Here is a 72089-nt window from a genome sequence, read left to right on the forward strand (position 1 = left end):
GGAGGTCCTCCAACCTATCAGAGGTCTTGTATCATGAACTGACATGTTGTCCACCCAATCAAAGGATCCGAGAATTAATCTAGTACTGAAAGAATACGCTACAGCTAGCTAGCACTGCAGTGCATAAAATGTGGTGAGTAGTTGATTCAAAGAGAGAGAAATACAATAGTTGAACAGTTTTGAACAAATACATTTCTTCAAAAATGAAGAAGGAAGAGAGAGCTAGCTATATTTCTTTGTATTTCCCCCCCCCCCCCCACTTTCACTTACTTAGCAAGCAAATGCAGCTAGCAAATTTTGCCTACTCAAACATCCAGCTCAAACTGAGGGATGCTATGTTAGCTAGCTGGCTATGGCTATCCAACACTGGACGTTTTTGGTTGTATTAATTTATTGCTGTACACTGTACTGCATGATTTTAGGGGGTTTACTAACGCATTAGTTCTAGTAGCTATGTTGACTATAACATTAGCTAATATGGTGCCAATGATGTAGGCTGTGTGTAGTGGTTAGCAGTTAAGGTATGAAGGTTTGGCTTGGAAAGGTTTTTTCACCTGGTCACAGACAGCTGTTGTATTGTGCACTGAAGTCCACAAGCAAAGGGAAAAATTGAGAGGAGTAGAGAGTGTAGATGCGAGAAGGAATTAGCTATATATACATCAAGCAAGATGATCATGCTCTTTGTATGTGGCTGCCAGCTCTGTGTTTGCGTGTGATCAGGGTGCATTCATTCCACCAGTTCTGTGGAAAAAAAGGTTCTTAAACAGAGGAAATGGATCAAAACGGGGATGAACGTACCTGAATTAGTCCAATATCAACTCTAATTTGCAACTATCGGACTAATAATTAAAACCTAGATCAGCTAGATGCATGCAAGAGTGTGCAAGGTGGTATTGAATGTGCCACTCTGTCCCCTTGATTACTCAAATTTATCTCTCAACCAGTTGTAGCATGATGGGTACAGGGGAAATGCTTGTATCATGTTGTAGCCTAAACCTATCGATGTTAGATTGAGCTGGGTGAATGGAATATGATTGAGAGTCATCCAATATGCTGTAATAGAAATAAGGCCATGCTCATAAAAAGATGATCATCCTCCTTCATCTTAAACAGCATCGAACGCCACTGTTACACATAAACACATAAATCAGGACCTGTATCATTTGTGTGCTTGTTTCACCAACTCCCCCTCACCAGACAGCCACTGTGTGATGTTTTGCTGGTGAAGGATTTACTCAGTGTAATGTGAACAGTCTGTCTGGCCGAGCCCTTCCCCTAGAGATCAAGCTGCAAGGACTAACACAACACCCTACCATACTCAGCAGATACCCCTGCTCCACACTGCAGCAATAACACTACACTGTCAATCACCTCTCCACCTCTCACAGCAAACCGGAATGAAATAAAATTCAATTCACGTCTGTCCTTAACTCCATTAGACAGGTCATTACCAATGGATTATATATTCATCAGGATTAAGAAAGCTTGGCTGTCTCAGAGACCAGTGTACTGGACTTTCTGTAATGAATGTCATTTTTGCTTTACCCTTCACCAGCACCCTCTAATCTAATGCATAGATCATGTGTTTATAGATCAGTAGACATGGAAGTTAATAAAGTAAGTTAATAGGAAACTTTAGACATTTTAGAACTTTTCCATAGGCAGAAATCTCTTTCAGATAAAGGACCAGTGCCCTCTATGGGAGATTCAGGGGTAGGGAACATTACATCCTCTTATTTCCTGCCTTCTACCGTTTTCTGATCCACAATCTTCTTCTCTCTTCTCCTCGTCGTTCATCCTCTTCTTTCATCCTGTGCCTTCTCACATCCTCTCCATCTCACTTATCCTCTCCTTCTCTCCTCCCCTCCTCCTTCCATCATCCTCTCTCCTCCCACCATCCTCTCCTTCTCCCCTCCCCTCCTCCTTCCATCATCCTCTCTCCTCCCACCATCCTCTCTCCTTCACTCCTCCGTGCCCTCTTCCACCATCCTCTCTTTCTCTCCTTCCACTCCTCCATCCACTATCCCCTCATTCTCTCCTTCCACCATCCTCTCCTTCTCTCCTCCCCTCCTCCTTCCATCATCCTCTCTCCTCCCACCATCCTCTCTCCTTCGCTCCTCCGCGCCCTCTTCCACCATCCTCTCTTTCTCTCCTTCCACTCCTCCATCCACTATCCTCTCAATCTCTCCTTCCACCATCCTCTCTTTCTCTCCTTCCACTTCTCCATACACTATCCTCTCATTCTCTCCTTCCACCATCCTCTCTCATCTCCTTCCACCATCCTCTCTCCTCTCCTCCTTACACCATCCTTCTCCTCCTCTCCTTCCCCTCCTCCTTCCAACATCCTCTCTCCTTCTCCTCCCCCTCCTCTCCTCCTTCCACCATCCTTCTCCTCCTCTCCTTCCCCTCCTCCTTCCAACATCCTCTCTCCTTCTCCTCTCTCTCCTCTCCTCCTTCCACCATCCTCTCCTCTCCCCTTCCTCTCCTCCCCTCCTTCCACCATCCTCTCTCCTTCTCTCCTCCCCTCCCCCTTCCATCATCCTATCCTTCTCTCCTCCCACCATCCTCTCTCCTTCCCTTCCACCATCCTCTATCCTACTCTCCTTCCACCATCCTTTCTCCTTCTCTCCTCCCCCTTCCATCATCCTCTCCTTCTCTCATCCCACCATCCTCTCTCCTTCCACCATCCTCTCCCCCACTTTCTCTTAATGTGGGGATTTAGCTGCTGTAGTGAGAGTACCTGCTGTTGTTACAGTAACATTTTGATTTTGAAATTAAGCTACAATTTCACACCATGTTGACAACTAACAAACCCCTAATCCATGTCTGACAAAGTTGTGGGTGTAAGTGTAGAAAAAAAGTTGGCTAGTCTGTTCATTTACCCTTTCACAATCATCAACATAATTTGTACTGGTGATGGGGGCTGATGGCGTGTCTGTGAGGGAGCTAAAGTATTAGTCATTTACTCTGATCAGATTGAGGCAAGCGAGTCCAATCAATCAGTCAAGCTGCATGTTGACAGCTATGTGTCATCAGATCCGTGGCAGACCGTGCCAATCCATTATCGATTGGTCTGAGTCAATCGGCAGCCAGCCAGACTGCATTTAAACAGGCAGATCTATGGTGATAACCAGAGCCATGTATTTAGAGAGTTCGGCCAACCAATCCTTTTTTTTATATTGCTCTAATCTGAGATTCACCGAGGAAGCAAAATCAGTCATTTTCTGGGCGTCGAAAGAGACGTCTTGTACAGAAGTTGAAAATGCATAATTTACAGGTGGAAAATAAACTAAAAAAAAACATCCTCTCACTGTACACTCCGTTTATTTTCAGCAAACTTAACATATGTAAATATTTGTATGAACACGTAATTCAACAACTGAGACATAAACTGAACAAGTTCCACAGACATGTGACTAACAGAAATTGAATAATGTGTCCCTGAACAAAGGGGGTGGGGGTCAAAATCAAAAGTAACAGTCAGTATCTGGTGTGGCCACCAGCTGCATTAAGTACTGCAATGCATCTCCTCCTCAAGTACAACAGACATGTGAGTAAGTTCAACAGACATGTGAGTAATGTGTCCCTGAACAAAGGGAGGGTCAAAATCAAAAGTAACAGTCGGTATCTGGCCTCCCGGGTGGCGCAGGGGTTAAGGGTGCTGTACTGCAGTGCCAGCTGTGCCATCAGAGACTCTGGGTTCGCCCCAGGCTCTGTCGTAAGGTCCGTGGGGCGACGCACAATTGGCCTAGCGTCGTCCGGGTTAGGGAGGGTTTGGCTGGTAGGGATGTCCTTGTCTCATCGCGCACCAGCAACTCCTGTGGCGGGCCGGGAGCAGTGCGCGCTAACCAAGGTTGCCAGGTGCACGGTGTTTCCTCCAACACATTGGCGCGGCTGGCTCCCGGGTTGGATGCGTGCTGTGTTAAGAAGCAGTGCGGCTTAGTTGGGTTGTGTATCGGAGGACGCATGACTTTCAACCTTTGTCTCTCCCGAGCCCGTACGGGTGTTGTAGCGATGAGACAAGATAGAAAAAAAGAGGTAAAATAAAAAAAACAACGAAAAAGTCAGTATCTGATGTGGCCACCAGCTGCATTAAGTACTGCAGTGCATCTCCTCCTCATGGACTGTGCCAGATTTCACAATTCTTGCTGTGAGATGTTAACCCACTCTTCCACTAAGACATCTGCAAGTTCCCAGCCATTTCTGGTGGTAATGGCCCTAGCCCTCACCCTCCGATCCAACAGGTCCCAGATGTCCTCAATGGGATTGCGATCCAGGCTCTTCGCTGGCCATGGCATAACATTGACATTGTTGTCTTGTAGGAAATCACGTGCAGAATGAGCAGTATGGCTGGTGGCATTGTCATGCTGGAGGGTCAGGTCAGGATGAGCCTACAGGAAGGGTACCACATGAGGGAGGAGGATGTCTTCCCTGTAACGCACAGCGTTGAGATTGCCTGCAATGACAACAAGCTCAGTCCGACGATGCTATGACACAACGCCCCAGACCATGATGGATCCTCAGTGTAACGCTTATTCCTTCGACAATAAACACGAATCCGACCATCACCCCTGGTGAGACAAAACCGCCACTCATCAGTGAAGAGCACTTTTTGCCAGTCCTGTCTGGTCCAGCGACGGTGGGTTTGTGCCCATAGGCGACGTTGTTTCCGCTGATGTCTGGTGAGGACCTGCCTTACAACAGGCCTACAAGCCCTCAGTCCAGCCTCTTTCAGCGTACTGCGGACAGTCAGCACTGATGGAGGGATTGTGCGTTCCTGGTGTAACTCAGGAAGTTGTTGTTGCCATCCTGTACCTGTCCCACAGGTGATGTTCGGATGTACCTATCCTGTGCAGGTGTTGTTCCATGGTGGTCTGCAACTGCGAGGACGATCAGCTGGCCGACCTGTCTCCCTGGAGTGCTGTTAGGCGTCTCATAGTACGGACATTGCAATTTATTGCTCTGGCCACATCTGCAGTCCTCATGCCTCCTTGCAGCATGCCTAAGGCACGTTCACGCAGATGAGCAGGGACCCTGGGCATATTTCTTTTGGTGTTTTTCAGATTCAGTAGAAAGGCCCAAGTTTTCATAACTGTGAGCTTAATTGCCTACGGTCTGTAAGCTGCTAGTGTCTTACCGACCGTTCCACAGGTCAGGTTCATTCATTGTTTATGGTTCATTGAATGGGAAACAGTGTTATAATTATCTTTGAATGACAAGGTCCTGAAAAAGGTCTGTTTCTTTTATTGCTGAGTGTGTATTTTTCAGTCATGATTCTATGGAGAAATTGACTGCACATGCATTCTCAATGAAGTAAGCGTCACATGACAATAATATAGAAGAGCCAACTGAAGAGGTGCAACAGAATATTTATTATTGCTCCCATCTGTCACATGGACTTATGTTAGCGTTTTCAAAAGCTTTAAAATTGGCAGCGATGATGTTCAAAGTCGTCCAACCTACAGAATAAACCATCAGACCACTTCAACTACATTGACATTCTCAGTAAGTGTTACAGATTTATAATTCTTCTTGCTATGACTGTGATATGTTTATATACCTTAGTTGAACGCAATGACTGTCAGTCGCTCTGGATTAGAGTGTCTGCTGAATCACCAAAATGTAAACGGAAAAACATACACTTGTAAAGCATACTGGTATTATTCAAATGACCTCCGCCACATACAAATATGGTCAGTGCGAATCAGAGTGAAATCTGAACAAATCATAGACGCCTAGGCTGTTTCCCAAGAATGAACTTCACATTACAGTACAGCAGTTTAGTACAGTAGAGCACAGTACAGTATGGTACAGGACAGTCAAGTTTTATTCAGTAGAGTAGATTACAGTAGAGTACAGTACATTACAGTACAGTAAAAACAGTATCGTACAGTACAGTTTAGTTCAGTAAAGTACATTAGAGTAAAGTAGGGTACAATACAGTACTCTGTTTCTTTACTGTACTCTGTGGTCTATGTTTCTTTACTGTACTCTGCTGCGGTGCTTTACTGTACAGTGGACAATGGACATTGAAATCAAGGCCGGTCCAGACCGGACCAAATCTGAACCAAACAGACGTCTATGATTAGTTCCAATTTGGTCCGGACCAAGAATCAACGTCCTTATGCTAAGTGGGAAGTGTAGGCCTATACTTGTTCACTACAGTACAAATCTAAAAGGAGGATCCGTGGAATTCTGGGCTAGTAGGAGATTTCACCATATTGCTTAGGCTACCAGTCATGATGTTAAGGTCATAGCTGCCAACCCATTTCTGACACAATGTAGCGACAGACAAACCCGGGTCGTGGCGTGAAAGGCAAACACCATACTGGACCAATCATACACGTCTATATTTGGGTCAAATCAAGGCCAATCCGAACCAATCACAGATGTCTTTTTTGGGGGGTCAAATCAAGGCCAAATATAGACGGCAAATCAAGGCCAGTCCGGACAGCACCAAAAAAAAAACCCACCACCGGTCAAGACAAGACGACAGAAAATAGACGTCCAGAAGACATCGCCTAATGCTTAGTGGGCAGTTACATAGCAAGATTTAAATATTCCCCATGTAATGTTAACGGGGCGCCAACATGGTTGAAATAGAATGTTATAGTGTCGTGTAAATGCATCATAATGCAGAAACCTCAATGGCAACTAGGTAAATACATGGCTCTGATGGTAACTATAGGGGAGAACAATAACAACATGTTGTATCCATCCACCCCCAGAGACCTGCAGCAATCACCACTTGTCACACAGTACAACATCCGAGGCAGAAAGCGTAGACGCTGCCACACAGCCCAAGATTTGAGTTATTCTGCAAAAACTTTTATTGAACAAAAGTATCATAATTTCCACCACGTCATTAGCGGCACAGTCCCGTAGGTTGGATCGAAATGATTCATATTGCGTACCTCATCTTCTTCTGAATATATACATACAGTGGGAACAAGAATGAAATAACAATGCTCAATAACATTCAGATATATCAACTAGGAAAAGCTGAGAACCCCACGATCGATACATTGGTAAACAGACGCACAGAGCAAATCAAAACAACAGTTTAAGTACTCTTGAATTAGTGCCTGCCGTCAGCTACATAAACACATACAGTGCATTCAGAAAGAATTCAGACCCCTTGACTTTCACATTTTGTTCAGTTACAGCCGTATTCTAAAATTGATTCAATAGATATAAATCTTCAATCTACACACAATACCACATAATGACAAAGCAAAAACAATTTTTTAGAAATGTTTGCAAATGTACTACAAATAAAAAAACATGAATACCTTATTTACACAAGTATTCAGACCCTCAGCTACAAGACTCGAAATTGAGCTCAGGTGCATCCTGTTTCCATTGATCATCCTTGAGATGTTTCAACAACTTGATTGGAGTCCATCTGTGGTAAATTCAATTGATTGGTCATGTTTTGGAAAGGCACACACCTGTCTATGTGGTCCCACAGTTGACAGGGCATGTCAGGGGGAAAAAAAGCCATGATGTCGAAGGAATTGTCCGTAGAGCTTTGAGACAGGATTGTGTCGATGCACAGATCTGGGGAAGGGTACCAAAAATATTGCTGCAGCATTGATTGTCCCCAAGAACACAGTGGCCTCTATCACTCTTAAATAGAAGAAGTTTGGAACCACAGAGACTCCTCCTGGAGCTGGCTGCCCGGCCAAACTGAGGAATCTGGGAGAAGAGCATTTGTCATGAAGGTGACCAAGAACCCGATGGTCCCTCTGACAAAGCGCCAGAGTTCCTCTGTGGAGATGGGAGAACCTTCCAGAAGGACAACCATGTCTGCAGCACTCCACCAATCAAGCTTTTATAGTAGAGTGGCCAGACCCTCCTCGGTAAAAAGGCACATGACAGCCAGCATGGAGTTTGCAAAAAGGTACCTAAAGAATCGCAGACCATGAGAAACAAGATTCTCTGGTCCAATTAAACCAAGATTGAACTCTATAGCCTGAATGCCAAGCATCATGTCTGGAGAAAACCTGGCACCATCCCTACGGTGAAGCACGGTGGTGGCAGCATCATGCTGTGAGGATATTTTTCAGCGGCAGGGACTGGGAGACTAGTCATGATCAAGGGAAAGATGAACAGAGCAAAGTACAGAGAGATCTTGATGAAAACCTGCTCCGGAGCGCTCAGGACCTCAGACTGGGGCGAAGGTTCACCTTCCAGCAGGACAACGACCCCTAAGCACACAGCCAAGACGACACAGGTGTGGCTTCGGGACAGGTTTCTGAATGTCCTTGAGTGAACCAGCCAGAGTCCGGACTTGAACCCGATCGAACATCTTTGGAGAGACCTAAAAATAGCTGTTCAGCAACGCTCCTCATCCAACCTGACAGAGATTGAGAGGATCTGCAGAGAAAAATGGGAGAAACTCTCCAAATTCAGGTGTGCCAAGCCTGTAGCATCATACCCAAGACGACTCAATGCTGTAATCGGTGCTTCAACAAACTACTGAGTAACTGATCTGAATACTTGATTTCAGTTTTTAGTTTTTTATATTTAATACATTTACAAAAATGTCTACAAACCTGTTTTGACTTTGTCATTATGGGGGTATTGTGTGTAGATTGATGAGGGGGAAAAAATAATTGAATATATTTTAGAATAAGACTAATGTAACAAAATGTGGAAAACTCAAGGGGTCTGAATACTTTCTGAATGCACTGTATATAACTTTGAGAGTAAAACGCCTGAAGACCTGATCTTCATTGGAAAACAGCACTAGGGCCGGGGAATGAGTGAGTGAGGATGTACAGTAAGTGTCGTGTAGAGCTGGAGACAATCAAATAGAAGTAGTGTAGAGCTGGAGCCAATAGAACATCAGAACAGTAAGTGTCGCGTAAAGCTGGAACCAATAGACTAGCAAAACAGTAATGCTGCTTTTGGACTGTAACACCAGCGTTACACTAGTTAGTGTATACAGCCTAATGTTATACTAGGGAAATGATGTTTCCATAGTTAGGGCTGACAATGAAGATTTGTGAAGAACTGAATAAACAACCTCTGCATAATCAAAACTGTTGCTTTGTGAGAAGGTGTTAAAGTTCAGTTAGCCATTTATGTAAATGCCAGCTGTTATTGGCCCCAAATGAGAGCAGGACCGCCGGAGCCACGGCCCAGTGAGACACGGGTGCCGGCCCGAGTAGAGGGAAACAGAAAAGTCTGAGCCTTGTGTGTAAAACACTGGTGAATCCTGACTGGAAATGTGCCAAAAGTGTAGTGTAGAGCTGGAGCCAATAGAAGAGCAATACAGTACGTGTTGTACATTGACAGACATTCAAACTCTCCACTCTTTTCAATTTGCTCTTTCGCTTTCTCCTACTTCTCCTCGATGAAGAGGAGGTAGAGGTGGAAGAAAATGACTACAGTTCTGAGGAGGATGAAGGCAGAGAAGAGGAGAAAAGGCAAGAGGGTGTTTACAAATGGTCACTTAGTGAAGTCATTATTTACTTTAGAAATCATCAGAACCTCTGGAGAGAGTTTTAAATGAGTTACAAAAATGTGGGAATTCCAAACAAACAGAAAACTTATAACCAAAGAAAGGAAACAGAACCAAGACCAGCAATGTGACTAGGCTAAAACAGACTAAGTTATCTCCCCAAGTTCATCATGTTGAGGATTGCTGGGATATGGGCATTTGGTGGAGTGTGTATGTGTATATATGCATGTCTGAGTGCCTGTGTGTGTATATGTGTTCATGTATGTGTGTCACAGCAGAGGTTTGACCAGGTAGAGCTTGTCTCCGTGTTGGCTGGTGAAGATGGGGGCTTTCTTGTAGTGTTCCACCAGTTCATCAATGGAGCTGAACCTGCGCTGGCCGATACAGTAGACCTCCTCTGAACACTGCACCTTGAAGTGCTTGTTCTTCCCAGGTGCCTTCAGAGACACAGAGAAATCACTGGGCTAGAGGGAGAGAAAGGGAGAGTCAGTTCATTTACTCACCAATTTGTCTCCAACAAACATGCGTTCCTTTACTAACGCTACTCACTATCCACCAGCAGAGGGCACCATGACTTCATTTATAAATCACAGGTCAATATTTCTGCTGTTCATGTGTGCAGATCTCTCCTATTCTCTAACTTATTATTCTACTCTTCCCTCCATCCTGCTCCCTTAACACTCCTTTCCTCCCACTATCCTCAATCATTCCTTCATCCTCTCTCCCCCCACTCACCGATGACTCACTGTCCCGTATGAGGAAGTCCCCCTCCTTTCCTCCCACTATCCTCAATCACTCCTTCATCCTCTCTCCCCCCACTCACCGATGACTCACTGTCCCGTATGAGGAAGTCCCCCTCCTTTCCTCCCACTATCCTCAATCACTCCTTCATCCTCTCTCCCCCCACTCACCGATGACTCACTGTCCCGTATGAGGAAGTCCCCCTCCTTTCCCCTCTCATTGAGGACCAGTTCTGCCTGGTGTCTGGTCACCCCTCCATAGTACCAGTCCCTGCCTGCAAACTTGCCCACGATCGCCGGCCCCAGGTAGCGGATCTGTGGGGAGCCAGGGGGCGACTGTGGCAGGGCGGGGAGCCCGGGAGGCCCGTCAGCATCAGTCAGCACCAGCACGTAGTTCTTAGGCACTAGGCCCACCAGGCCTTGGGCGTTCCTGCAGCGCCACCATTCTGGGTCATTCTCTGGTTTCTCCACAACCTCCATCACCTCTCCCTTCTCAAAGTTCAGCTCTTCCTCCGTCACTGAGCTGAACGGGTAAATAGTCTGGACCAGATGGAGCGCACCACTTCCCTCTACATCCCGGCCGCCACCACCTCCCGCCCGCCCGTTGGTCATCGTGGCCCCCCTGCCCTGCCCTGGATAACCTGGAGAGTCCCTTCCTCCTCCACCCCCCTCGCCCTCTCTCTCTCCGGGGTCCTCCAGGACATAGTTGGAGGGGAACCAGCCCACGCGACCTCCCTGGCTGCCCCGCCACCAACCGTCACTGCACTTCTCCATCACAGTGACCCGGGACCCCTTGGCTAGGGTCAGCTCATCCTCGCGCTCCGCCATGTACGAGAACTTGACAACGGCCAGGATGGTGAGGTCGTAGATGCGTTCGGCACCGCCTCCTCCTCCTCCCCCATTCCCATTGGAGGGGTACTCTGCATCCGTGCTAGGTGTGGGAGAGGCATCACGGGCACTCTGCTTCCTTCTGCCCTTACCCAGTCCTGAGAGAGAGGAGAGAGAGATGGGGGAGAAAGGAAGAGAATGACTACATCAGTATGTTAAGCTAACATGACCTGACATTTTATTTCATTTTAGACAGCCAGTGAAAGACAACAGTCTGTTGTTGCCAGTGGAATGAATCAAAAGCATTTCAGGTTTCTTCTAGCAGGTGGCAGAAACTGGTACTACAACACCGGTGTAACCAGACACTAAATATACATCTTTCATATCTACATTTTTACATTTAGCAGACACTCTTATCCAGAGCTACTTACAGGAGCAATTAGGGTTAAGTGCCTTGCTCAAGGGCACAGACAGATTTTTCACATTGTCGGCTCAGGGATTTCTTTCGGCCCAACGCTCTGCCACCCCTGCCGCATATCTACAACCCAAGTCCTTTGATAAGTCATTAATCCAGTGGTACTGAGAAAGCTTTGAGTAAATGAGGCAGCAGGAGACAAAGTGGATTTGTGTGTGTGGGCAGGGCAGCCTTAAGCTCCAGTGAGAGACCAGGCAGGAGTTAGGGTTAGGGGGGGAACACACTAATTGAGGCTGCAGGCTGTACTCTAGGCCCAGTGGAGATGTCAACACTTAATATAGAAGATAGGGGACCTCCTCCTCAAAGAGCTGAGAGGGCAAGCACACACATACTATAGTTCACAATCACATACATACAGTACAAGATCAGACTCTACATACACAGAAATTCTCTCCACCCACATACAGTAAATGCACCCAAGTGACAGACACACATACACACTCCCTCGGTCACAACTGTTAAGTGTATTTGTCACAACTCACATCTCCTCATTAAACCAGGTGTTCAGCACCACTCAGCTACCTGCGTCTCCACGCATTAAAAGGATGAAACTAGTGCATGCTGGCCGGGGAGGAAAGTGGAGCAGACAGGGTGTCTGGTGCGTGGCTCTGCTGTGGTCCTGACTGACAGGCAGGCAGGGGATCAAAGGTTCCTCTCCTCCTACCTGTCTCCTTGCCTCTTTCTGCACAACAAAAAGACAGCAGGCAGCAACAACAAAGCGCTCGTCTCCTCCATGCTGCTTGTTTACCCGCCGCGTAACCCACGTGGGAGCGCCAGCCGGGGCCAACTAAGAGTTGTTCAGCTACCGGACCCAGGGAGACGGATGACTGGCATACAGATGTCTCATGGCTCAGGTGGTTGATTGGAACATATCAGACAGACCTACATCCGGGCATCTCTTACTCTACAAGCCAATTACATCTGACTAATACAAATGTAACCAAACATACTGCATAACTAAAGTAAGCACAATTACATTCCACTGCACACAAACATTCCCAATGCTGTCATTTGTTTTGTCACAACACAGAGAAAAGTGACAAGTGTGTGTGTGTGTGTGTGTGTGTGTGTGTGTGTGTGTGTGTGTGTGTGTGTGTGTGTGTGTGTGTGTGTGTGTGTGTGTGCTGCAGTGTAGATAAGAGCTAGGTCACATCTGTTTAGATGACTGTGTGAGTTAACTCAAGAAGTTATCGGGTTCACACAGAGTGGCACTAAACTTTCCTGCTGTTTTGTTGTGTGAGAGCGGAGATGGGAGCAGGAGAGGAGTCCCTTGGCAGCTGTTACTAACACACAGAAGACCAGACATCACAGGGCAGAGCTGACAGAAAGAGAGAATGAAAAAGACAAAGGGATGGGCAAATGCAAACAAGACAGAAATATTAAACAGACCACAATGTTTAATAGAATAGTCAAGGTCCATGTAAAACAAGGGTTATGTGAGAGGCTTGTTTCTCAGAGCGCCTGAGAAGTGACGACAGTCAAGGAGACACGACACCAAACATACATCACACACGGAGTGAACAAAACACCTTCCTAATACTGAGTTGCACCCACTTTTAGCCTCAGAACAGCCTCAATTTGTCAGGGCCTGGACTCTACAAGGTGTCGAGCATTCCATAGGGATGCTGGCCCATGTTGACGCCAATGCTTCCCACAGTTGTCAAGTTGGCTGGATGTTCTGGGGGTGGTGTACCATTCTCGATCCAGACACCTAAGAATGAAAGACCCATCTCAATTGTCTCAAGGCTTGAAATTCCTTTAACCTGTCTCCTCCCTTCCACTGAGTGAAGTGGATTTAAGGTGACATCAATAAGGGATCATAGCTTTCACCCGGTCAGCTTGTCATGGAAAGAGCATACAGTGTCTCACCCTCTGTGTGCTATTCCAAACAGTACGTAATCATCTTCGTGTGTGTTTTTTGCAAATGTATATAAAAAAATATATATCACATTTCCATAAGTATTCAGACCCTTTACTCAGTAATTTGTTGAAGCCCCTTCAGCGGTGGTCACAGCCTCGAGTCGTCTTGGGTAGGACGCTACAAGCTTGGCACACCTGTATATGGGGAGTTTCTCACATTCTTCTCTGCACATCCTATCAAGCTCTGTCAGGTTAGATGGGAGCACCGCTGCACAGCTATTTTCAGGTCTCTCCAGAAATGCTCGATCGGGTTCAAGTCGATCGGGTTATTGTCCTGTTGGAAGGTAAACCTTCGACCCAGTCTGAGGTCCTGAGTGCTCTGGAGCAGATTTTCAGCAATGATCTCTCTGTACTTTGCTCCGTTTATTTTTTCCTCGATCCTGACTTCCAGTCCCTGCCCACAGCATGATGCTGCCACCACCAACGCTTCACCATAGGGATGGTGCCAGGTTTCCTCCAGATGTGACGCTTGGCATTTAGGTCAAATAGAAGTTGTTTTTCGTCTACCAGAGAATCTTGTTTCTCATGGTCAGAGTCCTTTGCGTGCCTTTTGGCAAACTCCAAGCGGGCTGTCATGTGCCTTTTACTGGGGAGGGGCTTCCGTCTGGCCACTCTACCATAAAGACCTGATTGGTGGAGTGCTGCAGAGTTGGCTGTCCTTTGAAAGGTTCTCCCATCTCGACACAAGGCTTGGTTTTTGCTCTGACATGCACGGTCAACTGTGAGACCTTATATAGACAGGCGGGTGCCTTTCCAAATCATGTCCAATCAATTGAAAAGACCGCAGGTGTACTCCAATCAAGTTGTAGAATCATCTCGAGGATGATCAATATAAACAGGAAGCACCTGAGCTCAGTTTCTAGTATCATAGCAAAGGGTCTGTTATTTTTATTTTGCAAACATTTTTGCAAAAGAAACCTGTTTTTGCTTTGCATTATTGGGTATTGTGTGTAGATTGAGGAAATGTATTTATACATTTTGAATAATGCTGTAACGTAACCAAATGTGGAAAAAGGGAAGGGGGTAGGAAAACTTTCCGAATGCACTGTGTGTGTGTGTGTGTGCGCGCGTGGCCCCACTTGAATGCTCTCCTCCGGGGTCTACTTCAAGCCATCCCGTGGAGAGACTATGCTGTCGACTGTCACAGGATAGAGAGCAGAGATATGCAGGGAACAGCAGACATAAAACTCCCCTGAGACCCACACAGCCCAGCTGAATCGTGCGCACGCACACACACTTTCTTTTGCTCTTGCTCATTTCCACTTCAAGGCTCTGGCCTGCTGGTTGGCAGGGGAACAGTCTCAATTCACTCCCCCCACACTCCCTCTCCTTCCATCCCTCCATTCTTTCACCGCCCTGGACACAGAGACCTCATTCAGCACTGGAGCCTGACCCAGGAGACTCCTACCTCAGCATGTCTTTATAAGAACCCAGAGGGGCATCAGAGGTTGGCATACCAATACACAGGACCACCTGACGGGGTCACAGGGAGCAGTACAATGAAACCCAGGGGAGTCAGAGGTAATATAGTAACAGGTGTTATGAGAGGTAGTGGATGAGGTAAGCCTCCCCCCCACACACACACTTTCAGCACTTGGGGAAACACTATACATCCAACCCATAAATCATCATCATCATCATCATCACAATTCTAGTTTGCATACCGCTACAAATGAGAAGCTATTAACAGTTAACAAGCACTTTAAAAAAGAAATGGTCATATATATTTTCCATTTCCTGCACTGTAAGGTTACCGCCTGTCATAACATTATGTTAGCAGGGTGCTATTAACACAAAGCACTACTGTAGCTCAGTGCCCAGTCTATAAAACAGTCCATAAACGTCCAGCTGTTTATGTCTTCACAAACATTATGGGCAGGCAGCGTTGGCACGGTGACAGTGTGCACTGTGCCCCCTGTAAATCTGTCAGATGGACTAAAGCCAAGGGAACCATATTCAGTCTGGAGATCATTGGTTTCCCTGTATTGGCCTGCAGTAGGTGTCACTGGATGAGTGAGCACAGCCATTATGGATCACTGGGGAGGTGGTTGCCCTGTATTGGCCTGCAGTAGGTGTCACTGGATGAGTGAGCACAGCCATTATGGATCACTGGGGAGATGGTTGCCCTGTATTGGCCTGCAGTAGGTGTCACTGGATGAGTGAGCACAGCCATTATGGATCACTGGGGAGATGGTTGCCATGTATTGGCCTGCAGTAGGTATCACTGGATGAGTGAGCACAGCCATTATGGATCACTGGGGAGATGGTTGCCCTGTATTGGCCTGCAGTAGGTGTCACTGGATGAGTGAGCACAGCCATTATGGATCACTGGGGAGGTGGTTTCCCTGTATTGGCCTGCAGTAGGTGTCACTGGATGAGTGAGCACAGCCATTATGGATCACTGGGGAGGTGGTTGCCCTGTATTGGCCTGCAGTAGGTGTCACTGGATGAGTGAGCACAGCCATTATGGATCACTGGGGAGATGGTTGCCCTGTATTGGCCTGCAGTAGGTGTCACTGGATGAGTGAGCACAGCCATTATGGATCACTGGGGAGATGGTTGCCCTGTATTGGCCTGCAGTAGGTGTCACTGGATGAGTGAGCACAGCCATTATGGATCACTGGGGAGATGGTTGCCCTGTATTGGCCTGCAGTAGGTGTCACTGGATGAGTGAGCACAGCCATTATGGATCACTGGGGAGATGGTTGCCCTGTATTGGCCTGCAGTAGGTGTCACTGGATGAGTGAGCACAGCCATTATGGATCACTGGGGAGATGGTTGCCCTGTATTGGCCTGCAGTAGGTGTCACTGGATGAGTGAGCACAGCCATTATGGATCACTGGGGAGATGGTTGCCCTGTATTGGCCTGCAGTAGGTGTCACTGGATGAGTGAGCACAGCCATTATGGATCACTGGGGAGATGGTTGCCCTGTATTGGCCTGCAGTAGGTGTCACTGGATGAGTGAGCACAGCCATTATGGATCACTGGGGAGATGGTTGCCCTGTATTGGCCTGCAGTAGGTGTCACTGGATGAGTGAGCACAGCCATTATGGATCACTGGGGAGATGGTTGCCCTGTATTGGCCTGCAGTAGGTGTCACTGGATGAGTGAGCACAGCCATTATGGATCACTGGGGAGATGGTTGCCCTGTATTGGCCTGCAGAGTCTGTCAATGGTACAGCCATTTTGAGTCAATGTTGCTGGGCTTCTATTCCATTCAAGAAGAGCAAAGAGGAACCCAGTCCAACCATAACTTATAGAGCGCTGACTTCACACACAGACGCACAGACGCACAGACACACACACACACACACACACACACACACACACACACACACACACACACACACACACACAGACACACACAGACACACACAGACACACACACAGACACACACACACACACGTGTGCGCACACAGAATAAGACACATTAGAAGTTACTTCCAAGCCAAAATCTTAACTATCCGAGTACAGAGTCATGATCAAATACAACATATTGAAATGCTAGGGGTTGAATAGGAACCTGGGCGTAATGTATAACTCAATAACAGATGGGGATGATTCGTTGTTCCGTGGTTTCGCCACGGGCTGTAACACCATTAGGCTGGTGAGTGGAGCACTGTTCAATGCTCGAATGGATGGATGGGGAACAGCATGGCTGTGTTAGGGGCCACACTACAACCCTGGTTAGGTTCACTGGCCTGCACACGACCCATCCTTTAATGGAATATACAGACACACTACCCTTTAATTATGGATACACTCAAAGAGGTGTCAGATTAACAGAGTGCAGGGGATAACAGAGTGCAGGGGATAACAGAGTGCAGGGGATAACAGAGTGCAGGGGATAACAGAGTGCAGGGGATAACAGAGTGCAGGGGATAACAGAGTGCAGGGGATAACAGAGTACAGGGGATAACAGAGTGCAGGGGATAACAGAGTACAGGGGATAACAGAGTGCAGGGGATAACAGAGTGCAGGGGATAACAGAGTGCAGGGGATAACAGAGTGCAGGGGATAACAGAGTACAGGGGATAACAGAGTGCAGGGGATAACAGAGTGCAGGGGATAACAGAGTGCAGGGGATAACAGAGTGCAGGGGATAACAGAGTGCAGGGGATAACAGAGTGCAGGGGATAACAGAGTGCAGGGGATAACAGAGTACAGGGGATAACAGAGTGCAGGGGATAACAGAGTGCAGGGGATAACAGAGTGCAGGGGATAACAGAGTGCAGGGGATAACAGAGTGCAGGGGATAACAGAGTACAGGGGATAACAGAGTGCAGGGGATAACAGAGTGCAGGGGATAACAGAGTGCAGGGGATAACAGAGTGCAGGGGATAACAGAGTGCAGGGGATAACAGAGTGCAGGGGATAACAGAGTGCAGGGGATAACAGAGTACAGGGGATAACAGAGTACAGGGGATAACAGAGTGCAGGGGATAACAGAGTGCAGGGGATAACAGAGTGCAGGGGATAACAGAGTGCAGGGGATAACAGAGTGCAGGGGATAACAGAGTGAGATTAGAATGTTTGTTGAATGATGGCTCAGTGCCTCAAGGGCAGGGATGGGTACCTGGCCCTCGGATAAAACACATTAGGGAGGTGGGGTTGGGGGAGAACTCAGTCGGGGTCTCAACTTACTGTAGCAAGTTGAATAGTAGAATACTAAAGGTGCAATCTGGAAATGTGGCTGTGCATCAGCAGTTCTCCTCTTGTCATGTCAGTCACTCAATCAGCCCAATCAACCAATGCCAGCTACATTTTTTTTTAGATTGCCAAGTTTCTTTAGTGGCCAGTTATCTAAACTGGTTATCATGGTTGAATTACTGTCCGGGGTGGCCCCATTGATTTTTTTGGTCTAACTCATATCATATTAAAAATTGCAAATATTTCTCTCCGACCTATGGGGACACCCCGGACGGTAATTCGGCAAAATGTATAGAATTGCATGAAATTAGTTACATTTAGCTAAATCTTCTCTCCGCCCCATGGCAAAATGTGTAGAATTGTAGCAAATGTTCTTTAAAACGGCAATGTTGTCTCTACACCCCATGGCAAAATGTGTAAAATGTGTAGAATTGCATGAAATTGCAGTTAGCCCATCCCTGCTCTAGGATTATGTGAAATGTTCTTATTGATAGTTATTAAAGATCTGAGAACGCCGCACACAAGCACACACAACGTGCTGCTGGTGAATGAAAGTGACAGGCTGTGCAGTGTTGGCCCACACAGTCTCATGGAGCTCCTTTTGGGGGCAGAGATCCACGGAGCAGAGAGGAATCCCTGTGTCAGTAACAGACTCTACCCATCCCCTCGCATAGCCTCCCCTCCCCTCACTCTGCCCTCCCCTGCACTCCCTCACTCTGCCCTCCACTCCCCTCACTCTGCCCTCCCTCACTCACTCTGCCCTCCACTCCCCTCACTCTGCCCTCCCCTGCACTCCCTCTGCCCTCCCCTGCACTCCCTCTGCCCTCCCCTGCACTCCCTCTGCCCTCCCCTGTACTCCCTCTGCCCTCCCCTGCACTCCCTCTGCCCTCCCCTGCACTCCCTCTGCCCTCCCCTGCACTCCCTCTGCCCTCCCCTGCACTCCCTCTGCCCTCCCCTGCACTCCCTCTGCCCTCCCCTGCACTCCCTCTGCCCTCCCCTGCACTCCCTCTGCCCTCCCCTGCACTCCCACACTCTGCCCTGCCCTGCACTCCCACACTCTGCCCTGCCCTGCACTCCCTCACTCTGCCCTGCCCTGCACTCCCTCACTCTGCCCTCCCTCCCTCTGCCCTCTCTCCTCTGCCCTCCCTCACTCTGCCCTCCCTCACTCTGCCCTCCCTCACTCTGCCCTCCCTCACTCTGCCCTCCCTCACTCTGCCCTCCCTCACTCTGCCCTCCCTCACTCTGCCCTCCCTCACTCTGCCCTCCACTCCCCTCACTCTGCTCTCCCCTGCACTCCCTCTGGCCTCCCTCACTCTGCCCTCCACTCCCCTCACTCTGCTTTCCCCCCCTCACTCTGCCCTCCCTCTGTCCTCCACTCCCCTCACTCTGCCCTCCCCTGCACTTCCTCTGCCCTCCCTCACTCTGCCCTCCACTCCCCTCACTCTGCCCTCCCCTGCACTCCCTCTGGCCTCCCTCACTCTGCCCTCCCCTGCACTCCCTCTGGCCTCCCTCACTCTGCCCTCCCCTGCACTCCCTCTGCCCTCCCTCACTCTGCCCTCCACTCTCCTCACTCCGCCCTCCCCTGCACTTCCTCTGCCCTGCCTCACTCTGCCCTCCCTCTGCCCCCCCTACCCTGCAATCCCTCCCTCTGCCCTCCCCTGCCCTCCCCTTCCCTCCCATCACCCTGCCCTCCCTCTGCCCCCCCTACCCTGCCATCCCTCACTCTGCCCTCCCCTGCACTCCCCTTCCCTCCCATCACCCTGCCCTCCTCTCCCCTCCCCTCCCCTTCCATCCCATCACCCTGTCCTGCTCTCCCCTCCCCTCACACTGCCCTGCTCTCCTCACTCTGCCCTGCTCTCCCCTCCCCTCTCCTCACTCTGCCCTGCTCTCCCTCCCCTCACCCTGCTCTCCCCTCCCCCTGCTCTCTCCCCCTGCTCTCCCCTCCCCTCACTCTGCCCTGCTCTCCCCTCCCCTCACCCTGCCCTGCTCTCCCCTCCCCTCACTCTGCCCTGCTCTCCCTCCCCTCACCCTGCTCTCCCGTCCCCTCACCCTGCTCTGCTCTCCCCTCCCCTGCTCTCCCCTCCCCTGCTCTCTCCCCCTGCTCTCCCCTCCCCTCACTCTGCCCTGCTCTCCCCTCCCCTCACTCTGCCCTGCTCTCCCCTCCCCTCACACTGCCCTGCTCTCCCCTCACACTGCCCTGCTCTCCCTTCCCCTCTCCTCACTCTGCCCTGCTCTCCCCTCCCCTCACTCTGCCCTGCTCTCCCCTCCCCTCACCCTGCCCTGCTCTCCCCTCCCCTCACCCTGCTCTCCCCCCCCTGCTCTCTCCCCCCTGCTCTCTCCCCCCCTGCTCTCCCCTCCCCTCACTCTGCCCTGCTCTCCCCTCCCCTCACTCTGCCCTGCTCTCCCTCCCCTCAATCTGCCCTGCTCTCCCCTCCCCTCACTCTGCCCTGCTCTCCCCTCCCCTCACTCTGCCCTGCTCTCCCTCCAATCACCCTGCCCTGCTCTCCCCTCCCCTCCAATCACCCTCCCCTCCCATCACCCTGCCCTGCTCTCCCCTCCCCTCCCCTGCTCTCCCCTCCCCTCTCCTCACTCTGCCCTGCTCTCCCCTCCCCTCTCCTCACTCTGCCCTGCTCTCCCCTCCCCTCACCCTGCTCTCCCCTCCCCTCACCCTGCTCTGCTCTCCCCTCCCCCTGCTCTCTCCCCCCTCACTCTGCCCTGCTCTGCCCTGCTCTCCCCTCCCCTCACTCTGCCCTGCTCTCCCCTCCCCTCACTCTGCCCTGCTCTCCCCTCCCCCTGCCCTGCTCTCCCCTCCAATCACCCTGCCCTGCTCTCCCCTCCCCTCCAATCACCCTGCCCTGCTCTCCCCTCCCCTCCCCTCCAATCACCCTGCCCTGCTCTCCCCTCCCCTCACCCTGCCCTGCTCTCCCCTCCCCTCACCCTGCCCTGCTCTCCCCTCCCATCACCCTGCCCTGCTCTCCCCTCCCATCACCCTGCCCTGCTCTCCCCTCCCCTACCCTCACCCTGCCCTGCTCTCCCCTCCCCTACCCTCACCCTGCCCTGCTCTCCCCTCCCATCACCCTGCCCTGCTCTCCCCTCCCATCACCCTGCCCTCCCCTCACCCTGCCCTGCTCTCCCCTCCCTACCCTCACCCTGCCCTGCTCTCCCCTCCCATCACCCTGCCCTGCTCTCCCTCCCCTACCCTCACCCTGCCCTGCTCTCCCCTCCCCTACCCTCACCCTGCCCTGCTCTCCCCTCCCATCACCCTGCCCTGCTCTCCCCTCCCCTACCCTCACCCTGCCCTGCTCTCCCCTCCCATCACCCTGCCCTGCTCTCCCCTCCCATCACCCTGCCCTGCTCTCCCCTCCCCTACCCTCACCCTGCCCTGCTCTCCCCTCCCATCACCCTGCCCTGCTCTCCCCTCCCCTCACCCTGCTCTCCCCTCCCATCACCCTGCCCTGCTCTCCCCTCCCATCACTCCGCCCTCCCCTCACAGACTCTCAATTCAATTCAATTCAATTCAAGGGCTTTATTGGCATGGGAAACATGTGTTAACATTGCCAAAGCAAGTATGTTAGATAATATATAAAGTGAATATATAAAGTGAAATAAACAATTAAAATTAACAGTAAACATCACACATACAGAAGTTTCAAAACAATAAAGACATTACAAATGTCATATTATATATAATATAATATAAATAATATATAATATATAAATATATATCTATCTATCTATCTATCTATATATATATAATATTTATTTATATTTATATATATATATATATTTATATATATATTTTTATATATATATAATATTTATATATATATAGTGTTTTAACAATGTACAAATGGTAAAGGACACAAGATAAAATAAATAAGCATAGATATGGGTTGTATTTACAATGGTGTTTGTTCTTCACTGGTTGCCCTTTTCTCGTGGCAACAGGTCACAAATCTTGCTGCTCTGATGGCACACTGTGGAATTTCACCCAGTAGATATGGGAGTTTTTCAAAATTGGAATTGTTTTCGAATTCTTTGTGGATCTGTGTAATCTGAGGGAAATATGTCTCTCTAATATGGTCATACATTGGGCAGGAGGTTAGGAAGTGCAGCTCAGTTTCCACCTCATTTTGTGGGCAGTGAGCACATAGCCTGTCTTCTCGAGAGCCATGTCTGTCTACGGCGGCCTTTCTCAATAGCAAGGCTATGCTCGCTGAGTCTGTACATAGTCAAAGCTTTCCTTAATTTTGGGTCAGTCACAGTGGTCAGGTATTCTGCCGCTGTGTACTCTCTGTGTAGGGCCAAATAGCATTCTAGTTTGCTCTGTTTTTTTGTTAATTCTTTCCAATGTGTCAAGTAATTATCTTTTTGTTTTCTCATGATTTGGTTGGGTCTCTCTTTCTCTGTATGTTTGTCTCTCAGTCTCTCTCTGTAAACTTCACACTCTCTCTCTAACCAGCAGCAGATATTCAAACCCAGCGGTTTACAAATTCCATTAATGTCTGTTGACAGTCTACAAACAACATCTAATTGAATTACTCACAACTGACAGGAACAATAAGGCATGTGTGCTCAGCTTCATTTGTTTCTCTCTTTGAAGCAGGCAAGAAATATTGACTGATTCCTGAAATTTGCAGTTCAGAAAATGTAAGTATAGAAAGAGTTACTGAAAAATAAGATCAGTGGAATAAGGAGACGGAACATGCAAGAGTTTCTCTCCAGTCTCCACCAGCCATTTGATAACCCTAGCACACGCACGCACGCACGCACGCACACACACACTAATGAGAGGACCTACAGACACCAAGGTGTGGCAGCTCAGAGCGATGGCCAACTGAACACAGTCCTTGGGGTGCTGGTGGAGAGCTCCTCTAAAATAGCATAAAGGCTCACATCCACACACCTGACCCCGGTACCAAACCCTGTCAGATAGAGACCGAGTCGGGGCGGGATGACACACACAACCCCAGTACCAGACCCTGTCAGATAGAGACCGAGTCGGGGCGGGATGACACACACAACCCCAGTACCAGACCCTGTCAGATAGAGACTGAGTCGGAGCGGGATGACACACACAACCCCAGTACCAGACCCTGTCAGACAGAGACTGAGTCAGGGCGGGATGACACACACAACCCCAGTACCAGACCCTGTCAGATAGAGACCGAGTCAGGGCGGGATGACACACACACACAACCCCAGTACCAGACCCTGTCAGACAGAGACTGAGTCAGGGCGGGATGAGACACACACAACCCCAGTACCAGACCCTGTCAGATAGAGACCGAGTCAGGGCGGGATGACACACACACACAACCCCAGTACCAAACCCTGTCAGACAGAGACTGAGTGAGGGCGGGATGACACACACAACCCCAGTACCAGACCCTGTCAGACAGAGACTGAGTGAGGGCGGGATGAGACACACACACACACAATTCAGGATAGATGCAAATAATGAATTCATGCAATTCTAGCTGGAGTTTAGAGGAGGATGAAAAAAATAGAGGCGGAGGGAGTCAAGAGACGCTCAACTCTACTCTGCTGATAAACTACCAACAACATACTCTTCGACCTCTCCATCTTCAGCCCTTCTTACCCAGCCCCACCCCTCTCACCCAGCCCCACCCCTCTCACCCAGCCCCACCCCTCTTACCCAGTCCCACCCCTCTTACCCAGCCCCACCCCTCTTACCCAGCCCCACCCCTCTTACCCAGTGTGTCTTTGAGGTTCTTGACCAGCGATGCCTTCTTCACCAGGCTGTTCTTGCGCTCCACATAGTTAGAGGGGACGTAGCCTGTCTGGTTGGAGGCGTTCCTCACCCTCCACCACGTCTTGCTGTCGTCCAGCAGGGTGAGCCGCTCATTCTTCCGGATGTCAAGTTCCTGGTCCTGCTGGGCCGTGTAGTCCCACTTGGCTACAACTGTCACCTCCTCCATCATTTTTCATGGAGTCCCCCTGGCAGGGGGGTGGAAAGGAGAGGGAGAGATGGAAAGTTACACATCGACCCCAAATAAGACGAGAGACAGAAAGACAGAGGGTTGTCTAAATGTTAGCCAAAGCATTAGCCACCTATTATCACAGGAATGTGCGATGAACTGATCTTAATGCTAGAAATAAATTAACGATGAGACAATTATGGTAATGGGGAGATAAGTGTGTGAGAGATTGAAAAAGAAAGCAGAAAAGCACACGAATACATAGAATCATACTAATGTAATCCTCTCTCCATTTCACACACGCCAGAATTACGACGTCAGATAAGATAAATCACTACCACATTCACATTAGATCATCAGCTTTACCATCTAACTACAGACCACATCTATCCAATCAGACCGCAGGCATGAGGGCACTGCTTAGTGTGTGTGTGTGTGTGTGTGTGTGACAGGGATTAAGCATGCCTTATTTCACAGTGCAGGAGAGGGGTCAGGTGAACACAGTTTTACAGCACTACCTTAGCTACTCTGTGTTAGCACGAGAATGTAAATGAAAGTGTGTGTGCATGGAAAATGTTGTTTTTTCGAAACGTTTGCGAATATATTACAAATAAAAACTGAAAAAAAATCACATTTACGTAAGTATTCAGTGCTTTGTTCACGCACCTTTGGCAGTGAATACAGCCTTGAGTCTTCTTGGGTATGAAGCTACAAGCTTGGCACACCTGTATTTGGGGAGATTCTCCCATTCTTCTCTGCAGATCCACTCAAGCTATGTCACGTTGCATTAGCAGCGTCCCTGCACAGCGCTTTTCAGGTCTCTCCAGAGATGTTAGATCAGGTTCAAGTCCGGGCTCTGGCTGGGCCACTCAAGGACATTCAGAGACTTGTCACGAAGCCACTCCTGCGTTGTCTTGGCTGTGTGTTTAGGGTCATTGCCCTGTTGGAAGGTGAACCTTTGCCCCAGTCTGAGTTCATGAGAGATCTGGAGCAGGTTTTCATCAAGAATCTCTCTGTACTTTGCTCGTTCATTTTCCCCCTCGATCCTGACTGGTCTCCCAGCACCTGCTGCTAAAAAACATCCCTACAGCATGATGCTGCCACTACCATTCTTCTCCATACCTGACACTTGGAAATCAGGCCAAAGTGTTCAATCTTAGTTTCATTAGACCATAGAATCGTGTTTCTCATGGTTTAAGAGTCCTTTAGGTGCCTTTTGGCGAACTTCAAGTGGCTGTCATGTGCCTTTTAGTGAGGAGTGGCTTCCGTCTGACCACTACCATAAAGGCCTGATTGGTAGAGTGCTGCATAGATGGTTGTCCTTCTGGAAGGTTCTCCCATCTCCACAGAAGAACTCTAGTGCTCTGTCAGAGTGACCATCAGGTTCTTGGTCACCTCCCTGTACAAGGCTTTTCTTCCCCGATTGCTCAGTTTGGCCGAGCAGCCAGCTCTAGGAAGAGTCTTGGTGGTCTAAACTTCTTCAATTTAAGAGCGATGGAGGACAGTGTGTTCCTAGGGACCTTCAATGCTGCAGAAACTATTTGCTACCCTTCCCTAGATCAGTGCCTCGACACAATCCTGTCTCGGAGCTCTATGGACTCCAATCAAGTTGTAGAAACATCAAGGATTATCAATGGAAAACCGGATGCACCTGAGCTCAATTTCTAAGTCTCATAACAACAACATGTCTGAATGTGGAAAAGGTCAAGGGATCTGAATACTTTCTGAATGCACTGCATGTGTGCCTGTATGTGTGAGCGCCTGTATGTGTGAGCGCCTGTATGTGTGAGCGCCTGTATGTGTGAGCGCCTGTATGTGTGAGCGCCTGTATGTGTGAGCGCCTGTATGTGTGAGCGCCTGTATGTGTGAGCGGCTGTATGTGTGAGCGGCTGTATGTGTGAGCGGCTGTATGTGTGTGCGCCTGTATGTGTGAGCGCCTGTATGTGTGAGCGCCTGTATGTGTGAGCGCCTGTATGTGTGAGCGCCTGTATGTGTGAGCGGCTGTATGTGTGAGCGGCTGTATGTGTGTGCGGCTGTATGTGTGAGCGCCTGTATGTGTGAGCGCCTGTATGTGTGAGCGCCTGTATGTGTGAGCGCCTGTATGTGTGGGCGGCTGTATGTGTGAGCGCCTGTATGTGTGAGCGGCTGTATGTGTGAGCGCCTGTATGTGTGAGAGCCTGTATGTGTGAGCGCCTGTATGTGTGAGCGCCTGTATGTGTGAGCCTGTATGTGTGAGCGCCTGTATGTGTGAGCGCCTGTATGTGTGAGCGCCTGTATGTGTGAGCGCCTGTATGTGTGAGCGGCTGTATGTGTGAGCGGCTGTGTGTGTGAGCGGCTGTATGTGTGAGCGCCTGTATGTGTGAGCGGCTGTGTGCATGCGATGAGCACTATATTATTTGTATAGTAATAAAAAGCACCAACAAGAACTTAAATCATTGTGAATCCAGCACATTCCCAGGCTGGATGTGCTCAGTCTAACAGTTCTGTCCCGTCAAGCCCTCTGGCAGCCTAATGATATTCTCTGGGTCCCACAGTGCCAGTGGAACGAAAAGCATCCTCACAATACAGTGTCTATGTGAGAACGTACACTAACGTTCAAAAGTTTGGGGACACTTCGAAAGAAAAGCACATTTTTGTCCAGTAAAATAACATACAATTGATCAGAAATGCAATGTAGACATTGTTAATGTTGTAGATGACTATTGTAGCTGGAAACAGCTGATTTTCTAGAATATCTAGGCGTACAGAGGCCCATTATCAGCAACCATCACTACTGTGTTCCAATGGCACATTGTGTTAGCTAATCCAAGTTTATCATTATAAAACCCTTTTGCAATTATGTTAGCACAGCTTAAAACTGTTATTCTGAATAAAGAAGCAACACAACTGGCCTTCTTTAGACACTGGACAGAGGAACTCTGCCTAGAAGGCCAGCATCCCGGAGTCCCCGCTTCACTGTTGACGTTGAGACTGGTGTTTTGAGGGGTACTATTTAATGAAGCTGCCTGTTGAAGACTTATGAGGTTCTCAAACTAGACATTATAATGTACTTGTCCTCTTGATCAGTTGTGCACCGGGGCCTCCCACTCATCTTTCTATTCTGGTTAGAGCCAGTTTGCACTGTTCTGTGAAGGGAGTAGTACACAGCGTTGTACAAGATCATCAGTTTCTTAGCAATTTCTCGCATGGAATAGCCTTCATTTCTCAGAACAAGAATAGACTGCCGAGTTTCAGAAGAAAGGTATTCGTTTCTAGCCATTTTGAGCCTGTAATCGAACCCACAAATGCGGATGCTCCAGATACTCAACTAGTCTAAAGAAGGACAGTTTTATTGCTTCATTAAATCAGGACAACAGTTTTCAACATAATTGCAAAAGGGTTTTCTAATGATCAATTAGCCTTTTAAAATGATAAACTTGGATTAGCTAACACAACATGCCATTGGAACACAGAAGTGATGGTTGCTGATAATGGGCCTCTGTACGCGTATGTAGACATTCCATTTTTTTATCTGCCATTACCAGCTACAATAGTAATTTACAACATTGTCCACACTGCATTTCTGATCAATTTGATGTTATTTAAAATGGACAAAAAATGTGCTTTTCTTTTCTTTTTAAAAGGACATTTCTAAGTGACCCCAAACTTTTGAACAGTAGAGTTCAGCCACTGCAGATGGGAAACTGAACATTCAAATAGATTAAGGAAGCGTTGCCTAGTTAACATGAAACAGCGATGGTCACTAAGAGGAAAAAAGAATGAATGTTCTCCAATAGTCAACATTGTCCAACTGTTAAAGGAGAACACTAAAAACGTGTAAAAGTTAACTTGGGATGGGCATTTTAAATGATTTCACTATAAGAACATCATGAATAATTTTATGATATCCAGATCGTATAAATATTAGGGATGCACGATAGTCGGTGAACATATCGGAAATCGGCTGATATTAGCTAAAAATGCCAACATCGGCCCGATATCTAGTTTAACGCCAATGTGCAAAACCAATGTCAAAGCTGACGTCCATACCTATATATAACGTGGGTGCATGACGTAATGACACCATGTAAAATTTTGCGCTACACGTGCAACACAGCATTCCTAAACTAGCCCACAATGTCTGCTGTGGGGATCGAGCAGTTAACAAGTCGAGCAGTCATTTGAAAGAGTAAGAACATTTCAGCGAGACAACTCAAAGTTGAAATCCATTAACGCCAAGATAATGGAATTCATTGCCCTTGACAATCAACCGTTCTCTGTCGTGGGTGAAGTTGGCATTCGCCGACTGGTCAAGCACCGGTACACACTAACACTACCAAGTGAGCTATTGTTCAGATGTTGCCCTCCCGGAGTTACACAGTAATAGTGTCACTGCTGACATTTGCACAAGTAATGTCAACTCCATGAGCATGTGGAGTCTGACAGCACAGTGGGTCCATGAGGATTCCGTACTGAGGAAAGCCGTATTGCTCAATAATGTGCTGGTTGTCATACCGCTGCTTCCATTTCAATGGTATTTGAGAACATGTTTGAAACTTGGACACATGAACACACTAGCTAGCTCCATTCAAACAACGGACTGGAGAAATAAGCTCATCAACTGTGCCTGCAGCAGACGTGATACCCTCTGTCATGGCATTGAAACGCCTGTCAACTAAACTGCAGACACAGGCTGAGAACAAGCGATTTGGTGGTATTCTCTCTTTACTGTGTTGCCACCCTGCTCCATGCTATGTACAAGGACTGCTACTTCGATGCAGACAAGTGCATACGGCCCAGTACATCACTGGGGCCAAGCTTCCTAAAATCCAAGTCATAGACTGTTTTCTCTGCTACCACACGGCAGGCGGTACCGGAGCGCCAAGTCTAGGACCAAAAGGCTCCTGAACAGCTTCTACCCCCAAGTCATAAGACTGTTGAACAATCAAATGGCCACTGGACTATTACATTGACCCCCCCATTTGTTTTTACACTGCTGCTACTTGCTGTTTATTATCTATGCATAGTCACTTCACCCCTACCTACATGTACACATTACCTCTAAGCTGTACCCCCACACATTGACTCGGTACCAGTACCCACTGTATATAGCCTCGTTAATGTGTTACTATTTATTATTTTTTACTTCAGTTTCTTTAGTAAATATTTTCTTAACCAACAGTGCAGCTCAAGAAAAGTTAAGGGCTTATAACATTTCACGGTAAGGTCTACACATGTTGTATTCCGCGCATGTGACGTGTTTGATTTGATTTGCAATAGGGTTTACGTGAAATGTTACATACATAGCTGGACAAGATGGAAACGGGCACCGAGGAAGAGAAGCCAGGAACAGACAGCTGAAACTTCACTGCTTGACATGCATGATGAAATCCTGGTTGAGAATGAAACAACTGAACAAATGAACAACGAAACAGCAAAGCAAGTAAGGGATAAAAATAGGTTTTTACTGGTAATGGGGACATGGGTAAATGCTAACAAAATAACTTTTGGGTCTGTGTGTGTGTAACCTTTATTTAACTAGGGAAGTCAGTTAAGAACAAATTCTTATTTACAATGACGGCCTACCCAGGGCAAACCCTAACCCGGACGACGCTGGGCCAATTGTGTGCCGCACTATGGGACTCCCAATCACGGCCGGATGTGATACAGCCTGGATTCAAACCAGGGACTGTAGTGACAGGTGTGTCTCACAAGGAGGGAGAGAGAGAGAGAGAGAGAGAAAGTAGCCAAACCAACTAATTCATGTTAGCTAGACAAACTTGTTGCTGCAATAGATTAACATCTCATGTGGTAGTGTCGATCTTGACTGCATCAAATCCATGCATAGAATCCAGGCGAGCTACACTATCTAGCTAAATTAGTTAGCCAGCTAGCGAGACTAATGGAGTCTATTTTGCCTGCTCTCACCGCATTCTTGTCGACAACAACTTCATTCATATTAAACAGCCTATCTGTTGGTTGATCCTTGTAGCCTACCCCTACTTGTCGACAACAGCGTCATTCATATTAAACAGCCTATCTGTTGGTTGATCCTTGTAGCCTACCCCTTCTTGTCTACAACAACTTCATTCATATTAAACAGCCTATCTCTTGGTTGATCCTTCTCATTTAGCCAATGTATTATCGTAATTCCATCTGGCATTGATTGGAAATCTCACACTTCACTTGCCACACATGGAGCCTCTGACGGTAGTGTTGCTTTGCTTGACCCACAATAACTCAATACGTACATTAATAGCCTACGGATACGTATTTTTTAATGGGGTGCGCTACATTCAAACAGTTTAATAATAATGTCTAATATCATGGTTGAGCCATATTTGTAGAAATGTCACAGACCATTTTATTTTAGACAAACCTTTTTTAGTAAAGTAGGCCTATATTTTTTTCCCCAAAAAGTGTTGTTGTTTTTTTAACATGAAGACAAAGCACCAGCAAATCAGCATGTTAATAGAGAAATACTGTACCAATCAAAAGTTGACACCTACTCATTCCAGTCTTTATTTTGACTATTTTCTACATTGTAGAATAATAGTGAAGACATCAAAACTATGAAATAACACATATGGAATCATGTAGTAACCAAAAAAAGTGTTAACCTCTAGGGTAGGGGGCAGCATTCGGAATTTTGGATGAAAAGCATGCCCAAATTAAACCGCCTGCTACTCGGGCCCAGAAGATATGATATGTATATAACTGGTAGATTCGGATAGAAAACACTCTACAGTTTCTAAAACTGTTACAAAAAAACTGTCTGTGAGTATAACAGAACTGGTTTGGCAGGCGAACACCTGAGAAAAATCCATTCAGGAAGTATTTTTTGTTGTTGTTGGTTTTTTAGTTCTATTCAATGCCATTACAGTATCCATTGACTTAGGTCTCAATTTGCAGTTCCTATGCCTTCCACTAGATGTCAACAGTCTTTAGAAATTGTTTCAGGCTTTTTGGATATAAAGAGACTATCGAACAAAAGGAACATTTATTGAGTAAATGAATGTCTTCTGAGTGCCACCATATGAAGATCATCAAAGGTAAGGAATTAATTTTCTCTATTTCTGAGTTTTGTAACGCTTCTGCTTGGCTGGTTACTGTTTGTAATAATTTGTCAACTGGGCTATGTTCTGGTCTAGGTACGTTCTGGTCTAGGTATGCTTTCGCCGAAAAGCATTTTATAAATCCGACACCGTGGTTGGATTAACAAGACGTTTATCTTTAAACCTATGTAAAATATGTTTTGTTTTCTGAATTTTTATAATGAGCATTTCTGTATTTGAATTTGGCGCAATCTCACTGGATGTTGGCCAGATGGGACGCTAGCGTCCCACATACCCTAGAGAGGTTAAACAAATCAAAATTTTATTTGAGATTTAAAGTAGCCACCTTTTGCCTCTATGACAGCTTTGTACACTTTGCATTGTTGGGGGTCAAAATCTTGTTCTTGTTTTTGAGGTGGAACAACCCAGTGGGAAAAACAGAATGCTGCTACAGTGTGTCAAAAAAACTGGAGTTGAGTGTTCGACCGACCGACAGACAGACACAGACAGACAGGGACAAACAGACAGACAGGACAGACAGACAGGACAGAGACACACACACACACAGCAATAAATGACAAAACATCCAGTCCCACAAAAGAGAGACACTAGGGATCACACATTTCCTTTCTCATATCGTCTTCTACACTTTATTCTTTAATGAGGGCAATTCACAGATGAAGCTCCACCACAAAGGACCGTATAACTCACGAGAAGAGTAGCCACACAATTACACCACATAAAAGATTCCATTACCGCTGGAAAGATAAATATCTTCAGATATAGACCACTGTATTTCATAAATGCAAATGGATTACTCCGAGACTCGGGCGTTTAACACAGGATATTAAACTCCACTTCAATAAGGCCAGATCCACAGAGAGGCTGAAGAAATTCTACACAACTATCCCCTATGAATGCTATCCAGGACAGGCTCATCTCTTAATGCAGTGTCTACGGGTGTTTTAGTAAAATGTGTGGGTCATTTGGGGTGGCAGGTAGCCTCGTGGTTAGAGCATTGGACTTGTAACTGAAAGGTTGCAAGATCAAATCCCCAAATCTGTCGTTCTGCCCCTGAACAAAGCAGTTCCTAGGCCATCATTGAAGATAAGAATTTGTTCTTAACTGACTTGCCTAGTTAAATAAAGGTAAAATATAAATATAATTTATAGTATATCAGACCTCCTACTGTCACACTAGACTTGTCACAGCCTCTGGAGTAGAGGTCGACCGATTACGATTTTTCAACGCCGATACAGATTATTGGAGGACCAAAATAGCCGATACCGATTCATCTGCCGATTTTTTTAGTTATTTATTTGTAATGACAACAATACTGAATGAACACTTATTTTAACTTAATATAATACATCAATAAAATCAATTTAGCCTCAAGTAAATAATGAAACATGCATACCAGTTCAATTTGTTTTAAATAATGCAAAAACAAAATGTTGGAGAAGAAAGTAAAAGTGCAATATGTGCTATGTAAGAAAGCTAACGTTTCAGTGCCTTGCTCAGAACACGAGAACATATGAAAGCTGGTGGTTCCTTTTAACATGAGTCTTCAATATTCCCAGGTAAGAAGTTTTAGGTTGTAGTTATTATAGGAATTATAGGACTATTTCCCTCTATAGCATTTGTATTTCATTAACCTTTGACTATTGGATGTTCTTATAGGCACTTTAGTATTACCAGTGTAACAGTATAGCTTCCGTCCCCCTTCTCGCTCCTCCCTGGGCTCGAACCAGCAACACAACGACAACAGCCACCATCGAAGCAGCGTTACCCATGCAGAGCAAGGGGAACAACTACTAGTGAGGTTTGAAACGCTATTAGCGCGCGCTAACTATCTATTAGCGCGCACTAATTAGCTAGCCATTTTACTTTGGTTACACCAGCCTCATCTCGGGAGTTGATAGGCTTGAAGTCAGAAACAGTGCAACGCTTGACGCACAACAAAGAGCTGCTGGCAAAACGCCAGAAAGTGCTGTTTGAATGAATGTTTACGCGCCTGCTTCTGCCTACCACCGCTCAGTCAGATACTTAGATACTTGTATGCTCATTCAGAATATCTAGTAATATCATCAACCATGTGCAGTTAACTTGTGATTATGATTGATTGTTTTTTATAAGATAAGTTTAATGCTAGCTAGCAACTTACCTTGGCTTACTGCATTCGCATAACAGGCAATCTCCTTAGTGGAGTGCAACGAGAGAGAGGTAGGTCGTTATTGCGTTGGACTAGTTAACTGTAAAGTTGCAAAATTGGATCCCCCGAGCTGACAAGGTGAAAATCTGTCGTTCTGCCCCTGAACAAGGCAGTTAACCCACCGTTCCTAGGCTGTCATTGAAAATAAGAATGTGTTCTTAACTGACTTGCTTAGTTAAATAAAGGTGTAAAAAAAAAAAAAAAAATTAAATCGGCACCCAAAAATACCGTTTTCCGATTGTTATGAAAACTTGAAATCAGCCCTAATTAAATCGGCCATTCCGATTAAATCGGTCGACCTCTACTCTGGAGTGCCATGAGTCTGACAAGAGAGTACAAGCATTTGTGTAGCATTGAAATACAGTGAACGTGACCCTGCTTGCACACCCCAAAGCTGCACAACAGGATTCCCTCACAGGCCTGGGAAGGAAGGGAGGAAGTAGAGGAAGGGAGGAGGAGGGACTTTGGGAGGAGAGGAGCAGGTCAAATCTTGCCTGTGATCCTTGCCCTGGGAGGAATGTAGAAGGATGAGTTAGTGAGGTATAACCAATGTGGCTTACAGAACAGCTGTATGTCACAGTTACACACCAATTTTGTCCCCAGGCGATAATGGGGCGGAAGTGTCTGGTATCGAGATTACACACACATCCAATTGCAAATCAACCGCACACACTCGTGTAGATTTGCAAGGATCTGACAGGCAAAAAGAATATTACAATAAACCACCTGTATCCCTCCCTTCGCTCTCCTCTCGTTCTCCCTCTCCTCGCTCACTCTTATTTAATCGCCCCATTTATCAGCATTCTAATACTGACTCATTCTCCCTCAGAGTGATGGCCCATCCTCCCTCCGTATCCACGATGATTATTCAGTCTCCCCAATGACCGTGCTCATTAGGGAGAGTGATGGGGATGCCACTCAGAATCACATCAATCCTCCTCGCTGGATGCTCACACACACGCCAACAGGCGGCAAACACACCATCAGTCACACACCATCAGCTTACCTCAGTTCTGTGTGAGATGTGTTACAGCTCACACTTCTGGTCTCCAGGCAGAGCTGTAGTATATAACTCTCTTAATTCAATTACTGAGTCTCTTTCCCTACAGCCATCTAGCTTTAGCTGCATTGCCATGTGTGCCTGCCTGCTATTGTCGAATTTCGTCTGTAAAGGATAAATCTGGGAGAAACCAAGGAAGGGCGACATTGAGGTAAACAAATGAAAAATAAAAAAAGGAGGTAGCGGGAGAATAAAGGGGAGAAAGAGAGGGAGTCTCTGCTCGCCCCATCCCTCTATTGAGAGAGTTAAAAGGAGAGAAGCGCAACAGAATGCTGAGTTGAATTCCTCCTGGACTTCACAGCTCCTCATTGAGGGGGAGAGAAAAAAGCTCCCAGGCCTTTTCAGCACAACACAAAGAGAAAGGGATAGTAAAAGAGGATTAAAGAAAATAAAAGTTTTTTTTTTTTAAAGAGAAAAAGACCGGCACAGTTCTCTGTTTGGCATTCAGGTCAAAAACACAGTAAGAGAAAAAAACCAATGGAACAAACTGTTCTCCTCCTTCCCTTCTTTCCCCAGTACTCTTATTTGTTTGATGCGGTTTGCTTTGAGTTGTTTCTCAGAGTAGGAAGATGGTTAATATCCATTTGGACCATCCTGAATAAATACACTGCAGCATACAGAAACAGCTCCTTGTACTCCCATAGACCAACCGGTTCACTGTGATCTGAAAAGGCCGAATACAAGCACCCACAACAGACTGCTTTGGCTGGTTGTGAATGGCTGCTGAAAACAGGTCAAAGCCCTCGTCATCGGGGCCAAATGAATTGGAACACTGTCAATGTTAATGATCTGTTTTATAGTGAGCCCAGTGCCACTGTCATGCCAGAGCATTCTTTCCACACCTGCCCTGGTATGCAACGTAGTTGGCTCGGCCCATCTCTCTGACAGGGTTCAGTTTGAGCGGTGGAAAATCACTATCATGTTTGAAGTCATCAAAGAGGACAGAGTGAAAAATGTCAGGCCGAATGTTCTGATGGTTCAGGGAGGTCCGAAAGGCAGACGACCTCATGCCGTCCTTTCAACTGCCTACTCAAAATAAACCCTCAGGAGATAAGCTACTGACAGAACACTCCGACCACAGAACGAGAACCACTCCTGCAGTCACTTAGCCAGCCACTTCATGGTGATATCATAGGAACTGAAAAAGCTCCTGCAGGTCCTGATCAAAGCAACTCTGATTAAACCACATCACTGACAAACCCCTGTTTGGCAAAGTGGATTGGATGGAGTGTAAGTGTTAGACTAAAATAGCCAGATTCCCTTCTCTTCCTCATCATTTCTACAAAGTTACACATCAAAGCTAAACTAATACATTTGACAGATTTTCTGTACAGTGTACACCGTTTCTAAGTCAGGATATAGTCTACAGCGCTTTCACACTAATGCCCATCTTCATTAAATGGCTGACTACAGAAATGAGGGATTTCTCCCTTTATGGCTGTCCTCCCCCCTACTTCTTTCCTCCACTCTCCTTTCTCACATCACTCGTTTTCTGTCATTTCTTTCCCTCCCCCTGAGTGGGAGAGACATTGTTTAGTGGGTTTCCATGGTTCCACTTGGTCCTATATCAGACTGGTCAGACTGCGACTGGTCCCCCCCCCCCCTGAAATCCTCCTTCCTCTCCTCTGCTACTCTTCTATTCTCGCTCTCTGTTCATTCTTTCCATACTTATTCTTCTCCATTTAATGGCTCCTGGTTTTCCTTCCTCTCATTACCTCCCACGCTACCATCTCTTACTCCCCTCCACCCACACACACACACACACACACACACACACACACCCCCCTTTTCCACCTCTCCTGATCATCCATCATGAATATGTCTATCATAAAGATAATTTGACCCTTGAATTCCGTTACTCTAAACATACATTTATAAATATTACCTCCCTGCATCCTTGTGTCCCACCATCTACATAGGACAGGACTTCCCAAACTCAGGGTTTTGCCCTAGCCCTACACAGCTGATTCAAATGATCAACTAATCATCAAGCTTTGATCATTTGAATCAGCTGTGTAACGTTAGGTCAAAAACCAAAACATGCACCCCTTCGGTGACGAAACGATGACGTAGGAGATCAAACAAAAATGACTTATGTTGGGGTGCTGGGACAAACATATTTGTAATAAAGCTATGCTTGTACACAAGAATTCAGATCGGAGTTGGATTGAAATCTGAATTTAAAAATGTGGTCAACTAATAAAGGTATAGGTGCTGGAGAAAGTTGATTTATTTACATTACTAGTCTCAACCCCTCCCTTTCCTTTTCATGACTCACTTACCTCAGGGTTCTATTGTATGACCGTTGTTTATTTCCCGTTAATCTCCCCTTCTTTGTTCATTTCTTACCGCTTCAATGGAAGTGCACCCGACAACAGTGTTAATCATGTTCTCTCTATTTTTACTCCCGGAGAGGTGAGTCTGGCCGCTCGTGCCATGTCCCTGGGCACAGCATCACAAAGCACACAATACAAAGCAAATGACAGGCAATGGACTGAAAATAACAGCTTTGATGTACAGATCTGTCCTGTCTGGAGGAGTAACGCTGTGGTTTGTGAGTGCGGCTAAATGCCTGTGCGTGTGTGTGTGTGTGACACAGTGCCAATGTAATCAGCCATAGGGTCAACCAAAGGGGAAAATACAACAGAAATGCCTGTGTGCTAAAGCCACTGCACTGTATTGAACATCATCATTGATTATAGTACTACACGCTCTCTCACCCCAACACACCCCAACACAATCCTCATCACTTTACTTATGCAAACTCCTTTGTGTTGGTGTGAGTGACTGTACAGGAAGGGGTTCTGTGGCACAACCACCTGGAGCAAATATGACTCCTGGGGCATCTGAATTGTCCAGCTAGGTGCTCATAGAATTAGACACAATGTGAAGCACTTTGAGACTCTCCATTATCATTGGTGTAATAGTCTAGTGATTTTACAGCCCGAACGTCGTTAGGAGTCTGGACGTGTACTGCAATCTCAAAAACATGAACAAAAAAAACGAGGCAAAGATGGTGGCTTTTGTCGTCCAGCCCGCCAGTAGAGGAACAACAAATTAGGGTAGTCAGTCTGCAAAGAGAGAGAGGGAGCCCACCGACCCAGCTGACTAATGAGGCTTAGAGACAGATCCCGTTTCTCGTCTGAAACACATAACAAGGCCAGCCCCTCCACTGACATCCTGTGGGTTAGCGGTGTGATTTAACATGAGTTGATTACTTTCCCTTTCGGTGGAACAGCAAGGACAGGAGTGACAGAGTAGCTAGACGTTGGCCCAGCCTAACAACTGATACAGGGACAGATACGCATCATATTTCTCTGATGACAACAAATAGTTGACTTGTCAAATAAAGTGTGCTAATGTTCGAATAGAACAAAGACGTGGAATGTGGAGGTCCTCAAGGACTGTGTTGGGATATGTAACACTTATAATGTAGCGGCAGTAATGTAGGCAACACTTATAATGTAACGGCAGTAATGTAGGCAACACTTATAATGTAGCGGCAGTAATGTAGGCAACACTTATAATGTAACGGCAGTAATGTAGGCAACACTTATAATGTAGCGGCAGTAATGTAGGCAACACTTATAATGTAACGGCAGTAATGTAGGCAACACTTATAATGTAGCGGCAGTAATGTAGGCAACACTTATAATGTAGCGGCAGTAATGTAGGCAACACTTATAATGTAGCGGCAGTAATGTAGGCAACACTTATAATGTAACGGCAGTAATGTAGGTAACACTTATAATGTAGCGGCAGTAATGTAGCTAACACTTATAATGTAACGGCAGTAATGTAGGAAACACTTATAATGTAACGGCAGTAATGTAGGAAACACTTATAATGTAACGGCAGTAATGTAGGAAACACTTATAATGTAACGGCAGTAATGTAGGAAACACTTATAATGTAACGGCAGTAATGTAGCTAACACTTATAATGTAACGGCAGTAATGTAGCCAACACTTATAATGTAACGGCAGTAATGTAGCCAACACTTATAATGTAATGGCAGTAATGTAGCTAAAACTCATAATGTAACGGCAGTAATGTAGGAAACACTTATAATGTAACGGCAGTAATGTAGGCAACACTTATAATGTAGCGGCAGTAATGTATGCAACACTTATAATGTAACGGCAGTAATGTAGGCAACACTTATAATGTAACGGCAGTAATGTAGGTAACACTTATAATGTAGCGGCAGTAATGTAGCTAACACTTATAATGTAACGGCAGTAATGTAGGAAACACTTATAATGTAACGGCAGTAATGTAGGTAACACTTATAATGTAACGGCAGTAATGTAGCTAACACTTATAATGTAACGGCAGTAATGTAGGAAACACTTATAATGTAACGGCAGTAATGTAGGAAACACTTATAATGTAACGGCAGTAATGTAGCTAACACTTATAATGTAACGGCAGTAATGTAGGTAACACTTATAATGTAACGGCAGTAATGTAGGTAACACTTATAATGTAACGGCAGTAATGTAGCTAACACTTATAATGTAACGGCAGTAATGTAGCTAACACTTATAATGTAACGGCAGCAATGTAGGTAACACTTATAATGTAACGGCAGTAATGTAGGCAACACTTATAATGTAACGGCAGTAATGTAGCTAACACTTATAATGTAACGGCAGTAATGTAGGAAACACTTATAATGTAACGGCAGTAATGTAGGAAACACTTATAATGTAACGGCAGTAATGTAGGAAACACTTATAATGTAACGGCAGTAATGTAGGAAACACTTATAATGTAACGGCAGTAATGTAGGAAACACTTATAATGTAACGGCAGTAATGTAGCTAACACTTATAATGTAGCGGCAGTAATGTAGGCAACACTTATAATGTAACGGCAGTAATGTAGGCAACACTTATAATGTAACGGCAGTAATGTAGGTAACACTTATAATGTAGCGGCAGTAATGTAGCTAACACTTATAATGTAACGGCAGTAATGTAGGAAACACTTATAATGTAACGGCAGTAATGTAGCTAACACTTATAATGTAACGGCAGTAATGTAGCTAACACTTATAATGTAACGGCAGTAATGTAGGAAACACTTATAATGTAACGGCAGTAATGTAGGAAACACTTATAATGTAACGGCAGTAATGTAGCTAACACTTATAATGTAACGGCAGTAATGTAGCTAACACTTATAATGTAACGGCAGTAATGTAGGTAACACTTATAATGTAACGGCAGTAATGTAGGTAACACTTATAATGTAACGGCAGTAATGTAGCTAACACTTATAATGTAACGGCAGTAATGTAGGAAACACTTATAATGTAACGGCAGTAATGTAGGAAAACACTTATAATGTAACGGCAGTAATGTAGGTAACACTTATAATGTAGCGGCAGTAATGTAGCTAACACTTATAATGTAACGGCAGTAATGTAGGAAACACTTATAATGTAACGGCAGTAATGTAGGTAACACTTATAATGTAAACACTTATAATGTAGCGGCAGTAATGTAGGTAACACTTATAATGTAGCGGCAGTTGGGTTGAGAAGACCCCATCTACCACTGCTAAACACCAGATGCCCATGTCCTTAGTTTGTTTAAGGTACTATGCCATCTCAGTATTACCCCTGGAATTTAGACTGATTAGATGCCTTGAGTTAAAGACTAAAACAAAACCAGAGAAGCAGAATGATTAAAGCACAGGAGGAAATCATGCCTTATGTAAAAACCCATCCCCTGAACATCAACAAGATTACTGGTTCTGTTGATCACACACAAACGCACGCTGCACAACCCTCCATGCTGCAAAACCCTCCACGCTACACAACCCCTCCACGCTACACAACCCCTATACAACCTCTCCACGCTCCACAACCCTCCACGCCCCTTCCACACCCCTGCACGCTGCACAACCTCTATACAACCCCTCCACGCTCCACAACCCTATACAACCCCTCCACGCTGCACAACCCTATACAACCCCTCCACACTGCACAACCCCTCCACAACCCCTCCACACCCCTCCATGCTGCACAACCCCTCCACAATCAGCCACGCTACACAACCCCTCCAAAACCCTCCATGCTACACAACCCCTCCAGAACCCTCCACACTGCATAACCCTTCCACGCTGCACAACTCCTATACAACCCCTCCACGCTACACAACCCCTATACTACCCCTCCACGCTACACAACCCCTCCATGCTGCACAACACCTATACAACCCCTCCAAGCTACACAACCCCTATACAACCCCTCCAAGCTACACAACCCCTCCACGCTGCACAACCCCTATACAACCCCTCCACGCTACACAACCCCTATACAACCCCTCCACAACCCCTCCCCGCTACACAACCCCTCCATGCTGCACAACCCCTATACAACCCCTCCACGCTCCACAACCCCTATACAACCCCTCCACGCTCCACAACCCCTCCACGCTGCACAACCCCTCCACGCTGCACAACCCCTATACAACCCCTCCAAGCTACACAACCCCTCCACAACCCCTATACAACCCCTCCAAGCTACACAACCCCTCCACGCTGCACAACCCCTATACAACCCCTCCAAGCTACACAACCCCTACACAACCCCTCCAAGCTACACAACCCCTACACAACCCCTCCACGCTACACAACCCCTATACAACCCCTCCACGCTGCACAACCCCTATACAACCCCCCCACGCTGCACAACCCCTATACAACCCCCCCACGCTACACAACCCCTCCACGCTACACAACCCCTCCACAACCCCTCCAAGCTACACAACCCCTATACAACCCCTCCACGCTGCACAACCCCTATACAACCCCTCCAAGCTACACAACCCCTCCAAGCTACACAACCCCTCCAAGCTACACAACCCCTCCAAGCTACACAACCCCTATACAACCCCTCCAAGCTACACAACCCCTATACAACCCCTCCAAGCTACACAACCCCTACAAGCTACACAACCCCTACAAGCTACACAACCCCTACAAGCTACACAACCCCTATACAACCCCTCCACACTGCACAACCCCTATACAACCCCTCCACGCTGCACAACCCCTATACAACCCCTCCACGCTACACAACCCCTATACAACCCCTCCACTCTGCACAACCCCTATACAACCCCTCCACGCTGCACAACCCCTATACAACCCCTCCACGCTGCACAACCCCTATACAACCCCTCCACGCTGCACAACCCCTATACAACCCCTCCACGCTGCACAACCCCTACACAACCCCTCCACGCTACACAACCCCTCCACGCTACACAACCCGTCCAAGCTACACAACCCCCTATACAACCCCTCCACGCTGCACAACCCCCTATACAACCCCTCCAAGCTACACAACCCCCTATACATAAGTGACTGCATTTTATTTTATTTTTTCTCAGCCAAACGTGATGAACAATACGGAGCTATTTCTCTTACACAAATAATCTTTTTGGAAAAAAATGAACATTTGCTATCTAACAGAGTCTCGTCATTGAAAACATCCGAAGTTCTTCAAAGGTAAATTATTTTATTTGAATGCTTTTCTTGTTTTTGTGAAAATGTTGCCTGCTGAATGCTAGGCTTAATGCTATGCTCGGCTATCAATACTCTTACACAAATGCTTGTGTAGCTTTGGTTAAAGCATATTTTGAAAATCTGAGATGACAGTGTTGTTAAAAGGCTAAGCTTGTGTTTCAATACATTTATTTCATTTCATTTGCGATTTTCATGAATAGGAAACGTTGCGTTATGGTAATGCGCTTGAGGCTATGATTACCCTCCCGGATACGGGATTGCTCGACGCTAGAGGTTAAATTGTATTTATTTGTTTTTATTGAACCTAGGAAAGTCAGTTAATAACTCATTCTTATTTACAATGAAGGCCTACCGGGGTACAGTGGGTTAACTGCCTTTCTCAGGGGCAGAAGGACAGATTTCTACCTTGTCAGCTCGGGGATTCAATCCAGCAACCTTTCGGTTACTGGCCCAACGCTCTAATCATTAGGCTTTCTGCATCAGACAAGCTCAATGCATATATAATTGATTTTATTAAAACGCATAGGGTGTGTCTATGAAAAAATACAGGTTTTATCATTTAGACCATTCGATTGGTCGATACAAGATACACGACTTTCGTTCGACCAAGTAATTTTTTTTTTAGTCAGGGACAGCCCTACCTCTATTACAGTAAAATAATGTCTCAATGTGTTTGTTTCGGTATCTATATGACCGATTCTGTTGGGCCAAACCTCAAATGCAAATGTCAGAGTGGAAGAAGTGATCTCTAAACTTAAATTGGTGTGAGTGGCAGGGGAGGGGCTTGGTGTGTGTGTATAAAAAGAGAGAAGTTTCTCTCACCAAAATCGATCCAAAAGAAGCCCAATGCATTTCTATGGGCTTATTTTGGACCTAAGCTTGTCGCCTGCCTTCCCGCCTTTGGGACAACGACTCCCATTGTTAAGGTCGGAGACATGAGCATCTCGTCATTATATGCAGATTTCTGTGTAAATGGGAATGTGCACACAGCACAGAAGGAGACGAGACTAAAAAGACGACATGAGAACAAGCGGACAAGAAACGCACATAAAAACGAATACAAAAAAAGCTTGATTCTTGTGGTACAGGCATTTGGTACAGGCTTTTGGAACAAAAACATGAATTCGATACATCTCCCAGCCCTCCATCTGACTACACAAGGCAGTCGTGTACCCTTGCAACTGAACTTCAAGCCCTGAGGAAGATGACATCACTGCTCGATGCTAATAGCCATTGGGTTCTTCAACTTTTTCAGCACGGGACCCAAGCTTAGGAAAACATGCAACTATACGTAAATATGGGTGCATTACATTGCCCTTATGCCTAAAACTATAGCAATATAGACAATAACAATGAAATTAGATACCCATATGAATAGCTATGGATGTTTATTGTTCCCCATTAAAAACACTTACATATTCGTCAAGGTTGGAACTGTTGCTGTTAAAATACAATAAGTAATTTTCATTCTGAACAGGAAGAATCTGATATCTAACAGAACACACACAGGCGCCGTTTGATCGTGCAACCCTAAGTAACAGTACAGATAAATGGTCAGGCCTACTGTACATCTTACTGTAGAAATGATTGTTGGAACTGTGACTTAAAATAAAATACATCATTGTTATTATGAACTAGAATAAACTGATCACATCACACGGATGTTGACCAGAAAGACAAACAAACAAACACACTCCTAATAAGAGGTGTGTGGCTGGTTGAAGTTTTCAACAAGCAGATCTATTCTGGGCTTAGTTTTTTTAGTCTGTTTCTGTACTTGTTTTTTTAATTGCGTCAGAGTTGAGAACTCTGACTTGCGTAGTTATGTGGTGCCAAACTGGATCAGAACATCTACTGCTTTCTCAGTTAGGCAGGAGACCACTTCTGCAACCCAGAACTGTGTGAGTGTTGGCCTCAAAAAGCATCTTGTTTCAATCAGTTTATTCCAGTTCAGAATAAAAATGATTACTTAACAGCAACAGTTCCAACATATACTTGTTCAACAATAATACAGTAGGTAGGGATGCACCGATATGACATGTTTGGCCGATACCGATTTCCGATATTTACCTTGGTAAAAAAAACGCCACCAGTACTTATAATATTTAGCGCCCTTAAGCATTTTAGTACAATTAAATAGTTAACACACACGGACACAGCGGTGTAAGGCACTGCATGTCAGTGCAAGAGGCGTCACTACAGTCCCTGGTTCGAATCCAGGCTGTATCACATTCGGCCGTGATTGGGAGACCCATAGGGCAGAGCACAATTGGCCCAGCGTCCTCCAGGTTTGGCCGGGGTAGGGCCGTCATTGTAAAGAAAAATAACAAAAGTTATTTTGTTGGCATTTACCCATGTCCCCATTACCAGTAGAACATAATCAAAAACCTATTTATTTCCCTTACTTGCTGTGCTGTTTCATTGTACATTTGTTTCCTTCTCAACCAAGATTTCATCATACATGTCAAGCAGTGAAGTTTCAGCTGTCTGTCCGTGGCTTCTCTTCCTTGGTGCCCGTTTCCATCTCGTCCAGCTATGCGTCTAACATTTCACATAAACCCTGTTTCTTGTCTGCATCGAAGCAGCAGTCCTTGTACCTAGCATTGAGCATGGTGGCAAAAGAGTAGAGGGAATACGAGCAATACGCCTTTCCTCAGTAGGGAATCCTCATGGACCCACTGTGCTGTCAGACTCCACATGCTCATGGGGTTGACATTACTGGTGCAAATGTCAGTCGTGAAGCTAATAGCAGTGACGCCCATAGCAAGTAGATCACAGACGTACGTTTCAACAATACTGTAACTCTGGTAGGGCAACATCTGAAATATAGCGTGTCCCGGGGCTCGACCAGTCGTTGAAAGCCAACATCATCCACGACAGAGGACGGTTGATTGTCAAGGGAAATTAATTCCATTATCTTGGAGTTAATGGATTTTGCCTTTGTGTTGTCTTGCTGAAATGTTCTTATTATTTCAAATGACTGCTCGACTTGAACTTGTTTAGTTGTTGGAAGTGTAGCGCTTAGTATTTTTCTGCTTTTGTTCTGTGTAGCGCTGCATTTTTTGTTGCGTCATTACAACATCCACCTACGTTATATAGGTATGCACGTCATCTACCTACGTTATATAGGTATGCACGTCATCTACCTACGTTATATAGGTATGCACGTCATCTACCTACGTTATATAGGTATGCACGTCATCTACCTACGTTATATAGGTATGCACGTCATCTACCTACGTTATATAGGTATGCACGTCATCTACCTACGTTATATAGGTATGCACGTCATCTACCTACGTTATATAGGTATGCACGTCATCTACCTACGTTATATAGGTATGCACGTCATCTACCTACGTTATATAGGTATGCACGTCATCTACCTACGTTATATAGGTATGCACGTCATCTACCTACGTTATATAGGTATGCACGTCATCTACCTATGTTATATAGGTATGCACGTCAGCTTTGACATCAGTTTTACACATCGGCGTTAAACTAGACATCGGGCCGATGCCGGCATTCTTAGCTAATATCGGCAGATTCCGATATGCTCACCGACTATATCGTGCATCCCTAACAGCAGGCCTGATATTCTTTAATCTGTACGGTTACTTAGGGTTGAACTATCAGTAGCTAGATAGCTATGAGCTGTGTACAAGGGGATTGTTTGAAAGAGAAACTCCCATCGACTACTATGAGATATAATAAGCAAAAATAAGGGAGTACTATCAACACATAATAAAATGATAATTCCATGCTAGCTGAAGTACTCAACTGTCCTGAAGCATTTTGCCCTGTTCTGAAAGAAGTCCCTTGGTTTACTGTCATGCTTTGATTTGTTAGTTTTGTTTTTTATTTAACTAGATAAGTCAGTTAAGAACAAATTGTTATTTTACAATGACAGCCTACCCCAGCCAGATCCTAATGACACTGGGCCAACTGTGCACTGCCATATGAGACACCCAATCACGGCCGGTTGTGATACAGCCTGGAATCAAACCAGGGTCTGTAGGGACGCCTCTAGCACTGAGAAGCAGTGCTTTAGACCGCTGCACCACTCGGGAGCATCTTACATCTTACAATACTAAGTACTTCCCAAACAAAACACATTGTGGGCGCTCCTAGTTATTTCTCAAAGTTTGTATGAAACCAAGAGAGAAACTTATCGCTGCATTTGCGTTTCATGACGATTGAGCTCAGTCATAACTTGTGGCTAGCTTGAGTCAATTCAATGAGAGAGGTGAGTGACGGCGAGTGGGAATGAGAAGCCAGTGGCTTTGCGCAGCTACCAAACTGAGCAGACATCGCTGCTAAACAGAGGGCGCCGCCGAACAGAGGGCGCCGCCTAACAGAGGGCGCCGCCTAACAGAGGGCGCCGCCTAGCAGAGGGCGCCGCCTAACAGAGGGCGCCGCCTAACAGAGAGCGCCGCCTAACAGAGAGCGCCGCCTAACAGAGAGCACAGTTGCACTTGGACAAATATTTCTTAATAAATCAAATCAAATTTTATTTGTCACATACACATGGTTAGCAGATGTACAGTATATACATATGAGATGCGTATGTAAACAAAGTGGCATAGTTAAAGTGGCTAGTGATACATGTATTACATAAGGATGCAGTAGATGATAGAGTACAGTATATACGTATACATATGAGATGAATAATGTAGGGTATGTAAACATTATATTAGGTAGCATTGTTTAAAGTGGCTAGTGATATATTTTACATCTATTCCCATCAATTCCCATTATTGAAGTGGCTGGAGTTGAGTCAGTGTGTTGGCAGCAGCCACTCAATGTTAGTGATGGCTGTTTAACAGTCTGATGGCCTTGAGATAGAAGCTGTTTTTCAGTCTCTCGGTCCCAGCTTTGATGCACCTGTACTGACCTCGCCTTCTGGATGATAGCGGGGTGAACAGGCAGTGGCCCGGGTGGGTGTTGTCCTTGATGATCTTTATGGCCTTCCTGTAACATTGGGTGGTGTAGGTGTCCTGGAGGGCAGGTAGTTTGCCCCCGGTGATACGTTGTGCAGACCTCACTACCCTCTGGAGAGCCTTACGGTTGTGGGTGGAGCAGTTGCCGTACCAGGCGGTGATACAGCCCGCCAGGATGCTCTCGATTGTGCATCTGTAGAAGTTTGTTAGTGTTTTTGGTGACAAGCCAAATTTCTTCAGCCTCCTGAGGTTGAAGAGGCGCTGCTGCGCCTTCTTCACAATGCTGTCTGTGTGAGTGGACCAATTTAGTTTGTCTGTGATGTGTATCCCGAGGAAATTAAAACTTACTACCCTCTCCACTACTGTTCCATCGATGTGGATAGGGGGGTGTTCCCTCTGCTGTTTCCCTGAAGTCCACAATCATCTCCTTAGTTTTGTTGACAAGCAAATTGGAGTGGGTCTAGGGTGTCAGGTAGGGTGGAGGTGATATGGTCCTTGACTAGTCTCTCAAAGCACTTCATGATGACGGAAGTGAGTGCTACGGGGCGGTAGTCGTTTAGCTCAGTTACCTTAGCTTTCTTGGGAACAGGAACAATGGTGGCCCTCTTGAAGCATGTGGGAACAGCAGACTGGTATAGGGATTGATTGAATATGTCCGTAAACACACCAGCCAGCTGGTCTGCGCATGCTCTGAGGGCGCGGCTGGGGATGCCGTCTGGGCCTGCAGCCTTGCGAGGGTTAACACGTTTAAATGTTTTACTCACCTCGGCTGCCGTGAAGGAGAGACCGCATGTTGCAGGCCGTGTCAGTGGCACTGTATTGTCCTCAAAGCGGGCAAAAAAAGTTATTTAGTCTGCCTGGGTGCAAGACATCCTGGTCCGTGACTGAGCTGGATTTCATCTTGTAGTCCGTGATTAACTGTAGACCCTGCCACATACCTCGTGTCTGAGCCGTTGAATTGAGATTCTACTTTGTCTCTATACTGACGCTTCGCTTGTTTGATAGCCTTACGGAGGGAATAGCTGCACTGTTTGTATTCGGTAATGTTACCAGTCACCTTGCTCTGATTAAAAGCAGTGGTTTGCGCTTTCAGTTTCACGCGAATGCTGCCATCAATCCACGGTTTCTGGTTAGGGAATGTTTTAATCGTTGCTATGGGACAACATCTTCAACGCACGTTCTAATGAATTCGCACACCGAATCAGCGTATTCGTCAATGTTGTTGCCTGACGCAATACGAAACATGTCCCAGTCAACGTGATGGAAGCAGTCTTGGAGTGTGGAATCAGCTTGGTCGGACCAGCGTTGGACAGACCTCAGCGTGGGAGCTTCTTGTTTTAGTTTCTGTCTGTAGGCAGGGATCAGCAAAATGGAGTCGTGGTCAGCTTTTCCGAAAGGGGGGCGGGGCAGGGCCTTATATGCGTCGCGGAAGTTAGAATAACAGTGATCCAAGGTTTTGCCAGCCCTGGTGGCGCAATCGATATGCTGATACATTTTAGGGAGTCTTGTTTTCAGATTAGCCTTGTTAAAATCCCCAGCAACAATGAATGCAGCCTCAGGATGTAAGGATTCCAGTTTGCAAAGAGTCAAATAAAGTTCGTTCAGAGCCATTGATGTGTCTGCTTGGGGGGGGAATATATACGGCTGTGATTATAATCGAAGAGAATTCTCTTGGTAGATGATGCGGTCTACATTTGATTGTGAGGAATTCTAAAATCAGGTGAACAGAAGGATTTGAGTTCCTGTATGTTTCTGTGATCACACCACGCCTCGTTAGTCATAAGGCATACGCCCCCGCCCCTCTTCTTACAAGAAAGGTGTTTGTTTCTGTCGGCGCAATGTGTGGAGAAACCCGCTGGCTGCACCGCATCCGAGAGCGTCTCTCCAGTGAGCCATGTTTCCGTGAAGCAAAGAACGTTACAGTCTCTGATGTCCCTCTGGAATGCTACCCTTGCTCGGATTTCATCAACCTTGTTGTCAAGAGACTGGACATTGGCAAGAAGAATGCTAGGAAGTGGGGCACGATGTGCCCGTCTCCGTAGTCTGACCAGAAGACCACCTCGTTTCTCTCTTTTACGAAGTCGTTTTTTTGGGTCGCCGGCTGGGATCCATTCCGTTGTCCTGGTTGAAAGGCAGAACACAGGATCCGCTTCGCGAAAGTCATATTCTTGGTCGTACTGATGGTGAGTTGACGCTGATCTTATATTCAGTAGTTCTTCTCGACTGTATGTAATGAAACCTAAGATGACCTGGGGTACTAATGTAAGAAATAACACATAAAAAAAACTGCATAGTTTCCTAGGAACGCGAAGCGAGGCGGCCATCTCTGTCGGCGCCGGAAGCAGAATGAAATAATTATACATTTACTCGGACACGTCACGACCATTAACAGGTCCGCAACCCACACTTTAAGAAAGGCTATAATAGTCGTATTGCTACATACTGTATACAAAGTCACACTCCATAATAAAAAGTAACAAGCATCTCTTGCTCTACCTCCCTCCATTAAAGTGCTGTTGATTCTCTCCCAGCATGTGCTTCACTTTCTTTGTACCTCCTGCTCTCCTCCTCTCCATCCCTCTCTCCTCAATAATTCAGCTATTCAGAGCAGTTGTGAAGTGCAACCCAGTGCCCCACAGAGTGAACAGAGTGACAGTACAGGGGGGTGGACAGAGAGAGGGGTAACGAGAGAATGTGAAGAGAACAATTTGGAGTGACGAGTGTATGTTTACTGTATGACCCTTCATTACACTACCACCCACTGCTTGCTGGTTGTTGGCATACCACAAGCGTGTTAGCTCACTGAGCTAAAGCCAAGAACTCAGGGCAAGATGATTACTTATGACGGAAAGCTAACTTGGCACACAACCTCTTAAATACACAGTGGTTCACCAGAAGTAACTGATGGGTGAAGAAACATAGGGATTGAAGGAAGTCTCTAGGTTTTGCTTGCCTGAGAGAGTATCTCATGATAAGCTGTAGACCACACTATTTACCAAGAGAGTTTATATCTATATTCTTCGTAGCTGTCTATTTGCCACCACAAACCGATGCTGTCACTAAGACCACACACAATGAGCTGTATACGGCCATGAGCAAACAGGAAAACGCTCATCCAGCGGTGGCACTCCTATTAGCCAGGAAATTTAATGCAGGGAAACTCAAATCCGCCTTACCTCATTTCTACCAGCATGTTAAATGTGCAACCAGGGGGGGAAAAACACTCTGGACCACCTTTACTCCACACACAGAGATGCATACAAACCTCTCCCTTGCCCTTCATTTGGCAAATCTGACCATAATTCTATTCTCCTGATTTCTGCTTACAAGCCAAAACTAAAGCAGGAAGTATCAGTGACTCAGTCAACAAGAAAGTGGTCAGATGAAGCAGATGCTAAGTTACAGGACTGTTTTGCTAGCACAGACCGGAATATGTTCCCGGGATTCTTCCGATGGTATTGAGGAGTACACCACATCAGTCACTGGCTTTATCAATAAGTGCATCGATGACGTCGTCCCCACAGTGACTGTACGTACCCCATCCAGAAGCCATGGATTACAGCCAACATCTGCACTGAGCTAAAGGGTAGAACTGCCGCTTTCAAGGAGTGGGATTCTAAACCGGAAGCTATGCCCTCCGACGAACCATAAACAGGCAAAACTAGAATCGTACTACACCAGCTCTGACGCTCGTCGGATGCGGCAGGTCTTGCAAACTATTACACACTACATAGGGAAGCACAGCCGCGAGCTGCCTAGTGACACGAGCCTACCAGACGAGCTAATTTACCTCTATGCTCGTGTCGATGCAAGTAACACTGAAACATGCATGAGAGCTTCAGCTGTTCTGGACAACTGTGTGATCACGCAGATGTGAGTAAGGCCGCAGGGCCAGACAGATTACCAGGACGTGTACTCAAAGCATGCACTGACCAAATGGCAAGCGTCTTCACTGACATTTTAAACTTGTCCCTGACTGAGTCTGTAATACCAACATGTTTCAAGCAGACCACCATAGTTCCTGAGCTGCCGCACCGCAGGCGGTAGCCAAAAGGCTTCTTAACAGCTTCTACCCCCAAGCCATAAGCCTACTGAACAGCTAATCAAAGGGCTACCCAGACACCTCTTTTATGCCGCTGCTACGCTCTGTGTATTATCTATGCAGACACTTTTACTCTACCTACATATACATATTACCTCGACAAACCGGTGACCCTGCACATTGACTCTGTACCGGTACCCCCTGTATTTAGCCTCCACATTGACTCTGTACCGTAATACCCTGTATATAGCCTCCACATTGACTCTGTACCGTAATACCCTGTATATAGCCTCCACATTGACTCTGTACCGTAATACCCTGTATATAGCCTCCACATTGACGCTGTACCGTAATACCCTGTATATAGACTCATTATGGTTATTTTACTCCTGCTGTTTAATTACTTGTTTCTTTTATTTTCTATTTTTTACTTAACTTTTTTTACTTCTTAAAGCATTGTTGGTTGTAAGTAAGCATTTCACTGTAAGGTCAACATCTGTTGTATTCAGCGCATGTGACAAATAAAATTAGATTTATTTTTGATTTGATTGAAGAGATCTCTCTGTGTGAGTGAGTGAGACTGTCATGGCATTTGGCCTGGTGAGCAGCGGGTATATACTGGGGGTGAGTCACTGCTGTCCTGCTTGCCTTTCCCAAGCACGTGTGTGTTATATATACACAAGCCCTGCTCTGACGTTGTGACAAGGCCCTCAGACCCAGGGAGTAAGTCTGACGCACAATCAGAGAGAGAAACGGAAGCAGTCTGTGTGTGGTGGAACATCTCTGGCCCAGGACAAAATAAATAAATGTCAATGTCACGACTTGCTGCATCAACCTGTGTGTGTCTGTCGAGCATGACATTTTTTGGTCAGGACAAACTTCTGGCATTACACCATAACAAGTAGTCACAGAATAACACCCCATGAAATAGATTTTCCCCCTGAAAATGACATGTTAAGAGCTGGGTTGTTTAGCAACAGAAGTGTTTCTATGTTTTGTATTACCAGGCAGAATGGTGATGTCTCCTTCCACGGAAACCCTGTACACAAAACACTGAACAGCAACATTCAACAGGCATCACTGTGTCCACTGTGTATTTGTTTGGCCCTGGTAATCCCGAGGACCCTGTTACTCTTAAGCCATCCGTCTCACAAAGTGGTTTCGTAGTGCATCCTCAACATGTGTGAGTGTGTACGCAAAGGAGGCCATATTACAGCTACATAGGGTATAGCAGGGATAGGGTATAGGAGCCACATCTAACCCTTACAGCCATATCATCATCAGGGCTATGTGATCCATACACAGCCAGCGGGACAGAGGATCACATCCAACACAGTAATGGAGAGGTAAGAGGAGAAGAGATGGAGTGGAGAAAAAAAACTCTCCCTTTTCATGAGAGGAGAAATGCCATTTACACCCCCAGAGACAGAGAGGCTGTTGGACAGGTGTGAGCCACTCATGAAAGCATTCTCCATCATTTTGGGACTGAGCCAAACTGATGTCCTGCAGCAAACCCATTAAAATATCACAACACGTGTGTGTGTGTGTGTGTGTGTGTGTGTGTGTGTGTGTGTGTGTGTGTGTGTGTGTGTGTGTGTGTGTGTGTGTGTGTGTGTGTGTGTGTGTGTGAGAGAGAGAGAGAGAGGATTGCAGTGTCCACTTAGTAGATATGTTGGTAGGCCCTTCATGCTCTAACTAAAACAAATTGACAAACATCCCTCTTCTACCAGTTACTGTGTGTTCATAGGACCGTCTCTACCTTCCCTCGCTATTTAAATTTCAAGAACCGTGTCCTCCATCCTCCCTCCTTTAGCCTGACCTTTTCCATTCCTTGTACCCTCCATCTTTCCATTGCCTCTCTCTCCCCCCCATCTCTTTACCCTTCACTCGGCCTTCCCCCTCTCTCTGTAATGCCGCTCCAACTCCTTGAGGGTTTGACCTCTCCTCAGAACACACGGGGGATCTGGGTTGTTATCTGAAAATGACTGAAGCCAGGAGGCAGAGGGGGGAAATCACAGCTCCATGCTACTTCTGGCAACCTGCCTTCTCTTAGTGACGGGCTGCTTTAAACTGGCAGCAGCATATGACTGCTACCTCTGGGGGAGTCACACTAGTACCCCAGCGTTCAAGTTGAAAGGATGTTTTTCACAACTTTCACAGAACAGCACTGGCACGAGTTGTCAGGGAGAGTGCACAAGTTGCACGGAACTAAATTATGTCTTTGTATTTCAGTTTCAGCTCACATGTTTTTTTTAACCTTTATTTAATGAGGCAAGTTAGTTAAGAACAAATTCTTATTTACAATGACGGCCTACACCGGCCAAACCCGGACAATGCTGGGCCAATTATGTGCTGCCCTATGGGACTCCCAATCACGGCCGGTTGTGAAACAGCCTGGTTTCGAACCAGGGTGTCTGTAGTGACGCCTCAAGCACTGAGATGCAGTCCCTTAGACCGCTGCGCTACTTGGGAGCCCTACAATCAGGCTGCACCTAGGGTGGCAGGCAAAGGCAAGTGCACACACACAGAATCCCGCCGCCCACTGTATTTCCTGTGACTAGATAGCAAGCCAAGTAAATCCAGACCTTGATGCAGCGATTACCAAACTGTGTGTGTGTGGAGGTCCTGAACTGAGGACTCTCTTTCTTTCTCTCAGGGAGTGTTGGGTTTCGCTGCTCGCTCCGTCTTGCTCCACGGCCCAAAGTGGCAATTTTCACCGGGGTAATTCGAAGCCAGCCATGCAAACTGGGAGAGCGCACGGGAGTGCCTTCGACCCTTAATTACTCTTTAACGAGCACTTCTGAGGGTGTTTATGAATTAATGGCCTCTTGTCTGTCAGGGGGTGGAGACATCAGTTTGAGGGGGACAAATAGGGAGAGTTGTGGTGGTGTGAAATCCCCCCCCCCATCCCACCCCTGTGGAGTTTCTAAAGCTCTTGGACTTACACACTGACAGTCTGTATACGGTCTCTGTAAGTAATGTCTTCATGACGCACCAAGTTAACAGATTTTTTTCAGTGACTCCCAAACATGTTCAATTTCTTTTCCCTGTCCTCCAGCATCCATGGGAGAGATCAGTCTTTTTAAGGGCCTAGTTTAAGGGGCTGGGTGCAGGGGGTGTGGATGGGTAGTGAGAGAGACATGCCAGTGCCATCTCCCACTCCCTATATAAATCCCATTCCCTCTATCTGTCCCCCTCTCTGTCCATATATGCATCCCAGAACAGGATTAGGCTGGGTGCCCAGTGGTGACACAAGGGCATTGGAGGTTCAGGTGGACTCAAGCAGAGTGAGGGCCTGAGAGAGAGGGCAAAGAGGGAGGGAAGGATGGGAGTGGGAGCATTGAGTAAAGTGAGATAAACAGCTTAAAATCATTAATGGGAGAATGAGTGAGAGAGCGAGCCAGGGAGAGTGAGTGAGCAACAAAAAGAGCGACGAAGAGGGAGAGCTGGTACACTCTGTAATAAAATAGAGGAAAGGTGAAGGTTGTGAAACCATAATTGATGAGAGGGCAGAATTAAGAAGGTTCAGCCAAAGGCCTCCTTCTCCTGGAACTGTCTGTGTCCGGAGAACTCTTAAAGAGTTCCAAGCTCGAAGGGCCGGTTCTTATGAAATCATGTATTGGGTGCCTATAATGACATGAATCTCTTCAACATTTGCTCTCCCCATGTCATCATTAGGCTTGCAATGTGTGTGCACAGATCGATATGGCATACAGAACAAAACACACTAACACCACTGTCGATTGCCGTCACTGTGTCTTGTCTTCTCAATGGCACAACAAATCCTCTTTCTCTTCCTGGGTCACAGTGTGTTCAGTTCCATTATTACTGTAACTGCTGCCACGGTTAACGGCTGCCCTGCCCTGACTGCCATGCTCCAGATTACCACAATGACTAGTGGGAGAATAACAATGAGAACCATTGGGCTCCTGACCCCTCCTGTCTCAGCCTCCAGTATTTATGCTGCAGAAGTTTATGTGTCGGGGGGCTAGGGTCAGTTTGTTATATCTGGAGTACTTCTCCTGTCCTATCCGGTGTCCTGCGTGAATTTAAGTATGCTCTCTCTAATTCTCTCTTTCTCGGAGGACCTGAGCCCTAGGACCATGCCTCAGGACTACCTGACATGATGACTCCTTGCTCTCCCCAGTCCACCTGGCTGTGCTGCTGCTCCAGTTTCAACTGTTCTGCCTGTGATTATTATTATTTGACCATGCTGATCATTTATGAACATTTGAACATCTTGGCCATGTTCTGTTATAATCTCCACCCGGCACAGCCAGAAGAGGACTGGCCACCCCACATAGCCTGGTTCCTCTAGGTTTCTTCCTAGGTTTTGGCCTTTCTAGGGAGTTTTTTCTAGCCACCGTGCTTCTACACCTGCATTGCTTGCTGTTCGGGGTTTTAGGCTGGGTTTCTGTACAGCACGTTGAGATGTCAGCTGATGTACGAAGGGCTATATAAATTAATTTGGCTCCCATCACTATCTGCCCGTATGAAATAATCTCTCTCCATGTCCGCTGATGATCCATTCATCTGGGTCTGTGCCCATCTAGTCCACCCCTTTTGGGAAGATTAACATTTTGCAGTGGGAGAAAGAGGTCACAGAAAGATATTTTCAGCATTGGCTACTTTGCTACCAAATCAGTTGTGTTGTGATGCAGTGGTTTTCCAACATGGCTTCTGATGTGGAGCTTGTTGATTTTCTCTATGACAAGCACAACAGATGAGGTTTCTTTACCATTGCATGTAGCCTATATTTAAAAAATGTAAGAATCCGGTAGCTCGGACTTGGAGACCGCCGCATTAGAGGTTTATATGTCTAGGAGCCTGAAAGAGCCCATGTCGTCAAGGGACAAATAGTGGTTTCTCTCTCACAGTGGGGTCAATACACCCTCTCTACAAATACACCAGACCAAGTGGGAGCTCCATACAGCTCTTTTGTGTAAAATCAGATAATGGCACTGAAGGGGAACAGTGTGTACACAACCAATTCCAGAGCTCAGTAGGATGGTGGGTTGTGATAGCATTAGGCCTAAATGTTCTGGCTATTTAAGAAAGAACACTGTCCCATAGTTGTTGTGATATGACAAAGCAGGTTTAAGGCGTCAGCATGCTGCAGTTTGGCTGACGCCCAGCCGAACCGAACGAGTGTGCTCACAAACTCCATTGAAAGACCTTCGCTTGAAAAAAAAAAAAAAAGGGGCAATAGTGCAGTTTGTCCATTTTGAGACACCGTAGCCAGTAGACTTCATAAAAATATAGTCTGAATTAATCTAAGATAATTAATGACAGATTTGAGTTAATACGTTTTTGCTGATGAGATCTTAGTCGCACAATTTGATATTTATTTTTTTCAATTAAAAAGTTGTCTCTGGTTGAATGACAAAGACTTTTGAAGAATGCCTACTGTTGACCAATCACTGATGCAGGGGCATAAACTAAAGTTCAAAGACGAAGTCTATCTCCAGAAAAAAGTGTGCTCCCAAAAATCCCGAAAAAACCCTCACCAAAGTCTGAACAAAAACGTCACAAAATGTGGTAATATATGCATGAACTCTAACAAACTGTTTAGTCTGGGAAGCATGACAATCTTTCGTTTCACCGGACGCACATGACCTGGACGTTGATTAAGGTAGTCCCCGCACCTCTCTGATTCAGATGGGTTAAATGATGAAGACACATTTCGGATGAATGCATTCAGTTGTGCAACTGACTAGGTATCCCCTTTATCAGACCTGACATGATTGAGTTTAAGACTGTTGTGTCGGCCTTTCTTAAAACAGTTGAGTCAGCCATAGAAAACCCAACTGGGCTCGGCTAGTGTTCGGTCTCGCTAACAAACTAATGATTTCTACTGTCAGCACTAAATGATTTAGCACCTTGATTTCCAATCAGGTTGTACAGCAGTGTTGCTCAATCTATTTCTGTATTGTAAGTTTTAAGGGGATACTTTGGGATTTTGTCAATGAGGCCCTTTATCTACTTCCCCAGAGGTCAGGTGAACTGGTGGATACCATTTTTGTCTCTGTGTCCAGTATACGAAAGAGGTAGTTTCACGTGCACACTAGCAGACACTGAGCTAACACTAGTTAACATTGACTCGTGAAACTACCAATAAAAATGCTATGCACAAGTTCACCTGACTCTGGGGAAGTAGATAAAGGCCTTAATTGACAAAATCCCAAAGTCTCCCTTTAACCCGGCACTAACACACCCCTTCAACTAATCAACAGCTTGGTGATTCGTTGATCATTTTAGGCGTGGATTGAGGTTAATGGTTGTGTGCCGAGAAGACTCTGTGGTAGTTTCTGACTTCTGTCCTTTAGGCCACGTTTCCCCCCAACCAAAAACACAAGTGCAGGCCACACAGAGCAGCAGAATAGCTTGCCCTTCCTCAGTGAGCAAACAGTAGTTTACATAATGCCAAAATCAAACAGGTCCCCTCCCAAATTTAACAACAGGACTACAGAGAACGCCAAACCCTGCATTCCACATACATACCTGTCATTGCGGCAGCAAACCGTGTACCATAAAAACTGTGTTGCCACGGTGACCTACCTCAACACAGGGGTGTGGCGGCGCTGTGGGTGCGCCCTGAAACTACACCTTACCCCTGAGCGCCCGTACTGTCTGACTGTCCCAGATAGCCTACAGTACCTTAACCCGGCATCACATAAAACTGTCTGATAAGGAGAAGAACACTGATAAACTCAGTTTCCATACAGGTCTCTTAATCCCTTGAACATGTTCATGCTGTTGTCCACATCTAGGAGCGAAATGGGTTAGTTCTGGCATTTATGCGGCATTTGCAGTATAATGTGAGTAAAATAGTATTAGGGCCTGACTGTGAAGTCCAGTATCTCTCAGCTGGAACCACTCCACACATCCGGAAGCCTAATGGAAGGAATAACATAAGAGAACTGTGGGGTGTAGGTGGATAGAAACTGGAAGCTACATTAGGCTACTCAAAACCATGTGCATTTCAGGCTATCAAACCGCACATTAGTTTGCATATATATATATATCACAAATCGGCCTTGGGCTGAATTACAGTTTTTAAACTGTAGTAGACAAAAGAGTGGACACACCATGGTGGATTCTAATGGGATTTACTTACACATTGCTGTCATTGCTCTTTTGTCTGGGCTGTGGGTGAGAGCAGTTCATGAACTACTCTGCCAGACTGCAAAGCAGGCTACTGTATGTAAACCCTGTCGGCTACAGTAGCCTACAATGTGAAGCTCTTTAATTCTGGCAAATAAACATCACTTTCTGCAATGTGTGGGGGAAAAAAGTGTGCTATGAAGAGTGTTTAATGTCCATCTAAGCGCAGCTGTTAAGGCAACAGTGGAACAACCAGCGATACAATAGGCTAACAATAATCATCCCAACGAATATGAGCTGTGTGCGGGAATTTGATCGTCGGATTGTAGACCCATTGTGGAACAAGCCAATAGGCTATGGGATAGCATTTGGAAATTCAAAACAAAACAAATTGAAACAAATGGAAAAACTGGGAAGCAATTCGAATTGTTTAAAGAAAACAGACAGCCTACGATGTGAACCAAACACGACGGCTTCAAACAGTGGAAGCACAAGCGATGTTAATGAATGAGTCGAAGGCTAGGCTACTCGGTAATAACATATTCGAGCCTACTTAATATAATAAGTGCATTCTTTTATGTAAAAGGAAAACATTACATTTGTATGTTAACCATATTTTACTGGAAGCCTGTAATAACGCACATATAGCCTATCAACTGCACCGTGTGGAGTGTGGACACAAAGACAATGCCCTAAAGAATCAGAAAGTGACGGTCTACACTAGTGAACGGACAACATGGTCCATGGATATTGTCCCCGTCTAGCTAGGCCTTGTACCAAACAATGGATATGCTACTTTGTATGTTTGTACCCACTGACGTGTCATAGTTTGCATTACTACATTTGTGAAAAGAAAACACAGCAGCCATAGCCTATAGTTCACGCCACAAACATCAAGCCCGGGCGACCATACCAACTTTACGCTCAGTTGAAAATTGTCCTTACCTTGGTGTTCACTCCAACGAGAACGAGCAACGGGGACTGGAGAGCCACACACACTGGGGAAGAAACAGAAAACCTTTTCACAAACCAACCGAGTCGTGATCAAAAGCACAACAAAACTAAATTCACGTATTTGGTTCGGTTTCTCAGAACGATTTCTTTCTCTGGCCCAGCTATTCCACTCGCTGCTTGCTAGTTCTCTCCCCCTCCAGCACAAGCTGCCTCCACCACAATCCACTCGTCCGACTGGTGACGTCACCGCCGAGGGACAATGCGTGGTATGACATGGAGATTGATTTACTTTCACTAATCATACAATATACGTTGTTGAATGACTGGTTATTTTGCATTCGGACTTTGCCTTCATAATCAAGCAGGAAATTGAAATAGTCTACTTTAAAGGTATTCAGCTCAATTTACACAGTGATATAACAAGTAATCAGCTTTATTCTGTTGTCATTTGCATTTGCGTGACATGTTGAGTTTCCAGGTTGCTGTGTAAAGGGCAAGTTGCTGCCTTGGCCTGGAATCCAGGACAATCACTCCAATCTGACCTTTGTTCAATGTTTATTCTGCAGCACTGTTTCCTCACGAAAACATTATTTTTCCTTTATTTAACTAGGCAAGTCAGTTAAGAACAAATTCTTATTTACAATGATAGCCTACGCCAGTCAAACAATAATCCAGACAATGTTGGACCTATGGGACTCCCAATCACGGCCGGTTGTGATACAGCCTCAAATCCAACCAGGGTCTGTAGCACTGAGATGCAGTGCCTTAGACCACTGCACCACTCAGGAGCCCAAACAATTATCAACTTTTATTTTGAGGAAGTATGACCAATTAAATGGAGTTTGTGACCACTGAATGCAACCCACTGTGATGTTCAGTATTATTTTGTACAGAATTTCCTGTTTCACCCCATTTCAAAACATTTTTGTCACTACTGAACGTGACCCATGTCTCAGGGAATAAAAAGAAACACCACTGTGGAGGTCCAAAGCTAGATGTATGTTAGGAGAAGTGCAATATCATGTTAGGAGATGTGTACTTGCAATGTGGAGGAGGTCGAAGAGAGTGAGGGAGGTAGAGGGTGAGCTTGAATTGGTTGAAGATGGCGGGAATAAAATGGGTCATATTTTTGGAGAAAGTGGACCCCCTGCCTTTTGGCTGATCCATATGTGGTTTCAGGATGGGTGAAAATGGAGTTGGTTGCTGTGGAATCGGTGGAGGTAATACGAAGTGGTCTTGTGATAATTGTTTGCGTTTCTGCCAGTCAGAGGGAGCAGGCTCTCCACGCCACACAAATGGGGTCAAGAGCTGTGGCTTGTTTTGTTCTCAAAAAATAGTGCCATTGAAAGGAGTGAATACTGGGGTAGCTGTACATGAAAAAGTGGACCAACTGATGGGGAAGATTCCAGGTATTTGTGAATCTCATTGTTTGGTGTGAAGCAGACAGGGTGGCGTGAGTGGTGGAACAGAAGACTCATTGAACAGAAGAGTTCTTTTGAGTTGTTGTTGAGTCTTTGCCCGTTATCCCCTACAAGCTTTTCTCTTATCCCATACGAGCTTTTGTGCCGAATCCATTACGTTGTTACAGGTGTCAAGCTTATAGGCATGTGGCAGCAGTGTGTAGGAGGGAGGTAGGTGTGCAGAAGGGCATGAGACAAAGGAATGTGTAGTATTGGGGAAAGAAGTGGTATGTGTTAATTGTAGGGGTGCCCATGGGGTTGGGGATCAGAAGTGTCCAGTATGAGAGAGGCAGTTTGAGGTTACCAGTGTTAGAGTAGTGCAGAGGGTGTCATATGATGAGGCAGTGAAGAAAGTTATGAGAACTTGTTCTCAACTGACCTACCTGGTTAAATAAAGATACATAAAAAAATTAAAATTCAATAAAACAAGTAGAGGAAGATGGGTCAATGAGGAGGGATCCTGAGAGGATTTGTGTGAGCAGTAGATCTGTGCCAACACAGAGGGATAGGATCTTGAGTGATATATGCTTCAGTAAGACGTACTTTATAACATTCATAGCAATAGTTAACTGTATTTCAGCGATGGAACTTCAGTTGCAGAAAATAGAGGTTGTGCGGTGGCAGCTGCAGAGAACAATTTGAGTGTACGAGATTTGATGTCAGAAGAGTTACAGGGTGTGTTGAGTGATTGAATCCTGTCCTCCCAGTGTCAGGACCCGGTTACGAACCTGGGTCTTCGGAGTGAGAAACAGTCACTTAACCAACTGAGCCACGAATAGTCAGCAGAACCCAGAAGATGAGGCAGACACAGCAGTACTTAAGACGGTGTATTTAATAAAGTAAAAAGGAGAAGTTCTTCAATACAAAAAAATGGCAAATCCAAAAGGTGGTAGGAATAGCACAAAAGCCTCAAGAGATACTCGAAAACAAAAACAGAATTCCACAAGAGCATCCACCGGAATCGACAAGAATACACAGAACACTAGGGCTGGGTGCTAACATACAAACACAGAGCACAGAACTGAGGGAAACTAAGGGTTTAAATACAATCAGGGGAAACGAGGCACAGGTGCAAATAATAATGGGGAACAAGGGAAAAAACACAAGGTCAAAAAGCACAATGGGGGCATCTAGTGACCAAAACCCGGAACAACCCTGGCCAAATCCTGACAGAACCCCCCTAGGAACGGCTCCAGACGTTCCTACCAGCTCTATCAGGGTGGAGGGCCCTGAACTGATGAATGAGGTCAGGGTCCAGGATGTTTTGGCAGGAACCCAGGATCCTCGGGACCGTAGCCTTCCCAGTCCACCAGATACTGCCAGGACCGCTGCACCCGGATGGAATCCAGTATCCGATGGACGGTATAACCCTGGCTTTGGCCTCCAATGACACGAGGCGGAGGTCTGTCTGCTGGGACAAGGGGAGAAAAAACAACAGGTTTTAACAATGAAATGTGAAATGTGGGATTAATCTTATGGATCTGGGACCAAGTGTAGGCGATAAGAAACTGGGTTAACTCTCCTGGCAACCTTGAAGGGACCGATGTATTTTTGGGACAGCTTGACATAGACTCCACCCGTAGAGGTAAGTCTCTTGTGGAGAGCCAGACTCTCTGGCCGGGGCCTAGGGTAGGCCCGGGACGGCAACGATCTGTTGGCTTCTGTTGGTACCTCTGTGAGGAACCATAAGATTAAGACGGGTCTTCCTCCACATAAACCTACAAAACCCTGACGAACTTCAAGGCTGAAGGCACTCTGACTTCTGCCTCCTGGTCCGGGAACAATGGAGGAGCATAGCCAAACTGACACTGTAAGGGACATGATACCAGTGGAGGAGGAGCGCAAGGTGTTGACAAGGCTATTCGGCCCAAACAATAAAGGATGACCATGTGGACGGGTTGTCACGAGTCATACATCGGAGGGTGGTTTCCAGTTCTTTGATTCATCCTTCTGTTTGGCCATTGGAATAGGATGGTACCCTGAAGATAGACATGACAGAAGCCCCCATGAGTTGGCAGAAGGCCTTCCAAAACCTTGAGGCAATTTGAACTGGGGACCTCTGTCAGAAACCATATCTTGAGGAATGGGTTCAAAGACTCGGAACACATGATTAATTACCAACTCAGGTTTCCTTGGCAGAAGGTAACTTAGTCAGTGATTTGGGACGAACCTGGCCATTACATTTGAAAACCTGTCGATTATGACTAGGATAGTAGTATTGCCATGGGATGGAGGAAGTCCATAATAAAGTCCAATGAGATATGGGACCAGGGTCTGTGGGGAACAGGTAAAGGGTGAAGGAGTATTTTGAGGGCGGAGGTGAGAAGATTTGCCCTGGCAGCACACGGGACAGGCATTGACGAAAGTGGCAATACTTTCTTATGGTAGGCCACCAGAACTTACGCTGGATGAACTACCAAGGTGCGACCTACGCCCGGATGAAGGTGAGGCGGTTTGAGGAGTGCCCCACAGAAGGACCTGAGTCCTCACTGCCTTGGGGACAAACAACCGACAGACCAGTCGTTTCGGGTCCGGTTCGCTGAGCTTGAGCACGTTCACGGTATCCTCAACTTGCCAAAATAGATCTTGTCCAGCCACAATCTTAGCAGCAGGAAGGACAGGCATGTCCGCTGTCATCTGAAATGGCAGGAAGTGACTTTCGGGACAGGGCATCCGTCTTTGAGATTCTTCGACCCGGGCCGATAGGTGAGGATAAACTGGAATCGATTGAAGAAAAGAGACCATCTAGCTTGTCTAGAGTTCAACCGCTCGCCTGCTGGATATACTCCAGATTTTTGTGGTCCGTAAGCACTTGAAACGGGTGAGAAGCCCCCTCGAGCCAGTGTCTCCATTCCTTCAATGCCATCTTAACCGCTAGGAGTTCACGATCCCCCACATCGTAGTTCCTCTAAATATTCAACATTTTGTTGTGAGAAGAAAGCGCACGGATGAAGCTTCTTGAATCTTCACCCTCTGAGACAGGACAGCTCCAAATCCAACCTCTGATCTCTTCCACCACAAATGGTTCATCCGTAGTCGGTAGTATCAGGATGGTCCTCAGAGAGAACTGGTATGCTTGAGTCCTATTTATGTTCATTTTTCTTCCCCACAAAACCTTTGCATTGCCACCCTTGGTTAAAGCTGAGAGAGGGGCTGCCACCTGCTGAAGTTCTTGATGAACTGTTAAAAGGTTGTGAAGCCCAGGAAACGCTGAACTTCCTTAACGGATTTGGGGATAACTCCATGACCGCCCCTACCTTCCTGGGGTCCATTTGGAATACCGGGTTCCACTACAAATCCCAGGAATTGTAAACGGGATGAATGGAATTCACATTTTTCCGGCTTAACGTACAGATGGCTGTCCAGGAGGCGTTTGAGTTTGTCTGACATGCTTAGTGTGTTCTTTGAAGGGAGATGAAAGATGAGGATGTCATCCAAGCTAAACGAACACAAATATGTTGGAAAAGCATATCCCTAAGCACATAATTTTATTAAGCGCATGGAACATGGCAATCTGAATAAAGGTAAAAAGGGACATTTTTTTAACTTCTAATGGTATTCATAGTGACCAGTAGGCTTGGATGAATAATGTGTCTTCCAGAGTAACCAGGGCTGATCCGCACAAGATGGTATGCATATCCGCAGGTAGTTTAGTGAAAACAACATTCCTGGAGCAGTTTCTAAGGCTGTTGGCCATATGGGGTAGCGGGTAACAGAACGGTTATGGCATTGAGTCCCCGGAAAAGTCGAACCAGGAAGTGGGAAATCCACCGTCTTTCTTGGCCACAAAGAAAAACCCTGCTCCCGTGGGGAGGTGGATGGACGCATGAGGCCTGCTTCCAGAGCGTCCAGCCCTTAGATGTAGGTATCCATAGCAGCTCGTTCGGGTGGAGATAGGGAAAGATCCGAGGTCTGGGGGGCAAGTGCCCGGAAACAGGTTGATGGGGCACGTAAGATCTACGGGGTGGTAGCATGGTGGCCCTCTGTTTGCTAAACACCAGTTTGAGGTCATGGTAACATTCGGGAACTCGGGTCAGGTCGATGGATTCTAAAGATCGGGAGTAGAACTCGGGGAATTCTGGAAAATACAAGTGGAACATTTTGACGTAGGACCCCACTGTTGATAGTGCCCACAGACCAGTCGATTTGAGGGTTATGGCTGTGAAGCCAGGGGTATCCAAGGACATAAAGAGGGAACTCGAACAGGAGATCAAAATTGAAAGTTCATCAATTCCTGGTGTTGTGAAACTGAAAGATCATCAAGGAGGTAGTGACATGAGTGACAAGTCCAGATCCCAAAGGGCTTCCATCCAATGTAGTGACCCTCATGGGTTCACTTAGAGGTTCAGAGGGAACGCCATTCTCCTTCGCCCAGACACCATCCATGAATTACCTGCGGCTCCAGAGTTTACCAAGGCTTGAAGGTATAAGCTTGTATTTTGTCCCAGGAGAGGGTGACTGGAATGAGCAGACGGGAGTTGGACGGATGGGATGGCCAAGGTTATGTTTTTTTATATTCCCCCCGGTCTTTATCGGGACAAAACGTTTACATGGAGCCCGGGACAACATGAAGTCCTATGAGTGTCATCTGATGAAGATCATCAAAGGTTAGTGATTCATTTATCTCTATTACTGCTTTTTGTGACTCCTCTCTTTGGCTGTATTTCTGTGAATAGGCACTCACCTAACATAATTGTTTGTGGTGCTTTCGCTGTAAATCCTATTTGAAATCGGACACTGTGATGGGACTAACAAGAAGTGTATCTTTCAAATGGTGTGAAATACTTGAATGTTTGAGGAATTTTAATCATGAGATTTCTGTTGTTTTGAATTTGGTGCCCTGTACTTTCACTGGCTGTTGTCATATTGATCCCAATAAAAGGATCTCAGCCATAAGAAGTTGTAAACAATGGATGAGATTTTCTGAGTAATCTAGTTGAGAACCATTTAGAGTTCAAGTAAAACTTTTGGATAAGTAAAGTTTTTAGAGAGGTTTAGTGCTTTTATATTTAATAATCTCAACCAACCCAGTTCATATTAATTATATAGATAGGCACGCTTTATTTAGTCTGGTTTAGCGTCCCAGATAAAGCGAAATATTTGTTGTTAATAAGATTTGAAAAAACAAATCATCAGGAGTAGGCAGCGCCATAAGTGAGTAAACTGAGATATGACTAAGGAGTTAATCAGGGCAATATTTCCATAAATAGACAGGTATTTACCTCTCCATGGTTGCAGGATCTTGTCTATTTTTACACCTTTTCTATTGAAATTGAATGTGGAGAGCTTATTTATATATTTTGTGATATGAATACCAAGTACATCACCATGAGCCCATTTTATAGGTAAACTGCAGGGTAATGTAAAAGTTGTATTTTTTTAAAGATCCAATACGTAATATTTTACACTTATCATAATGAGGTTTTAGTCCAGAAAAGTTATCTAGATCTTCAATGAGACATTGCAGGGATCTAGCTTGCAGACTTAATATAAAACTTGAGTCATCGGCATACATGGACACCTTTGTTTTTAAGTCTTGGATTTCTAATCGTTTTGTTGTTATTTGATGGCTAGCATTTCGATGGCCATAATGAATAGATATGGTGACAGCAACCCTTGTTTAACTCCTCTTGACAATTCAAAACTCTCTAAGCAGTAGTCGCTATTTGCTATTTTACACCTGGGGTTGCTATACATTACTTTTACCCATGTCAAAAGAGAATCACTGAAATTGAAACTATCAAAAAATGTGGTCTTAATTTATAGAAGGCCTTTTCAAAATCTGCTATAAATACCAGGCCTGGCTTCTTAGATGTTTCATGGTGTTCTATTATTTCTAGCAGTTATCGTATACACGGATGGTACAATGATTCTTTACACTATACTATCTTATTTTGTCACATAAAGTGAAATTAGGCAAACTATTAGAGTTTTAGCAACCAGGAAATGGTGGAACAATTTCTGCATAGTGCAACTCTAAATTAAGACCAAAAAGCACATTCTTATGATAACCAATTTTGACTTTGAAGCTGTAATAACTAGTATCTGCTCTCTCATTAGCTAGAATGGTCCCACCTGATCTTGCCTCCTTCCGACTGCCTTCCATAATCTATGTCTATGGTTGATTGCCGCTGTTATTTGTCTTTTGCAAATTTCAAAATATCAATTGTGCGAAAAACATTGTTTGGGGAAAAAATGCTGTCATTAAATGTGTCATGTGATAGGTATTGTTATTCATATTGCAGATTGTGGCTTCCATCAATGTAATTGTCTGCATAATTTCCAATCGCCCATATTTTATTTTGTCAATATTCCATCCTTCAGCTCCACTCAACGCCTCCCATCTATCTCTAAATACCAGTTTTGATTTCTATTTGCCATATATTTTTTAACTGTGCTGCGATGTTTCACTAAAGTTCTGAACCTTTCTATTCTCATAGATTCTACATATTGTAAATTAAAGAAACACTTCTGCTAAGAGTTATTATATTATTGATTGATTGACTATGACTTTTAAATCACCCAGCAGTGCTATTAGTTCTAGGTAAATGTTGCTATTCTTCAGCCATTCCTGAACCTGTGACTAAAATGCATATATATGCACAGTACCAACACAAATGATCTAAGGATTCTGTCTCTTCGCAGCAAGAGTCTTGAATGTTAGTTTGCAGAACTGGGATGGTTGTATCCCCTATATATATATATTATTATTATTATTTTTTTGCAAGAATTTTGTATAATAATATAAATTGAAAAAAGTTTTGAATCCAGCGCTATTTTGTGTATCAGTTCATAAACCATATGCCATGGAATCGGTACATTGTAAATCTCTTCCCAACTATTTTGCAATATATATGGCGCAGCTGTTAATTTTTACGTTTTTAAGTCCTTAAATGAAACTGGTATACTTTTTTATTCATCACAATTTTCTTTAGCCAATTTTGGTCTTTAAATCTGGGCTGACAGACCAAGTTTTTGACTTTCTTCCACTTGCCATTTTTTCAGTAATGCTGCAATTAGTTAGAAGTCATTTTGAGTTGAGCAGACATTTCAAAATATTAGTTGCATGTGTGACAACTCCACCAGTCCTATGTATGATATTATTTACAAAGATTACCTTTAAAAAAATAATTTTAAGTAGTATATGAGTTTAGCCACAATATTTGTTGTATTATTTGTTCTGTTTTCTCTGGAGGATTCAACTGAAATTGCAACCTACTTTCTATGGCTTGTTTTAAAAATAGAGACATTTTGGAGATGATTTCAATTGCAAATAACAGAAAGTGAGAGGTTGTAACCTAAGTTGTAACCTGCTTGACATCATGGGAAAATCAAAAGAAATCAGCCCAAATGTTCCTACATTCCCATCCTATTTTCCCATGATATCAAGCAGGTTACAACTTAGGTTACAACCTCTCATCTTGTAAGCTTCCGGGTTACAGTCCCGCACCTTGAAAGCGGCAGCTCTACCCTTTAGCTCAGTGTGAATGTTGCCTGTAATCTATGGCTTCTGGTTGGGGTATGTACGTACAGTCAATGTGGGGACGATGTCCTCAATGCACTTATTGATAAAGCCAGTGACTGATGTGGTGTATTCCTCAATGTCATCGGAAGAATCCCGGAACACGTTCCAGTCTGTGATAGCAAAGCAGTCCTGTAGTTTAGCATCTGCTTCATCTGATCATTTTTTTATAGACCGAGTCACTGGTGCTTCCTGCTTTAATTTTTGCTTGTAATCAGGAGGATAGAGTTGTGGTCGGATTTACTAAATGGAGGGCGAGGGAGAGCTCTGTACGCATGTGTGGAGTACAGGTGATCTAGAATATCTTTTTTTCCCTCTGGTTACACATTTAACATGTTGCTAGAGATTTGGTAGAACTGATTTAAGTTTCCCTGCTTCAAAGTCTCCGGTCACTAGGAGTGCCGCCTCTGGGTGAGTGGTTTCCTGTTTGCTTATTTCCTTATACAGCTGGCTGATTGCAGTCTTAGTGCCAGCATCTGTCTGTGGTGGTAAATAAACATCCACAAAAAGTATAGCTGAGAACTCTCTAGGCAAGTTGTGTGGCCTGCAATTGATCATAATATACTTTACTTCAGGTGAGCAAAGCTGTCATCAAGACAAAGGGTGGCTACTTTGAAGAATATCAAATATAAAATATAATTTTTTGGTTACTACATTATTCCATATGTGTTATTTCATAGTTTTGATGTCTTCACTATTATTCTACAATGTAGAAAATAGTAAAAATAAAGAAAAACCTTGGAATGAGTCGGTGTCAACTTTTGTCTGGTACTGTCTGTACTAAGTATAAAAAGTAAATGTACTTTCTAAAATGTACTTAAGTAGCAAAAGTACAAGCATAAATCATTTCAAATTCATTATTAAGCACAGCAGACCGACACATTTTCTAGTTTTTTTGTATTTACGGATAGCCAGAGGCACTCTCCAACTCTCAGACATAATTTAGTGAGTTCTCCAGACCAGAGGTGGTAGAGATGACCAGGGATGTTCTCTTGATAAGTTTGTGAATTAGACCATGTTCCTATTCTGCTCAGCATTCAAAATGTAACAAGTACTTTTGGGTGTCAGGGAAAATGTATGGAGTAAAAAGTACATTATTTTCTTTAGAAATGTAGTGAAGTAAAAGTTGCCAAACATAAATCGTAAAATACAGATACTACTTAAGTAGTACTTTAAAGTATTTTTACTTAAGTACTTTACACAACTACATATTACACCTGATCTTTCTTGAATAAGGTACTCAATTTATTTTAGTTTTTCTTCTAACTTATTCTGTGCCTTTATGGTACAGTTTTTATTTCTATCTACCTGCACTGCTAGTCCTTCCATTCCTGTCACGTTCTGACCTTAGATCCTTTGTTTTGTCTTTGTTTTAGTATGGTTGGGGTGGGCAGTCTGTTCTTTTGTCTATAATTTGGGATTTCTGTGTTTTGGCCTGGTATGGTTCTCAATCAGAGGCAGCTGTCAATCGTTGTCCCTGATTAAGAACCATACTTAGGTAGCCTGGTTTCACCTTTGAGTTGTGGGTGATTTATTTTCTGTTCTGTATTTTGCTTCACTGTTCGGGTTTGTCGTTTTATTGTTTTTGTTCATGTGTTCAGTATTCGTATTAAATACAATATGGACACCTACCACGCTGCGCATTGATCTGACATTTCTTACTCCTCGTCTGAGGAGGACGAAGACAAGCGTTACAATTCCCATTGTTAATACGGACTCTTGACCTAAATTGCTTTTGTTTTAGAACTGAGTACTGAATTGCATGGCTTCTAAAGGCACATTTAAAAGTGTTGTACTGTACATATGTTATGTCGGGAAAGGTCAGTTAGAATCATTTATAACTTGTTTTTATCATCCAATAGGCTTTGATTCAATTTCCAATATTCTCACACCCGTGGAAATTATTTAATGGTCCGACCGCATTCTGTCCCCTATCAACATTTTTTTAAACTTTTGGTGCCAGCGAGAAGGACATAAGAAAGTAGTCAAGACGATTAGCTTGATTGAGCCTCCGCCATAGGTATTTTAACATTACAATTTTTTACACACTTTTTTTTTTAAATCAATAAAATATTTTCAGTCATCTTCCTCAAATGAAGGGGATGAGGACACAATCTTTGCGAGAGGGAGGGTATCTGATTTCATTGGTCCACAATTCATGGCTCAGACACTTTATTCAGGATAATTGGAGTTAGCTCTGAGTTAGCCTGACCTGAGAAAGTTAGTTCTGAATGATTCTATGTCATAGAAGTTTACCTGACAAACTCATAGTTGACCAAAGTGATCTCATTAACTCCTCAAACCTGCTTCATAGGATACCCCTCTGATCTTCAATAGACCTTCTGTGTTCATTTCAAACTGAAACCTTCCCTTCACATTATGTTTTCCCAGTAATGGCACTGAGCATTTGGCAGAACCCTGTATTTTTAGCTTGTTTTGAGTAGTAGTAGGGCAGTGTAGAAATTTACATGAAGCCTAGAGAGCAACTGCCCCTAAAAACCTAATCCCTTTGAAAATGGCATATGTGGCATCAATAAGAGTCAAACATTTATTGTAGTGTCAACATTGACTACAAAGTGTACTTTAAGTCTCAAATAAAACTGCGTTTTGTCACCAATGAGTAAATGAAGATCAGGTTTGGATTAAAATGATGTCAACTTCATCATGCTCCCTTCTGCCAAACTCAACATGCAAATCGGCCATCTGCCCACTTCTCCTCCCTTCATTGAGTGGGGATCCATTGTTTCAATGCCCCAACGCATTCAAAAGATCACATAAATTTTTTTAGACTGAAAAGCCATATACAGATTGACCATGCAATGCATGCTTCTAGCAGTGTTCACAGCCAACTGGTTTGCATGCCCTGCCAAAGGACCCTATCATGCACACTAGGTGGTTGGAGTTTGCTGGTTCCCAGTGGTGGAGAACATACCGGTAGCTAGACCATAGACGTCGGGTTATGCATATTGTGATAATCATTATTGTTTCAATATGATTTGTGTTGTAGTCATGACAGACAAAGATATATAGTTTAGCAAACTTTACTATGCATGTTAACCAGCACTTAAGTTCATGAAGACGGTAAGTAACTATTTGTTTCTGTTTCCTGTGTAACATCAATATGAGTATCATCAATATTGATACAAGTTCTCTTTTTATTTACTTTTTATTTTTTACAAAGGCAGACTCCACCTAACTCTGGCTTGTAGTCCATGTCTGCAATCATCTTGAATGTGAACTGAATGTTTGTTTAATGTCTCTGACTGTCCATTACGTTATAACTTTTTAAATGTACATTCACACAGTCTTTCAGGTGTAAAATGGTAGGGCCATCTTCGGATGGCCCTACCAGACCTTGTGTGAGGAGTGTTGATTACATCTGGAGGTGCTTGACCTGAGATGTTTGAATCTTCTTGTTGAGGTGCAGCATCCACCTCTAGGTTGTGTTCCACACCCTTCTGGGCATCAGTTGGTGCTCTGTCCAGGCTCCTCAACAGTGGGTAATCCTCCTCTATTTCTCTGCTCTTTCTCAGGTGTCTCTTGTTCCTTCTGAAGACCTGTCCCTGTTTTGTCTTCACCTCGTAGGACCTTTGCTCCCCAGGTCTGACTACTGTGGCCCTCTGCCACCACTGTTTCTGTTCTGTGAGTGGCTGAACTCTCACCCTGTCATCTCATCGGCAGCTCTGTAAGATCCTTAGCAGAGGTGTTGTAGTACATTGCCTGTCTCTGCTGTCTTTCTTTGAACTTCCCCTGCTGACAGTTTCATCACCGGTCCCAGCAGATTTTCACTCATTAGCAGTAGTGTCTTTGTACGTCTTCCCATGAATGCCATTGCAGGGCTGCTGTCTGTTCCCTGTGATGGGATATTTATTTGATCTAGCATGGCCAGGTATGGGTCAACACCTGCTCTCTTTGCTTTTGCCATTAGTCTTTTGGCTGTTTTCACTGCCGATTCCACTTTCCCATTACTTTGCGGGTATCCTGGAGAATATGTTTTGTGTTTAAAGTCCCAAGCCTTGCTGAAACTTCAAAACTTGTCTGAAGAGTACTGGGGGCCAGTCTGAGTAAAGCATTTTAGGTATCCCATAGCGTGCAAAGTGTGTCTTCAGTTTTTGAAAGACCATTTTCGAATAGGAGAAGTTTGAGAGATAATCAACTGTGACCACGTCGTCTCTGTCGTTGAACTGGAA

At 45.4% G+C, this 72089-nt stretch overlaps 1 protein-coding gene across 2 annotated transcripts; it reads right to left on the minus strand.

Annotated features, from left to right (window-relative positions):
• Nucleotides 1–5349: 5349 nt before the first annotated feature.
• Nucleotides 5350–59140, minus strand: LOC135547337 (cytoplasmic protein NCK2-like). 2 transcript variants are annotated; one of them, XM_064976253.1, is made up of 4 exons: nt 58909–59140; nt 23801–24045; nt 10381–11195; nt 5350–9933 (listed from the first exon to the last, which is right to left on the minus strand). In XM_064976253.1, exons 2-4 carry the CDS (start codon nt 24027–24029, stop codon nt 9739–9741), a joined length of 1239 nt encoding a protein of 412 aa, XP_064832325.1. In that variant the 5' UTR covers nt 24030–24045; nt 58909–59140; the 3' UTR covers nt 5350–9738. The 2 variants fall into 2 exon arrangements, with proteins under 2 accessions (XP_064832325.1, XP_064832326.1); XM_064976254.1 differs by lacking the exon at nt 58909–59140 and adding an exon at nt 34279–34417.
• Between the last annotated feature and the right edge of the window lie 12949 nt (nt 59141–72089).

This window comes from Oncorhynchus masou, chromosome 10 (genome assembly GCF_036934945.1).
Source record: "Oncorhynchus masou masou isolate Uvic2021 chromosome 10, UVic_Omas_1.1, whole genome shotgun sequence".
In the NCBI taxonomy this organism is placed as follows: Eukaryota; Metazoa; Chordata; class Actinopteri; order Salmoniformes; family Salmonidae; genus Oncorhynchus; species Oncorhynchus masou.

Coding starts and splice junctions, on each gene's coding strand:
- LOC135547337 (XM_064976253.1), bottom strand. CDS start 24,029: ATGATGGAGGAGGTGACAGTTGTAGCCAAGTGGGACTACACGGCCCAG. Junction 11,196..23,800: donor GAACCTCAAAGACACACTGG/GTAAGAGGGGTG, acceptor CCTCTCTCTCAG/GACTGGGTAAGGGCAGAAGG. Junction 9,934..10,380: donor TACGGGACAGTGAGTCATCG/GTGAGTGGGGGG, acceptor CTCTCCCTCTAG/CCCAGTGATTTCTCTGTGTC.